Source organism: Ammospiza nelsoni, chromosome 3 (assembly GCF_027579445.1).
Source record: "Ammospiza nelsoni isolate bAmmNel1 chromosome 3, bAmmNel1.pri, whole genome shotgun sequence".
Lineage (NCBI taxonomy): Eukaryota > Metazoa > Chordata > Aves > Passeriformes > Passerellidae > Ammospiza > Ammospiza nelsoni.
In genome coordinates, this window is record NC_080635.1 from 93592799 (window position 1) to 93664887 (window position 72089).

Below are 72089 nucleotides of genomic sequence, written 5' to 3' on the forward strand. Positions count from 1 at the left end.
GCCTTCTGTGCCACTGAGTCTCCTGTTAATTCAAAGGACTCAGCACAAAGCAGGATAAGCAAGGCAGGCTGGTAATGATGTAAGTAAAAATAGCAGTGGTGATGCCTACTCTGCATTTTGAGCACCCTTGGTACCTTGCTCAGTTCTCAGAAGGCTGAAAACCATCCACTACTAGGCACCACACCTGCTTTTTAAAAATGCAGCATGCCACATTCCCCTTGAACCAAGGGGTTGAGCAGAGCCCAGACCCACTGCCCCCTTCAGACAGCACACGGACGTGCCTGGTGATGCCACCACATTCCTGAAGAGAGAACAGGACCTGGAGGCACCTGAGCCTCCCTTTGCTGCACCTGCTGTCCAGAGGTCTTCCAGGGAATCACTGCTGATACTGAAGTGGAGTTTGTCATGGATCTGCTGCAATTCCCAACCCAAAGATTTTCAAAATCTACTTTATCAAGAGGCTAACCATTATGGAAACAAAAAGTAGTTTCAGATTACTAGTTGGTTTTTTTTCATGCAACCATATCATCCAATGATTCAGATTTTTCTACAAGAAGGTTGTCCGGGTTTTCTTTGTTTTCATTCTCAATTTATATAATATTTTTGGTGTCAAAAATGTTCTTAATTAGGAGCTTTTTATATAACGTCCATATGCAAAGGACTCTACCCCACCATATCTGACAAAGCTGCTGACAGAAGGCAATAAAAGGAGATTACAGCGTTACAAAGGACAGAACTGTCACTGCCAGCACTTTTCAGGAGTATGCAAATGCATAGCCAAAGCTTACTCTTCAATAATCTCTCTGAAACAGATTGTTCCCTCTAACCTATTATGGAGCCTAGAAAAAATTAATCATGTTGTTGATGTGGCTTGTGGAGACACTAGAAGGGTCATCCTCTGTTGCCCAGGAATTCCTCCACACCTCATTTGTGCCAGTAATGCCTACTGCAGGGATGGGGAGGAAAAAGAAGGGTTTGAATATTAGGAGACTCAGATGAACATGTTCCTGGATAGGCTTTTCTTATCACCATAGTCTGACAGAATAAAATTTACAAATGAGAGAGAGAAGGGAGGGATAAAGTCAGACTGTGACCCCTGTCACCCACACCCCCACAACTACTGATATGAAGGATATCATCTTCATGACAGCAGGAATAAGTATGGTACAAAAAAACCCCAGCTTTCAGTTTGGCTGAGTTTGTTGTTTGTAAGGACTCTCATGAACACTGCCTGACTTCCAACAGATACAGCTTTCATGTAAATATTTTGCTCCCGAGACACTTGTGCACCTGCCTCTGCCACCTGATTTGAGACACTCTGATGTCTGTGCCTTTGTCTCTGCTAATAACTCTTAGCACCACCTCAGGTGTGCTCCTGGCTGAGGCTGGAGAAGCTCCCAGACACCCACTGCCTTGGCAGATGGGGATTTCACTCGCTATTTCACCTGCTAGGCCTAGCCCAGAGGCATTTTGGAGAACACCAGCTGCTTTGAGCCTCTCCAAAACCCCACTGCAGAAGGGTTGCAGAGGAAATCACCTTTTCCCATGCTTGGTTCCCCTTATGAATGAAAGGGACCTGAAAATCCATAGGTGCACTGACTCTTTGGTAAAACTCTGCTTGAATCAGAACTTGTCCCAGATTATCTCTCAGGGTCAAAATTGCACGGCAGTACACATCTTACCTCCATGGTTATTTAAGGAGAGGTGAAACACACATCATCAATGCCTCAGCTGCACACCTAAGGCATCATACCCTCTGTCTCCTCTTTAGCCAGATGGGTGGCAGTCACTTGATTTGCTACTCTTCACATAAGCAGCAAAGAGCATTTATCATGCAAATGAAATTGTATGTGCCACTGCCCTGCTTTCCAAAGGTGGTCCTGTATGTTCTGTGATTTGTCTGTAATTTGAAAAATTAGAGTTGAGTTGTGAAATTTATCCAAAAGAACGAGAAAAAACACTGGGGTCTGCACTAAGGATATAGTATTATTGTAACTGAAGATGAAAAAACTTGCTTTAGTTGGGTTGGTAAGGACAGACAGATTTAGCCACAAATCTTCCAGGCAAAAGAAGGTCAATGATCCTCTAAAATTCTCAAATCTTTCTTTTGCTTCTCCCACTAGAAAAACAAAAGAAAACATGAGAATTCAAAAAGCACATCAAAATTCACAGTGAAATGAAATTCAGAATTGCCTCATTTTATAGCTGATTGCTGGAAAATAAGCTGAAATAACAGTATCTGGAATAAAAATAATTTAAATAGGCACTATGGAGTAAACTTTCCCTTTTTTTTCTAACTCCCTCAGTAATAAGATACTTTACAAGGTGGTTGTTGCCTTTCAAGGAAAATCAAGTTTCAGCATTGCCATTTCTTTGTGGCTTAGCAGAAAAAACCCTCACAGGAACACCTGGCAAAGCAATCTGACTGTTTTCCAGCAGAGATAACACATGCTAATGAGGCAGTGCTCTCAGTAAAATGCTGAGAGCAGGTTGTATCCCTGGCTTTTATGAAAGATACCTTTCAATCACACAGCTTACTTTGATGCTGCTTTGACCATGGCAGTCAACAGAAAACTATGCCAAATGGATTAGAAGATAGAGTGACATAGATCCAGCCTTAGAAGTGAATTTTTGAGCTATTTGACAAGAAATGGAGGGTAGGACTGCAAAGATAAGTTAATTTAATATTTCAAAGTTGTAACTATAAATGATGAGTGCCCTTGGAAAAAGGAAAATACTTGAAAAAATAATTTCTCAGAGGAGGAAGAGTGACCCAGCAAGAGCACAGGTCTCAGTGAGTCACCCAAAAATGAAAATGAGTGTAAGAGGATACAAATAACAAATATCTGAAAGACACCAACAAAGAGAAAGGGAATTATTCTTTCTCATTTGCCCTTGTTCCTCCCATCTAATTGCCTTTTTACACTGACTTGCTTGCTGGGCTGTCTCCTTTCCTGGCCAATGAGCCCAAGTGGCCAAGAAGGCCAATGGCATCTGGCCTGGATCAGCAATGGTGTGGCCAGCAGGGCCAGGGCAGGGATCGTCCCCTTGGCACTGGTGAGGCCACACCTGGAGTGCTGGGTCCAGCTCTGGGCCCCTCAGGCCAGGAAGGACATTGAGGGGCTGATTGAGGGGCTGGAGCAAGCACAGAGCAGGGCAGTGGAGCTGTGAAGGGTCTGGAGCACCAGTCCTGTGAGGAATGACTGAGGGAGCTGGGGATCTTCAACCTGGAGAAAAGGAGGCCCAGGGGTGACCTTATCACTCCCTACAACTGCCTGAAAGAGGCTGCAGCCAGCTGGGGGTCGGTCTCTTTCCAAGTAACAAGGAATGGGACAAGAGGAAATGGATTCAAGTTGTGCCAGGGGTGGTTTAGACTGAGTATTAGGAAAAAATTATTTGAGAGCGTTGTCAAGCATTGGAGCAGGCTGCCCAGGGAAGTGTCAGGGTCACCATCCCAGCAGGCATTTAGAAGCTGTGCATCTGTGGCAGCCTGGGGCATGTTTAACGGTGCACTTGGATAAATGGTAGGACTGGATGATCATACAGATCTTTTCCAACCAAAATGATTGTATGATTCTAGCTATCCTTTTTTTTTTTTACTGTTGCTTTTCCACTTGATGCCAGGAAAGCGAAACATAGAAATGCAAGATACTAAAATCATGCCAGAAATACAAATCTAGTAAATAGTCTGATGGAATCTAGAAGAGAAGTGAAAACACAAACATATAAATAATGTTGTATATAATATACATAACATTATGTAAACAATATAAATTATATATGGTATAAAAATAGATATATATGTGTAGATTTGGTCATTAAATTCTAGATTAGAAATAATAAATTATTGAAATGGATTTATTATTAGAATTCAAGACTCACAGATGTATAAAGCTATCTTTCCAATGGATATTTAAGAAGAATATCACTAAATAAATCAGAACTGTGAGGTGCCTGCAAGCAAAGGCCCATTTATCATGGCAGGACTTATAAAGCAGAATATCAGTGAGAACCTCTGGAGACAGTTAAAAATAAATGAATAAATAGAACTAATCCATATGCTTTTGTAAAAATGTGAATAATTTGTACATGAACAAACTGAGGCATTCCTGGGCTCTAACATAGGGATATTTGTCTTTGTTCTCCACTACCCACACATACTGGTTACTCATTTCAGTGTAAAATGACAAATAGAATATGATTTCATTTCACAAGGGCATTATTTTTTCTTAGGAAAAACCGAGACCCATCAGAAAAACCAAATAGGATAAAAACAACAATCCTTCAAAACATCTCGAATTTTTGGCAACTTCTTCACTCTCTGAAAAAGTAGCTGCCATCCAAAACCAGATTTGCATAATAGACTGGCTTCATGCAAAGCTGGATCAATTAGTCCTGCTCAAATCAGGAGCTTCTTCTCTGCTCCATTATTCCCTTTCTCCAGTTCATTTTCTGACTTCCATTCTGCCATTGCTCACTGGGGGCCACACTGCAAACAGGACCAGGGAGGTGAGGAGCAGCTACACTCCTGCAGTGTCAACAAACTGAGGGATGGAAAAGCCATGGAGGGGAACAAGTCTCTACCAAAGGCATTTGTAAGGGGGAATTTGTGGAGCTAGCATCACAGACAACAGCAATGCTTCCTGTAGGAAACTCTATGAGATGGCAAAAAACCCCAGAAGGTCCTTCAAGACGCAGAAGTGTGATGGTCATCCATGCCTGGCCACTGCAACACAGACATAGCTGACAGTCTCACTCTGCTGATCTCCTACAAATGTGAAATTCATTACTCTGTAATAATGATAAGAAAAAAATGATAAGAAATATAAATGCTAGAATGTTTAATTTTCTTTTGCTTTTTACTTTATTTGCAGGAACGATACCACTTCAAAACCAGGGGAAAAAAGACACAGCACAGGTGGAAGGAGATGTGGACAGTTAAAACTCTCCAAAACTGAATCCAGTGAGGGGCATAATGCAACAGGCTTCTTCAACTGTATCACCAGAAAAAGAAAGGCAGGAGATATATGGGCCTGCTGAGGAATTGTACAGGAGAACTGGTGACAGAGGAAAAGGGAAAAACCAAGCTTGATGCCTTCTTTCCTTGGTATTTATGGGTAAAACCATTCTTCAGGAATCCCAGGTTCCCAGGGCCGGTGGGAAAGTCTAGAGCAAGGGAGACCAGGTCAGGTATCATTTCAAGGAGCTGGGCACACACAAGTCCATGGGACCTGGTGATGCACCCATCAGTGCTGAGGGCACTGGCCAGTGTCATTGCAAGGTCAATCCTGGTTGTCTTTGGAAGGTCATGGCAACTGGGAGAGGATCCTGAGGACTAGAAGAAAACAAATGTGAGTCCTGTCTTCAAGCTGGGTAAGAAGGAGGATTCAGAGATTTACAGGCTGGTTAGACACACCTTCATCTCTGGAAGGTGATGAAAAAAGCCAGTGTCCTTAATACCTTCTTTGCCTTGATCTTTTCCAGTTAAACCAGACCTTAGAAACACCTGGGATTGGATGTGGCTTCATCCTTGAAGGGAAAAGGAACTATAAAAGACCTAATATTACACCAAGTAAATGGTCAGTGTTAGTGTTCTTTTCTGAAGTATAGATAAATATTCAAATTGAGGATACAAAAGGTTGTATAATGAATATTTTTAAAGATAACTTGAACAAATATGAAAATGCATCATATCATACTGAATTTTCAAGATAGAGACATAGTTCTAGTCCACTCCACCCAGATAGTCCCTTAAAATTTACGCACTCACACACACACACACACACACACATATATATATATATATATATATATATATTCAATCTAAATATAATATAATGTACAGGAAACTTTGTGCTTTAGGGCATTCAATGAGCACCATGGAAAAGAAATCCCTGGCCTTTACCTGCATTTAGTGTTATTAGTTCTGCTGGAAAATAGACATTTGATTTTTCCTGCAACCATTTTTTGTCTTTTGTCAATTTTGTTAAACTCCCCAAATTACAGCAGATTATCATCAGTTTCACACCCATATTTCTTCTAAATGCTTATGCAGACAAGGCAACCACACATCTCTGATGCAGTAACAATAATTTTGAGCAGGGCCAGCACCCTGCCTTTGCAGTCTGAGACCCTCTGAAATTTGTGTGGACTGAGATGACCCCTGGGGCAAGGTCAGCAGAATCTCAGCCCCTTGCTTCCCAACCAGCTTAGCCAGTAAGCAGATTATGGATGCAGTTGGAGAGTTTCTGAGTGCTTAACCCAGTGAGAGCCCTTCTGTGTTTTGCCCTCCCAGGCCTGTGGAGATGTGCAAGGCTGCAGAGGCTGCTCCATTCTTGATAAGACAGTGCTTGGAGCTGAACTATTATCTGCCAGAACAGCTGGTTAATAGGGAACAGTCCAGCATTATTTGTTCATAAACCAGCTCCTAAGTGATGAGCACTACTCTGTCACTTTCTCAATCCATACACGTTTCATCATGATTCATTGTAAAGAGGAAAAGCCAAGTTAACAATGGATCTGTCAACAAATGTTTCACCTTACCCACCCCTGCATTAAGAAACACCTATTTAATGCAAAGATGTGTTTTTCACAACAAAGACAATGTTCAAAGCCTCATGAAATACTTATTTTCTTCATTTTTAGAGTAGGCAATATAATTTTATTATTTTTATATTTAGGATGGGTGATAACAGAGTGATTTTTTTCCATTGGATGACTGCAGTTTTATCTACCTGTTTATGAGGCTGACAAATGTAATGGAAAACTCTAACAGATTGACAGATCACACGTGGGTAATTTCCAAGGTGTTCCAGCTCTGCCACTCCTCTGTGTGCCCTCCCACTCCAGGTGTCACTGTAGTACACTTCCACCCTCTTATAACCTCCCACATAAATCCTTTGGACTGATGGAGAATCCAGTGGATCATCCAGGGTGTTTCCTTCAGCACTCTGGTGGGCTTCAGATGTGCACATCAGCTTCAGCACTGCCTGAATGGTGTCCATGCTCCTGCCAGTGAATATCCCAGCTCCTGATGTTCACAGGATGGTTTATTGACTCATTCTCCATTTCCACCCCCCCTCCCATATTCTGTTTTTTTTTCACCTGCCTACCTTTCTCCACCCAGTCTCCTCCCAGACAAACTGCTTGGTTATCCCTGTTTTGCTGCATTTATTTCCAAATGCCTGATACCGCTACAATCTCAGCATTAAATGTCATTAATTATTCCATTCCCTAGGCACAGCTGCCCTTACAAGGCTCAGTACCCCAAAAGATCTTGAATTCCCCTTGAATTACCTGGTTCATACTAGTTTCAGCTGGCTTGTCATGTATGCTTTCTGAGACATGATGGCTCACCTATGTCTTGATTCCCCTATTCAGCTTCAAGTAACCTCAAGCACTGTCTTATATAAATCTTCTCCTGGAACGTGTTTTTCTCACCCTGTTTTTATGGGGTTCACAGCACATCCTTATCTCCCTTCCCTTCCCATTCACAAGTCATGAACGTGTCCTTGGGACACCATCCTGCTTCCTGCAAAGGCATCATCCCAACACCATCTCATCCTCTGTAACCACAAGGCTTCCCTGGTGTTGGAGGGACGCCCAGCCTGAGCACACCAGTCTGGGCACCACAGCAGGGGCAGGACAAGGGACAGCAACAACCTCCTGTTGACTGGAGGCTGCACAAATGTCTCTGGGGCTCAGGTCTGCCTGGATCTGCCACTGCTGGAGGTGGGTTTGTCTGTGTCAAGGTTTGTGCTTGAGCAGGTCTGCAAGCTGCTGCTTTGTTTCAGGGAGGAAACAAATTTTCTGGGTGACACAGCTTTGCTGAGACTGGACCAAACCTGGATTTAGCTAAAAAGAGGATGAAGAAAACCAAAGCATTTTGCTGCTTTGCTTGACACCTGATGGGGAAAATGCAATTTTCCTTTCTAAGTATCTGGGAAAAGTATTTTCTATTTGTAGATATTTTTCTCAGAGGTGTTAAACCATTTATTGTAATAATTTTAATAGGAATACAAGTTTTGGGAGACCTCTCTTATCCCTACAGCCAGTCAGTTCCCTTCTCAGGCCCTGGCTGCCAATTCAAGACAAGTAATTTTGTGAACACAAAAATAGGATGTTGTAATCAGGACACCTGCTGAAAGGGTAAAGGAAAACACAGAAGAAATCTGGGCTTTCTTTTAAACAGAAGTGCAACAATTAAAAACAGGGGGTGATGATTTACTACAAAAGCACAGATGAACAGGATTTTACTTTTATTCCTATAATTTATAAAACATTTTATGAAGACAGCTGGCCTGTGTGAAAGGAGTCATTTGCTCCATTGATTGATCTCCCTTCCCAACACCTAAACCAGATGAAATGCCAGTTAAGCAGAAAAACCTGAGTAAGCATTTTCTCTCTAAGAGGATTTTTTATTATCTGGTATCAATAAAGACCTGCTTATGTTCTTACCTGATATCAGTAAAGATCTGATTATATTGTTTCCTGATCTCTACTTCATAGGAAACATTTTTAAAGGTTATCATTGCTCGTGTCAGAGACATTTATGCTAAGCTCTGTGCCACTCCTGCTCCTTCCTCTTCTGCCACAGCTGCATTCCCTGTAATCTTATCTAAAAGGTCCTTCTGTGTTGTTTCTAGTTCAGTTTTCTACTGTGGTGACAAACTATAGACAATGGTAGTATTTATAGAGGTAGTTGGAAGAAGGAGATTAATTAAAGACCATTTTGAAAGGAAGATGGTCCCATTGCTGTAAAAAAAAAGATATCAAGACCATGCAGCTGTAACTGCTTTGGAAGATTTACTTTCACTTTTAAAGCAGATGTCTCTGTTGTGATTTAATTATGAATAAACTGGAATAGCTGGATGCTATGGGAAATGTGCTGCAAAAGCAGATGTCAGCCAAACTACTTTAGCTCATTCAAAGCACTTGTAAACTCGAGAGGGTTATGGCCTCTTTTAGTTAAACCACAGAGCCTGCAACATATAGTGCTTATTGTTTATTTAATGCAGTTTGTGAAAAGCAACTTCTTAGGGAATGTTGAGATTGTACCATTCCCTGACCTGTCTTGTCCTTCCCTGAAGAAGAATTCAAGGATGTTCTGCTCTTTTTTTATATGTAAAATCAGGCACAACCAGGTTAGTATCTTCTTAGCAATATGAGCATTTTCAGTCAATAAGAAATGCCAACATCCAGGTTTGGAGAAAATCTTAAGCTCAGCTGAGACCTTCAAAGTTCTTGTAAGACCAAATTTCTTCAACTGGTCTTTCATTTTATGCATAAATTAGTTTTTTCACTAAAAGGCGGAACTTCTAAAATTACTCTAAGCAGATTTTTTCTAATTTTCCTCCATCCCCAAAATCTTGCCTCACAGTGACTACAGCAAAGTTTTGGGTAATTGTAGTAGAACAAGCAAAAAGAAAGGGTGTCCCTGGAGGTCTGGGAGCTGTGACACTGGTGCATTGGAGATGGACATGGGATAGAATATGGAGCTCTCTTATCTTTTCCACAGAAGACAGAATTTGGGTCCAGCATTAGACAGCCAAATACCTGCATTCAAGCAGCCTTCTGTAGTTGTCCATTTGAGGTAATGAGAACTTTGATACCTTGTGCACATAAGAAAATTCATTTACTTATCTTAAATTGAGCTAAGCTACATCCATCCATTTCATCTTAAATTGAGTTAACTACATTAGTATGTTTTCTAAACTGAATGAAAGGCTAAAGGATGAATTTAGCTTTTGGATTGCAGCTAATGTCCACAGAATGATGAAACACTTATCCACTTATCCAGTGGTAACACCACTGATGAGGTGGGGGCATCTGTAGAGTTGCTGTGATCATGATGGAATCCCTAAGGTTGAAGGGTCATAACCAATATTTAAACAATTGAGAGCAGTGCTATTTGGGTCTTGTGGCTGCTCTGACCATGGTTTGCTGTAACAGAGCTTGTGCTTTGGGTTGTTTGGGTTGTGAGAAAGCTCAGTGCTGTTTTCAAGATGCACCTGTCCATCTGTTGGTCCTTCTGCCTACACAGCCAAGCAAGCATGCAGGAGCACCATTGATGGCAAGCTTCTGCTTCCTGCAAGAGCATCTTTGAACCCAGCAATGAGGAGGGCCAACTTTACCCCAGGACTTTTGGTGAACTTGTGTCTTCCTACATAGTTTCAGTCTGGCTGCTCAGTAAAGTGTGTAGGAGAAGCACCAGAGATTCACAGGGGCCTGTCTAATTGCAGCCTAATTTTCTGACTTGACAGCAGCAGCACTGAAATTCTCTGAGGGGAATTTTCCCATTTCTGTGAGCCTGTGAAAGGAGAGGTGTTTCACTCTGCCTCTCCCTCAGTGGCACAGAGCTCCTGTCAGCCTCAGTAACACAGCTGCTTCCCTGGAGAAACCACTCCTAGGCAAGCACATACTGCTGTGGAGCAATAAGGCAATTGGCTTAAAATTGCTTTTTTTTACTTGAAAAATGCATGTGGATAATATTTCACTCTGCATATAATTATTAATCTGTATTTCAGCTTTTCTTTAATCTATTTCTAGGCAAAGTAGGGATGAAAACAGGACTTTATATAACCCTGATGAAAGCATCTGTCAACAGGAAAGAAATAAGTACAAGATTCTTGTTAATAAAACAGTACAACTATCTGGAGACATAGCATTACAACGAGGGAGCTTAGTGCTCTAATTAAACCATCTGCTTTTAAAATTGATTTCCTTTAGCAACTGGCTTGATTGCTGGGGTGTCCCTGCGTGGCACTGAGCTGAGCCCCTGGACTTCCCTCCACCAGTGTTCCCTGGTCATGGAGGCACTGTCCTCCACACCAGCTGTCTCAGATGGTGCACAACAGACCCCAAAGCATCATTCTCATGCTCTGGGCTCCAAAGAGGTGGCTCCTGTCCCAGGGGTTGATGTCACCTAACCTAGGGCCATTTCTACATCATCCAAACACCTCCTTCACTTCACTAGGGTCTGTGCTGAAACAGCAAATGACACTCTCACTGTTTGGGGGAACAGGGAGGAGGAACAAAGTCACCTTTCTCCATCTACCAAAGAAATTTCCTTGATAGTGACTGCTGACTGGTTTATAACATGAAACAATAAATATTTGGAAGTTTTGATGCAGGGCATAACTGGCACAACTTTTCAGTTTTAAAGCTTTGTGAAGTCAATCCCCATGTCATTCAGCTCTACTGAAGCACCATCAGGTGTCCACTGCCCAATTTACTTTCCACACACAACATGCTTTCACTGCAGATGAGCAGGTTTTCCTACTTTCTTCTTGTTGTGTTTGTCTGCTTTTCCTGACATGGTGTGCAGGAGAACCAGAAATGCCATTTCTATCACTACAGACATGAGGACCATGCTCACTGTTGACTCCTTTTTGCTGAAGATATTTCATCAATCTAGTGAAATAAAATGAGTACCTGCAAATGCCAACCACTGGGATGCAATGCTTGCAAAAGCAAATGCAGGAGCCTCGCCAGGAGGGAAGCAGGCAGCAATGGGGATGGCTGACCAGAGCCAGCGTGCAGAGCTGCTGGAAGCAGTGGCACAGCTTGCACATACTGCCCTACCTGTTCTCACTGAGCTCAGCCTTGTAAATCCAGAGAGCAAAGCTGAAAGCATGGGAAAAGCTAATTAAATGCAGCACTCAATTAAAATCCCTCTAAAAATTTTTATTGGTTTTGTGCAAAACAGTTTACTCATCCTTTTACTAATCTTCTCAGTTTCTTTATGAGGACAGACTGATCAGGGGAGCTGAAAAATCAAGGTGTAGGGTAATCTGTGAGCCTGTGAAATTAACCCTGTATGTGCCAATTTGATGTGATTCTAAACAGAGTGCTGAGCTGCTACCCTGGGAGGAATCATAAAATCAGAGAACATTGGGTTGGAAGGGACCTCATGGACAATCTGGTTCAACCTTTCCTGACAGAAATATTGCCTGGGCAAGATGGTTCAGGACACTGTCCAGCCAAATCTTTAAACTGTCTAATGCTAGGCAATCCACCATTACCCTGGAGAGATTGTTCCAATGGCTGATTGTTCTCATTGTGAAAAATTTTCCTTACATCTCTGGTGAAAGTCTCCTTAGGATTAACTTTTACTTCTTACCCCATCTATTTTCAATGTGACTCCTTGTAAAAAGGGAGTCTCCATCTTTATAGTAACCCTATAAACACTGGAGCATGGTAATAGTGTCTTCCTTCTCTTCTCAAGGTTGAACAAATCCTTTTCCCCATATGACGTTTTTCTACTTCCTAAATTATCTTTGTGGCTCTTCTCCACCCTGCCCACCTCTCTTTTTGCCTAGTGGAGACCAAAACTGAACACAGCATTCCAAGTGTGGCCTCACAAGTGGTATAATGACTCCTTTATCATTGCTGATGCTGCTCTTGTTGATGCAGAAGCAGCTCCTTGGCTTGAAGTGGTTACTGGCTCTCTCCTGGGGCAAAAGAATCAATCCTGGCCCAAGGAGCAGCAAACAGCTAAAAATAATCCCTCTAAAGCTTCCTGGAAATTGAAGGAATTGCTGTTTGAGCCTTTCCTGTTGTTTTCTACATCTGCAAAAACATGGTGTTGGCAGAAAGACACAGAGAAGGTGGTCTGTCTGTAATAACTTTTATTTTCTTTCTCTTCAGCTGTGCCAACAAGAGGAGCCTACTCTGAATATACGTCTCTAAAATTAAAGCTAATTTATCAGGAGAACCCCTACTTATTTTCTTTAATTTTAAAAGCTGCCTTATCTTGAACTAACAGAGGCTTGAACAACATGTTCTTTGTAGGCAGGCATAAAGTGCTCATAATGCAAATGGATGACAACAGGATCACACAATGCTCCTGGATGCTCCTGCAAGCAGATGGATTCCATCCAGCCCCCTGCCAGAGTCCAGTGGGGCAGGAAACACACCTTGTGGTGGGGATTTACCCTACAGCACCCCACAGCCCCCTGCTGACCCTGCAGTCAGCACAGGGTGCTAAGCACGTGCCCATGGAGCTGGCATTGGAGAGAGAGGGCTCTGTCAGCCCCTGGCCTTCCTCACCTGGCTGAGCAAAGCCCATGGGCTGAGCAAAGCCACAGGGGGTGATGGGGTGATGGCTCTGCCAGTGTGCTCCCTGTGATGGAACTTCTGCTGCTGTGACTTGGTTTGGTCAGGCTCAAATTTTGTGTTTGCTGGGGAGAGGAAGAAGAAGGCACCCACAGAAATAGCTGGTGCCTCACAGACAGGAAAAGATGCCACGCTGTGTTCAAATGGGTAAAATACTTAAAGGTGGCATGAGTATGGAAAGCCAGCAAGTTTCAGCTGCGAGTATCTCTGTGCCTGTGAGTGGTGCCGGGCCAGGGAATCCTCACTACACTCGGGGTTTGGTTACCTCATGTTTCACAATGTACAGACTGTCTGTGCTGTCCTCTAGATGTCAGTGACAGCCAGCACATCCCACTCCCTGCTTCCACCCCACCCCGTCATGGCTGGGCCCTGCTCTTCCCTCCTTCCCTTTCCCTGGCTTCCCTGTCTCTGACACAGGACTGACACTTCGTGGCAGCACCAAAGGAATTCATCCTCCAAAGCAAGCCAAGATGCAAATCCATTACTTCCACTTTTTGAAAAGGCCAGTTTCCAGTTTTCCCATGGGTTACCACTCCTTGGTAACATGGTGCCTCACTATGCACTGCTGCATCATCCCCACGGCCAAGAGAACAGGGCTGTGCTTTCCCGGAGCACTGTGCTCTCCTCAGGGGTGAGCAGGTGATCCCTGATGGAGATGGGGAACGCCATGCCAGGGTGTGCATCAGGGTGTTACAGCAGGATCTTCCAACAACAGATAGCTAAGGAGGTGCAGGAGAAAGAGAAGAGAATTCAACAACTTCCTGCTCTAGTTTATATGAAGTGAACTTCTGAGTAATGGAACTGCCAGTAAAATAGTTTTCCATCAAAGCCTTTCTTGATGAAAAATGAGGTGATTGAAAGTACACATTAAAAAAATGTCAACGTACCTGCTCTCTTTGGGGCTTTTATCTTTCAAGAAAAATGCAAAAAATAATTATTTCCTTGGCTTGTTTTCCATCTCTTTATTCTACAATGAAAGTGAGTGACATTTTTCTAAACACCCCTAATGTAAAGATCTTCAGCCAGCACAGTGTGAAGCCCATATTCACTACAGACCTCATTCTCTAACTTCACCTTTTTTCAGCCCTCCACCTCCCTTTTTATTCCCCAGGATGTGAAAAAAAGGTCTTCAGAAAGGTACAACAATTATATAGTCTGCCTTTATTGATCCCCTATAGTGCTAAGTCTGTAAGAGCATCTTTTATAATAACTGCTGCTGATTGGTTGAATTCATTGCTAAGATACTGTAATACATTTGGGTGGGATAGAGGAAGCTAAGAAAACCTGAAATGTTTTTCTAGATTTAACTATTACCATCCCTGAAGACAGATTAATACAAATTTTAGGTTCTCCTAACCCTGAAAGGACATTGAGCAGGTCATCATGGTAAAGGTCCTGTAAAGTTACAGTGATCAAAACTCTCTCCAGTCTTTAGCTGGGAAGAGCTGCTGAAGCAGTCAACATTTCATGTTTCATTCTCCATGGTTTTAGAACATATCCAACAGTGTTTTTCTTACTATATTTATTATTAAACATACATCTCACTGGGGTATGGAGAGCATGAACTCCACAGCACCATCCTGATGCATCTACTCTGGGGGCTTTTGGCTGCCACAGTGAGAGGTGTTTTCTGGTGAGTGGTACATTGCAATTGGTTACCCTGGGAAAAAAGATAATCAGTATGTTTATTACATATCCCCTCATAAAATATCCCAAAACTTCTCATTTGTCATCATAACCTCTCAACTGGTGACACAAGGCAGGGAGACCAATGTGAAGCAAAGAGGAGACACAGTGGCACAGAGATTGCATTTGAAGGTACAAAAAGGTGTAAAACAAGGAGCAAAAACTGGAAATCACACAGGTAAATGTGTTGGAAGCCTAGGTAGGATGGTACAACAAGGGGGGGGATTTAGTTATAGGAGCCTGCTGAGAGATGAGTGCAGGAAGCAGGTTGGAGCAAACACCACAGGAGTGATTTTGTTGGGGCAAAGGCAGTGATTTTGCTTTGACATTAGGAAATCCAGGCAGCAGCACTGTGCTGGGGGTGAATGAGAAGCTGCAGCAAGAACTGCCAGAGAAAGGGAAAGGGGGAGAGCCTGAGCCCTGTGCAGAAAGAGTAGGCAGCATTCAGCTGCTGAAAGGAAGGGGACAGACTGTGTACATGCTTGGGGAAAAGTGGCCACTGCCCTTGTCTTGCTCACCAGAGCTCACAAACAGAGCCATGAGCACAACAGATCTCGGGTCCCTCACATACAGGATCTCATGCTGGAGCTGCTGCTGTCTGCCAAGGATAGCCCATGGTCCTCGTTTGAACTAGTGGGGAATTGGGATCTGCCTCTATAAACATTTTTAATATCTATGTCTATCTATTAAACTGAAATAAAATTTTAAAAGTTTTAAAAGATGGCTGGCTACCCATGGTCCTTTCCAGATCTGCATCTCACTCCTGCAGCTGTTGTAAGTTCAAGGAGCGCATCCCTGGCTATCGATTTTTCTGACACCTTTGGATTAAATGAAGGTTAAAATCTGTCAAGAGAATGTTTAATTCATGTATTTAGCAAGCACAGTTCTTTCATCTGCCCACACAATATGCCTGGAAATATGCTAAATTGGAGCAATAACTCAATCAGGGCTAAAATGAGAAACTGTTAAACAGCAACACTTCTGCCAAGACACCAAGAGCAAGTATCAGGATCATCTCTAATTACAAATTCTGCTAGCTGAAGTAATTAAAGAGCTCATTCTGGACTTGCTTCATGAGGCTACTCCATGCTATTGACTAGTGGGAATCTCCTTATCCTGGGGATCTCAATTGGCCCTGCATGTCAGTGGTGCCATCAGGAGAACGGGATGGCTCAGCCACTTCTTCTACCTGACAAAAGCATAGCTAAGGCAGAAGAAACCAACTCATATGACAGGTAATTCCTGAAAGGGTGACTTACTGAAATGAAAGAACAACCAGGACAATGACGACAAGCTGGCCATGAATAAACTTCAGCTGGAATTTGGAAGAGAGTTTCGTTTTTGCTGCAAGGGAAGCAGGATTTTGAGACAACCTTCCAACTAGCACAGCAGAGCCAAAAAACCACAGGGAAAAAATATTAACCCAGACCTAATGTTGTGCTTTTTGCTGGAGCTGTGTAGTTTTATGAAATAGTCTCTGTGGCAACAGAAACAGCAGAGGACTTGTCTCTGTAACCCAAGAATCTCCTCTAGGCTGATTATTTAATGCAGACCATGAAATCTGTTGCATTGAAATGCCATCCCCTGTGCAGGTTTCGGTAGGTATAAGTGGGTTTGATGGATAATCACACTTTGCTCAGAGCAAGAATGTTCCAAAGGACATGAAATGGCCACTTAGGGCTTAAGTATTATAGTCCAGCTGGAGCAGCACTGATGCTACAGCAATTTACCTTAATGACTCAAGAGCATATTTCACAGCAATGCTGTACAGCTCTTCTGACCTAAAAGCCCTTCCGTGGCTTAAGCTCAAATTTATGCCACTCACAGAATACATCTAAAAAGAAAAAAAGCACATCCATTGAAACCAGGAAGAAAAACAGAGGATTTGAAGCTATGAAAACCAAGAGATTAAAACAGGCTGAAGGATATATCAAGAGTGGCAATGATAACAGAAGTCTCATGTAGAAGACCATTACTTTGGGTTCAGCAGTGAAAGCCATTAACAGACAGGTGCAGTGTGCTGGGGCAGCAGCAGGATGACAGGCTCTGCAGCACCAGTCACAGGCAGTGCTTGTGGGACCACAGCCATCTCAGCAAGCAGTGTTCCTGCCCTTTGGAGATGGCTCATGGCTCTGTCACTGCTCCAGGCTGGCAATGTCACCAAAGGACTCTGCAAGGGCCATTCCCAGCAGACAGCCATGAGGCAATAGCTGAAAGAGGACAATATGGGTGTGTGGGCAAAGCAGGTGCAGCAGGAAAGCTGGAGCCCCATCCAGATACAGCTTTAATTAGAAAATCCACAATTAAATTATAAATGTTATGTATCTGACATTACTGTGCTGCTTGTATCATGCTCAAGAGTGATTCAGCTTTCTTAATTCTCACACCTGAAAGGCTGACCTCTTCACACCCACATTCTTCCTACCTCCCTTCATTAAGCATACTCAGAGAATCTAAAGAAAATTAAGGGAAGAGCTGTTAGCCTTAATATCAGGTTCCACAGGATGGATTTTGCAAATGAAGGATGGGCTGGTGCTTATGTGCTGCAGACTGGAGCCCCACAGCAGCACCCACACCATGTATCCATATATCCAGCACTGTGTGTGCTCTCTTTACAGCTTTGCCCTGTAAAGGAGAAGTTGACACACAGATTGGCAGGAAAGAAGAAAATTGGTTATCTTGGGAATGCATGCAGAAGCCATCAAATCTGATAATTACCCTTTTCCTGTTGGGAAGGTGTGAACTGAAAGTATTTTAATGAAGAGGAGTAATGGGGTAGCAGCAGCTAGAATGGGACCAACCTGAGCTGTTATCTTCAGCAAACCTCACCTGCTACAGCTCCTCATTATTTGCCTGGCGTTGCCCCTGGGCTCCTGATCACCTTCTGCAGGTTTGTCTCCATGCCAGCACCAATCTGCTCCTCACCCCTTCAGTCTCACACTGGTGGAACAAGTCCCCCATGCCTAGGTGCAGTGGGGGTCTGGTCCCTTTGGGAGTCAGAAAAGCAATCATGGCTCTTGCTTGGCATCTGGGCTAGAAGTCCTCTACACCCTCAACTCTGGTGCTTCACAGCAACGTGTTGGCAAAATCCTGCTGATACCAGAAGTGCCTCACCCAAAGAAACAAGGCAAAAAAACGCAAGCTATTTTTTAGCTATTTTTTTTTCTTTGGGTTCCCAGCAGAGAAATTCAGTCTGCCAGGTTTATTTGTGGAAGGTGCTGGCTCAGCTCTTATTTTTCACATCTTGATAGCCATTGATTGCAGTGAAATTGATCTTGATCTCCAAAGAGGTACAAAGGAAAAGATAAGCACAGGTTGCTGTGTGGCAGGGTTGAAGGGGGTAGAACCCCTGGACCTGGGAGTGTGTGCTTTCCCTGCAGGGTGAGGTTCCTCTCCTGAACTAGATGTATGTAGACAGCTAAACTGGATGGGGAAACCAGGCAGCTAGAGATTGGCACACATTTCTCAAGGTGTCTGCTTCTCAACTCCCTGTTTCCAAATCAGAATGTAACAATTCCTTTCTTGTCCTCTGAACACAAATTTTCAAGGCTCCAGCTGACCTTTTCTTTAGAGTGTTAATTCCTTAAATCTGTCATTTCCTGTTTCTCAAATTTACCACAGGACTGAATTACATTTAATGATCACCTTTAAAGAAATCATATAGAGGACTTGTACCCAAAATGTTTGCTTGTGCTGCACCACACAGCCTGAGGAGGCTACTTCAGGTGAGACCATCAAGGCAGTGACAGCTTGGTTGAAGTCTAGGGGATGAATTAGGCAAGTCCTTCTGGCACCTGAAACGCAAATCAAGCAAATGAGAGTTCATTAGGACCTTGTAACAGCCCAGACTGGCTGCCCTGGGGTAGGAATGAGCTGCAGACAGACTGGCACACACATTTGCATGTGTACAAGCACAGTGATGATTTCCAAGCGCTTTTGTGCACTGACGCTGCCCTGGCACAGGGAGCAGAGGCAGAGCTGGGATGCACAGAAGGATGACAGCCACATGTAGCAAGGCATGCCACACTGTGTGACCTCTGCCTGCTTTCTGCTCTCAGTGTGGTCCCCAGCAGCCAGGTAGGAGGAATGGCAGTGCCACTGGTTTTCACACAGAGTGAAGGCTGTGATGCAACACCAGCAAGGTGACAGAACATTGCTTCCTCTGCAAATCAAGAAGATCCTGCCCACCCATGCAGCAAAATCTGCTTCTACCCACCACAACATAAGGCCTCATCCACTTCAGCTCCACTCACTTCAGAGCAGTGCTACTGATCCTACAGCAGCTCAGGATCCCACTGCAGGCATTTCAGGCTTGCCTATTCCACCTGTACCTCTTTTATGCATCCTGCCTAAAGTAGATGGCTCAGAACCTTGCTCCAGGGTGCAGCAAAAGTCACAAATGGAGTTTTCATTGCAGCAACCACAATAGACTAGGCAAGTTTGAGACAGGAACAAAAAGGTATTAAAAACTTATTTACTAGACTGAGAATCAAGGGAAAACTGTAATTATGCAACCTGTACCTTTGGTTACAGGCTAAACGGTAAAATGTGTTAAATTAGCTTTTCTGGATTGGTAAAGTGGATAGGCAAACCAGGAACTCACATTCAAGATGTAAAAAGCAGAGGGTTTTAACCCTAGGAACAAAACTTAATTGTGTGAAAACTTCCTGTCCCCAGTGTCCAAGCCACCCCAAAGGATCTGCTGTTTATTTCCAGGTAACCCAAGTATAAGAAATGGAAGATAAATAGTAATAAAAAAAAAAAAGGGATGATGTATTATCTGGGGAGACCCCAAACCAGCAAGTATTCTGGACATATTGCAATTCCCATGCAGCCACTGGGGTTCAAAGCCAATTAACATCTTACAGAATCAGGCTCACCCATCCCAGTGAAAAGTTCTGCAGTGCTTCCACCTGCAGAGGCTGCCCAAACCAAAACACCAGGCTGCCACCAGAGCAAGCCACAACAAGATTAAACTCATATTTTTCATTGTTTATTTTAGCACATCCAACACAGTGCAAATTTCTTTTTTGAATTGCAGTTTATTAGATGAACAGAGTTTAATACATAACATGTACACAACCTAGGATGCAACATGCTCCCTCCCCTCCCAAGTTACAGAACACTGATGCTGTGAAGGGGAACACCACGTTTGTGACCCCACAGGGATGTTACAGATGGCTGGGAGTGGAAGCTTTGCACACAGGTAGGCCTACACAGGACAGGATTACACACGTGAGAAGAGCCAAGACCAGCAAGAAGGGAGTAAGCTGGATCTGCCCTGGCTGAAGGACTGCTCTCAAGAAGGTGTTCTCTGTTTTCCCTCCCAAATTCCTTAGGGAGCAGGAGGGTGAAGCATAGGCCACGATGCAGCTGGAGTGCTGTGGAAAGCAGCGGTGCATGGTGTCACACGTGCCACTGCCAGCCAAGGGTCCCTGTGAGAACCACTGCTCAGGGTGCCAGAGCAAGCTGGGAGCATTCTGCACTGGGTCCTCCACTCGGGCTCCCTGTGAAGGGTGAACATATGGGACTCCATCCTCCTCCCACTGTCCATGCCAAGGTGGTGTGAAATCAGTGAATAAGTTACCGAAAGATAATGAGATTTGGCATTTTCCTGGTGATCACCCTACTCTTGAACTCCATGAAGGGCCACAAGGCAATTTCAGGGTCCTACTTCTGAATCATGGTATTGCCTGAATAGGACACCTGAAATAAATGGCCTGATGGTGGAAAAGGACAGGGAGGGACAACAAAAAAATCCACCGAGAGCTTGGCAGCTACTCTTCCTTTCAGTGATAGCACTTGGGCTGCTAAACATTAGAATCAGACACTATTTTAAAGAAAGTGTAAACATGAGTTTATGGGCTTTACTCCAGGTTCACTTCCCTTGGAAAGTTTGATTCTAGAGAGTCAACAAAAAGGAAAAGAAAATCAAAAAATAAAGTCACCTAGGAAAAATCAAGAGTTCAGAAGACTCATCAAAAACTGTTTCAGTCTTACAAAGCATGTGCCTTTTGACTCAGGCATCAAAATAAATTTACTGTATTATTAAAAACTAGCAATATAGAAACTACACCTTTCTCAGTTGAAAGTTTAAGCACATCTAAGAAGACCCCACAGAAACAGTCCTCTTTCTGGCAAGGCACTATCCAGTAGTGTGTGGCACAAACAAAAACACCTCTGTCAAAGCCACTGATACAGTGAATGTGCACGTGCACGTCAGCCCACACAGCAACTTTAGCTAAGTACAAAGATTAGGTTTCACTCACACTGCTCTCCATTGAAAAAGTGGGGTAGTTATCAGTATTAGCTAGAAATTGGGATCATTTGGTTCTTAAGCATAACTCTATATGCCAAAATCTTAAACAGAATTAAGAATTTCCTATTTCTTTCAGTAAATGTCTCTTGATTCCCCAGACCTTTTCAGTTACCTGATAGCTACATTTCATTACTACAAAACTGATTAAAAAATTCCTGATCATCTTATGTAACAAACTAGAAGTCTACTTGATTTAATTACAAAAATAAGGCTGTCATTCAACAGACAAAATTCACATCCAAACATATATACTTTTTTTTTAACTAGCTATTTATAATTCAAAAGCACACATTCTAAGGGACTTACACTGCCAATCCATGCAAGCAAGCAGGATATCTTTGGAGCTAGTGTTGTCCTCCATTCAACTGACTATGCCCACACACATGCTCTGAAATAAGCCAGGTTTACTTAACAGCTGAAACAAGACTAACTCTCCACTAAACGAGAGCCTTCTATTCTACAATTATCAAAATTCAAAAGGAGCTCTGTGAAACTAATTTTATCCCTGGAGAAATCAGTGTGGTTTTTCCTTTCACATTAGCAAGCCTGGGATTTCATCCAGGATTACCCATGTGTATATGCTTATACAGTTAGGTAAATTTTTCAGACCTGGGACTTCAGGCAGTTCTCAAGGTTTACAATGTATCAAGTACATGATAAATCCAGGATGGCTTCTCTGTAATCAACTGCAAAATTACGTACATTTATATCTCTATTCATTTACAAAGTTAAATATTTTAACTTCTTTTAAGAAATAGTTATACTGAATGTGGTGAAGTTAACAATGTACAGCTCCACCTCATATCATATTCCCTTCCTATAGTGAAGTTCAAGTCTCATGAAAATATGGGATTGGTTACAAGAATGTCACAGTACCTTGACACAGATAACATAATTCTTAAAAATGTACGCACATACATCAATGCCCGTTCAGGATTCCTCTAGAGAAGGTGCTCTGGCAAAGACTTTGACCAGCAAATACAGCCACAGATTTCAAACCTGTGTGTGCTCTTCCTCCGTCTAGCGCTTTAGCTCAGCTGAGCAGCCAGGTTTGTTCAGTCTGGTAAGAAGAAGGCTAAGAGGTGACCCAATGATAGCCTACAACTATCTTGAGGGCTGTTCAAAAAACAATGGTGCCAATCTCTTATTGTGAGTGCCAAACAGACACAGCAAAGGTAACAGCCTCAAATTAAAGCCTAGGAGTCAAAGCTGGACTTTAAAAGATAAAGTTTTCACTAGGAAAGCACTGCAGCAATGCCACAGGTTACCTAGATAGTTATGAGATTTTCATCTCTGGATATTCTTAATGCTCTGCTAGACAAACCCCTATTTGTTTCAAGCTAGTGTGGTTCTTTGGCCTGATTTTGACAGTGATGCACCAGATGACCTTCAGCTGTCCTTTCCAGCTGACATGTCTGGCATGCCATGACTACTGATGCCAGCAGAACATGTGATTTGTTTCACAGGTGTTGCTTTTGTTGTGGTAGTGTTGCTTTCTGATACTTTTTACAAGTCTGGCTTCCTTCAAACCACACAGTCTGAGGGATGCTGTGATTGCAAAGTAGCTTTTCTACATAGTGGCTGTGTCCCATTTACCTGAAGACACAAGGACATTCACTGTGGTGGCACCACCTTGCCAGTATGAAATCACTGTAGGAAAAGCCACATCACAACACAGCTGTTATTTATGTATCAGATTTGATTCAAAATGCATGATGCAATTTTACTTCTGTCTAGAATGCATTTTGTAATAATTATTGGCAAGTCATGGGCCTAAGTTCTGCTATGTGCATCAGTGCAGTCCCACTGGAATAATCTCCATTTCCTTTACTTATTACACAACTGAACAACCTCTCTGGCCTCATTTGGCAAAGCACACACTCAGCTTTCTCACTGTCTTCCAGGCACCTCCACATCACCACATCTGGGGATATAAAACGAGGACAACAGCTAGGCAAGTTAGACATGCTCTTGGACCATGGTGGAGTGTTTAACCATCGTGGGACTGACACCTGGCTCTCAAAGTACCCCCTTGACTCTCATGTGGCTTGTGGTGGAGCCGTGTATTATTGAAGGTAAATTGAAGTTTTGGCAAAATTTCATTTTAAGACAGTCCAACTATAGAGCTCCAGCCTTGGGTGTTAAGACTTCCTCATTTAAGAGATAACTTCATAGTATCATTAGCTGTAAGACCCCTTTAATTCTTCTGAACTCCCCAGTATTTCCACCAAGGAAACATTTACTGAACATTTCACCTGCATTTGGAAACATGTCAAAATATTTCACTTTGGCACCTCCTTCATGATAGCAACTTGTTTTAAACAGTCAGTTGCAACGTGCATCATTAGACAAATCAAGTCTTCATTAACAAGATTAGCAGCCCATGTCTCTTAAAATAACCATGATCTAGAATAAACATCGCAATAAATAAATAAATGTAGAGCAAAAATATGGCAGTTATTAGCTTAGACTGAGAGCTCAAGATGGATGCTTTTTACCTTCTGGATCATAGCCAGCACAAACATCATAATAACCAGCAGCACTTTAACTATTCATTTGAACTACAGTAGTGGGAGGAATTAAAAAAGGGAAGGAATGTGACTGTATAAGAATACCCATGAATGATACAAGCCCTACACTTTCACTCCTTATTCTCAAACACACGTGCCTGCTAGAATATCAGGGCCAGTTGCAAAAGCAACCAAAAGACAAAAGTGAAACATCAACAGTGAGCATTTTTACAAAGGAAGATGAGTAGCCCAGCCTTAATCCTACTTCATGTGCATGTTATTAGCTCCACATTATTGGAGAGCACCATCTCATGGCAAGCAGACTACTACTACTGACACATGTTTGCTCTATCACAGTGATCCATTAGGGAAGCTGTTATGTGCTGAAGGATAGTCATTCAGGAATGTGCTTGTTGGTACTTCATATGGGCTTTCTAGGGTTCTGACTCCTATTGAAAAGAGAAAAAATAAATAGTATTATTAAATATATAAATATGATTATTAATTATTGACATAATATTAATGTTATGGATACATTGTCATCTCCCGTACCTGTGACCTTGGCATATAAGGTGACCCTAATCCCAGACCACCTAGGAGCTGAGGACGCATCTCTCTGAAGTACCACCAGACTGAAGCAGGAAGTTTATAGAGAGACCTCTCTAGGCCTCCAACACCATATTTTCTAGGAACAGAGCTGCATAGAAGCTGCTATTTCAGATTGTGTCAGAACATCATCTTTTTCCTACGATAAGTCCTCCAAACTACAAAGTGAGGCAGGCTGCCAAAATAACCTGCTTCTGTGGTCCTCTGCTGAGGTTCCTTCCTACTGCTGTCCCTCAAGGGGTCCAGGAATAAATTAATTCCTGGCAGAAGAGGAGCTATAGATACCCAAGAGCCACCACCCAGGCCTGAAACAGTACTGGCACCAAATACATCTATATCTACAGTATCCAAGGAAAGAAAAATCCTCCCCTCTGTGTTTGATCTATTGCCAAAAGGTGCACCACACAATCTGTTTGAAGAAGTATCCAGACTTCCATATGGCAATAAAATTTCCTCTGTTATACTGCCCTCAACAGAAAGATATTACCTGGCTTTGTGTTCCGACCTCTAGATATGTGTTTGCTAAAACTGAATTCAAAAAAGTTAATGTAAGTTCTGACTACTCCAGCATTTCAGCATTAACTTAATTAATGCCTAATGAATAAATGCTGAGCCATTATGCCAGGCTTCAGAAAGTCCAGTGATTAAGTTCTGTCTCCTGCTATAATCAAGCCAATTGCTTACAATTTAGATTGAGAATGTGAAGGAGAACTTTGAACTTAATTTATATGCTGTCCCAAATTACTCCCATGTACATGCTTGTTTTCATTTAAAATGCTTTACTTTTCCTTACAACCATCTCAATTACTTCACTAGCACGAGGGTGATATGAACAAAGTATGGCTCACAGAAGGGATGCATCCAAACACAGAGCTCCATCCCACACAGGTATCAAAGAAAATTCAATCTCAACATGTCAAGAATTCCATGAAAAGTCTGCAATACTACACTGACCTTTGATGCCAAAGTAGGTTTCAGTCCAAGAAAAGAGAATACAGTGTTGCTCTCCTTTGATTCAAAAAAGCCATCATAATCCTAGAGAATTAAAAGAAGAAAAGATGAGTCAACATTTGTATTCCTATTTTCCTTATTGATATTACCACACCCTGTATTAGAATAAAGAGTAACATGTAGTAATGCTCAGAAAAATACTGATACTTACCCCTATTCTCCTACTCAAACCTAAAACCTAAACTGCAATGATATCACAAACTACAAACTACAGGGGTGAAGAAAACCACATAAATTCTCTAACTTCAACATCTCTCACTTCTTTGACAGGAAAGTATAAGCATCAAAAGTACCTACATCAAAAGAAACTCTACTGGGGGTGTATTTTAAAGGTATTTAAGTACGGAATTTCTCGTAAAACCTTTATGATGCTCTAGAAGGAGATGCTTTACCAGCATTTCAGCAATGATATACTGCTATATCAGTGTGAACTGGGATACTGTGCAGTTGCATAATTATTCAAACAGCCTCAGCCTCCCCAAAACCACGACCATGGCTGCACCATGTGAAAGCACCTGTGAAAGACACCAAAAGGCCAGCAGGAGTGTACAATGGTCCTCAGGCCTCAGATATATTAGCTGACATAAGTAGAAAGAGTAAACCTAGTTCAAATGACTTTTTATTGTTTTCTTCATAAAACATGGCATATGCTAACTTAGGAATTAATAAAAATTTACAATTAATTGCCAGAAAGTAAGTCCAAGTAAAACAGGCAAATCAACTAAACCATGGTGTAAGCTGAAAAATTACTGAAAGGATTCCCAACTGCACCATGGATTAAAAAGGAACAATGTAATCACTGAATACCTACAGAAGTAATAAGTAATGCTGAAGCTATGCAGAAGGATGTTTTATTAAGCCCTTGACCTCTAAGAATGAGACTTCAAAAGCTGCATGGACATATTAAACTTTAAAAAGGTCTGTTCTGACTCTTCTAAGGCAGATAAAAACCCATGAGGGACACAGGCTACATAAGCAACACACAAGAAGACAGCCTGTGATCGACCTGAGAAATAACCTTCATTTGCTCCATGGGGCCCATTGACAAGTGAGTCACACTCTCTGGAGCTGAAGGTAGGGCAGCAGTGGATGAATACAGCCCACAGCCCTTTCTTTAACATCAGGGCAGGTCTAAAATGCCTGAAGATGCCTATTACAGCCCTGTAAACTACCAGCAGCCAACCTGCAGGCAGGCAGCTGCGGTGGCAGACACCTTTTTGGGTCCCTGCCAGGAACACTCTCCCTCCTAAGCACCACAGGCAGCCTTCACTAACCCCCAGACACTTCTTGGACTCAACAGTTTGTCCAAGGAAGGTTCTGTGTTTGTTCAGGTGAGTCATCATCTCTCAGCACTGTTTTCAAATGCTGGCAATCTTCTATCCTGAAGATTCTTAATCCCAGTACTTCAATTAGCTTTAGCAGTATCACTACTGTAATACCATGTTTTTTTCACTCTTTGTTAATAAACTGGTAAGAAAAACAGAGCAGAGAAGGACTCAGAAACTACGAAGAAAAGGCTGCAGTTGTGGCTCTGACAATGACTGATGCTCAGCTAATCCACCAACATCTGTTTAACCTAACCTCTGTAAAGTAATTTAATATTTAACAACAAAAAGCTGTCCTCAAGTACTAGTTACCATTTTACTTTTAGAATTATCAAGTCCTGACTTACTATGTTTTTTTTCCATATTTTTACCCATTAACAAATATGGATTCACTTACTGAAAAAATTGTGAAGGTTAAACAGCGAGCTCAGTCTATGTTTGAAGGACCACAAAACCCAGTGGATTGATTCATTTTAAAAGGACCTGAATATTTAAGAACCATAAGAGATTATCCACCAGAAGCAATCTCCCTGATGTTTTGAAATATCTGCATTGCAAAACGTATTTAAATCCTATTGACACTTACTTTCATGGGCGGTGGGGGAGAAGAAGCCTCATGCTTTTAGATAAAGTAGAAGTAAATTTTAAATAGGAGAATTTTCCTAGTGATGTCTGCAATGACAATCAGTGATCTCAAAATATTCAAATGTGAAACAAAGAATCTTATAAAAATACATAATAGTCCTATAAAAATTTTAAGAAATCCCTTTAGCAGAGTAGTTTCTTAAGAGATTATTGAGAAGTATGATCTCAATGACTCAGTGGTTGTGTCATGACTGGTAGGAGTTCAAAGTGGGCATCCCTGGCTTTTCCTGTAACACAGAACAAATAAAGGACACTCCAAAAACACCCTGCCTTTGATCTTGCCATTAGAAGGAGAGGAAGTCTGTGCAGATTTGGGCCATGTGTAAAGACACTAAATCCATGGGTGAGGACATAAAAATTCTAATCTCAATAAAGGACATCACACTGCTACCAGCAGTAGACGTATGCTGAAGAAGGAAAAGAGCACAAGCTCAGTGAAAATGAGAATTTCACACCCAAGCAGGAGCCTAACTTACTGGTGACCCAATGGATTCCATTTGGGAAAACTCTGTGGACACTCTGCCTCCCACAGAGGAAGGACACCACCATTCACTGGTTCTGGCAAGGCAGAGGTTCCCTTTTTCTGCACCATGCTTCACTACTGGCAGCAAGTTACTACAACCCTCTTGTCACTGTCCCAAGCAGCTCTACCCAGGGAGTGCTGTGGCTTTGCTGGCATCAGTGGAGCAGTGCTGTCCTGCCCCTGTGCAGGGGAAGGGGCTCCCATTGCCAATGGGAGGCTCTCAGACAGCAGCAGTTTACCTAAAAATATACAAGTACAACAAACTGCTACCCACTGCCCCACATCATAAGGCAACTATGTGTAAAACATAATTTTGACTGTAGCATTTTAAATTATGGAACTTGGTGCTTTCCAGAACTGCTAATCACACTTCATTAATGTATAGAATTCTGGCAACATCAAAACTGACTAAAAACTGAGCACTAAAACTAGTAGGACGTGGAGACAGTGCACGTGAATCATCAGCAATGCAGATATGCTCGATCCCTCTGGAGAAGTTGAAAAACCAAAAATACAGATTATAAATCCCATGACTGAGGGTATGAAATGTTACCAATAAAGACAAATGCCAGTTAGGAGGAAAAAATATATCTCAGGATGGTTTAAAGAGATAAAGAAGAGACAGGAGGATAAAGAAAGTAAGTAAAAAGCCATTTCAAGGCAGAAAGGGCCTTTCAACAGGATAATAACTAGCTGATTGCTTTAGGCATGGTTCCTCACCCTTAAAGTTGGAGGCAGGTCCATGACCCACCACGTAACCTGAGCAGGACACAGCCTCTCTGTTTTAACACCACAACAGTCACAGCATTTGATGTGCTCCGTGAGCTGCTAGGGAGTGGATTAGCTGACCTAATAGGCTCTTGCTTAGTTCAAAATAAACTGAAGCCACTGTAGGTGAGCTGCTTGCCTGTAGCTCACCTATAAACAAGCAAAATCTTGTTGGCCTTGTGTGGCCTAAAGCTCTGCTTTGCTCTCCCAGCTCCTGCTGAGTGACTCTAAACTGGGATAGAGAGACAAACTGTGGCTGCAAAGGTCTTCAGCACCAAAGTTACCCCAGAGGGTAAGGGGAGGAAGGCTAGGAAGGCTGTGAAGCTCACTGTGATGGCAGGACGCTTGGTACTAGATGTGTTAGTGGACACATGGAATGCACTTCCAGAGCATACTGAAGATGCTAAAGGTTTCCACCAGAAACCTTTCAAGTTCATGAAAGAAAAATGTAGTAAGAATTACAAAATATGTTAAAGTGACATTTATTTCAGAAAAATAACTAGCGACAAGGAAAATACTTAACCATTTCATATCTTGTTTGTGGTCTTTCCTAGGCTTATGACCACTGTTGGGACAAAACTAGGCTTGATGGACCTTCAGTCTCACAAATGTAAGGCCATTTATGCTAATCTTAAGGTCTATCACACACTAAGTTTTAAAATGATCATAGAATCAGAAGATTACTTGGGCTGCAAGGGACCTCAAAGATCATCTAGTTCCAACTCCCAATAATTAGCAAGGCCATGTGATGTTGTCCATTAAGCATGATGGTAAAGGGAAAAAAAAGAAACCAAAACACAAAACAACTCAAGCCTCCAAGCCTCACACTTCCACAGCTTTATTTCTAAAGTTTGAATCTTTGCAGCTTACCCTGGAAATAAAAGATGTTGTAGCTGTTTTGCACCTCTTTAAGACAGGAGAACTTTGTTAATGTCTACATCACGGAGTAATGCCAAAGACCATCTACTGCCCAAATGCTACAGAAAACCAACATCAGCTTAGTCTTTTAGACATTGGACAAGCATTCAGGAAATCCGACACAAATGCCTTAGGTTCTTCTGGCCTTCATGTGGGTTTTATGCAATTTACTCCAGTAGGAAAACCTGGTTCTTGGGAATTCTCTCTTCTTTAGAAATCCCACTTCCAGGGTAAGTTCTTCTCTCAACACCAATGGCCAAGTTTACAAAGCTCAAGCTGGCACAGCATCAGCTGCATCCCAGATCTCCCAGCTGTGATGATCACTAGACCTTAAGTGTGATGTATTCCTTAAGTGTGATGTATTCCTGGAAACCAGATCACTGCAGTGATGTAATTACAGACACTGACATAATTAATTTGGCTCAGGATTTTGCTAAGCAGGTATACTCAGGATTGTTTAAATAAACACTGTCACTGCTGGGAGAAACTATTTAGTACACACCAAAGTTAAAATAGGCAGTACGGCAGATCAGCATAAATAATTATTTGGGCTTCAAGGAACATAGCAGAAACATGAAGGCGTTGGATCAAAGTAAAACACTAACACAAAGCAGATTTACAGTTAGCAATTTTACCTTCACTAATGCACTGAAATTAGGAGAACATTACATCTAATGAACTTTTAAAGACAGCAACTGTGAATAAAATTCTTTCCAGTAAGTTTCTTTAAACAAGCAAGTTGGTTTTGTGGCTGTTTGCTTTTAGTTGGCAACAAGAGCGAGCTTGTTAAACATCTCAGACAAATCTTTATTGCTTACCACACCAAGAAGCCAAAAAACAAGAAATCCACCCAAATGTAGCCTGCATAGCTTTTCCTAAAGATTTTTAAAGTGCATTGATTACTGGACAACACTTATAGATTACTCCACTGGCATGCTTTTCAAATTTATGATGCCGAATTTTGCCCCAAAAGGCGAGAATAACTGCTTAAGAGACTCAGCCTAAGTCAGATAAGCAGGAGGTATTTTATTACGACACGTCGGAGAAATCACAAAATGGACTTCTGAATTATGTACAGCAAAAGCGGGTTTTTATACAATTTTAAACAAGGATTACATCATTTATTACATGCATAGGCAGGCGGAGTCTTCTGGGAATTCTTGGTCTTCCTCAGTTAAATTTTAAGCTTTTCCTAATTTGGTCTTCTTCCTGTCATCCTTGGCATGTTTTTCCATGACTTAGCTGAAGTAACTGTTGTACTTGGCTTGATCCTAACGGGTTGGCAGGTCACTTTAACTTATTGGCTTCCACTTCTTCAAATATTCCAAAGTTTCTTCTGTGAGTGTATTTTAGATTACCTATCCAAATATTGTGAGTGTATTTTACATTGCCTTATCTAAGTATCTAATCAAAGTTATTCCTGTATTTTAGGTTATTTATTAACTGCTGCAATTCCCTTAATATATTTTTGAGTGTCTTTAATTCTTTTATTTTTCAGAAGCTATTAACCATTATAATAAATGGCTTCATTTACTTCTCCTTGTCAATATTTTTAATATAAGATTACGATCTCTCCGTTCTTATAAAAGAGGCGACATAATTGCTCCTTCAAGTAATAGTGAGGAACCCATAATTTAAACACATTGAATCAGCACTTTGCTACTGACTGAGTTAATACTGTATTCCATTGAGAATGAGCTGCTAACATCCTCCCTGAAAAGGGCAGTTCAGTTCTCCAGAACAGATGACATTCATTTACTGATCTGATTAGGATTACAATGGAAAACTCTTACGCAGCACAGCTCTCCTTGGAGAATGTGTGTGCATGTGTAAGTCTCTTTTAATATTATATAAATATACAAATAAAAGATCTTGTCTGTACAACACAGAACAAGCTAAACATGACAGTTTTCATTACCTAACCTTCTGATAAGATCTCTGCACAGGATTTTTAAAGAGCTTATAGAATTGACTCTACAAAACAACTTGTTACTCCTCTGCTAAAGGCCAGATGTTTATTTTGGTAATCTGTCTAGTTGTAGCCTTCCAGAAACAAAGGCTTTAATAAAAGGGAGCAGATGTCAGCCACAGCTCTATTGTTTGGACAGTACAGGACAAACTCTGGCTGATGTGATGTTTGTCATTCTTGCAGCAATGGTGCCAGGGTACACAGACATCAACTGTCTAAGAACTGATATCCCTCACCTCCAATGCAGGGAGTCCAAATGCAGCAGGGCTTCCCTTAGACAAGCACTGAAGACCTCAAATCCAGTGCCTAGTGCCCACCTGGGGCAGAAGAGTTCAGGGGAGAAAGTGGCAGAATCCCTAAGTACTGTGGATGGTAAGGGCTGTCACCTCCACCTTTTGCGCACCCTCCAGCTCACTGTGTCATTTTACAAATTGTTTGGATAAGAATATTATCAAATCAGACCACAACAGGAATTTGAGAAAGGGAGAGATGGAAATATCAGGGAGTTAACTATGGCCTGTTACACGAGGTAATGACTAAAAGACACAAAATGACCGTGCTGCACAGTAGCTCTGCATGCACATCTTTTAACTTGGACCCAAGTGGAACAGTAGCAGACTGAATTACTTATTTCATCCTGGCTGTTCTCTAACAACAGCCATGGCTTTTTCTAGATATTGTTCCAAAATACTGCTTCATCTGTATTCTGTGCAATACTATGTGACTTCAAAGTATTACTGCCACTTATTAAGATTTCTTAGCCTTTCCTCATATATAATTTATCCTCTATTTTAGAACTCGCCTTTTAAAAAGACTTTAGTTAAAGTAGTCCAACACCTTCAATAATAAAACCTGTTTTTTCAAGAAAGCATGGCACAATAGTAAGTTTCTGTTCCATGGAAAGGAGAATTAGGATCCCAAACAAAAATTTTAATAATTATGTCACACTTGCTGATAAGTTTTGCAGAATATCAGTGTAATAAATATAAAAATGAAAAAGAAATGTGCAGTATTTTCAACTATATCCTGTAGAAGTAACAATTCTAATTTTGCACCAGTCCCTTTTAGGTGTTCTAAAATAGATGAACACCCTACATTATTATATTTAGGAAATAAAACGTCTGCAAACAGAGTAAGGTATCTCCAGAGATGTCTTTGATGCCTATCATCTTTATGTGAAGGGATTGTCTACAAAATACCTGCTACTTCACTTTGAAACAGCTATTAATGAAGTTTATTTAGTCCAAATAAAAACTGTGGTGCTCAACAAGATTGTACTCTCTCCACTACAGGGTAAACAGCAACACTATTATACATTACTGAAATGAGTCCTGACTTCTCTGAGGAAAATAAAATTCTTGCATTATTATATTTTTACTTAGTTGCTGAGCTTCTATTTTTTAAGCCCTGGCACTGGGCAAGCTGGCTACTCTACACTTTGCCTCTGGTACCACATTTCCCTTTATAAAGTACATATTACACAGAACTAAAGCTCTTTTCCTCAGGACACAGAAAAGCAATGGAGAAGTGGATGGCAACAGCATAGGCATAGTCTGAAAGTTGTAACCAGCCCTTGTGAATGATCTGAGCAGAATCCTCCCAACATGGAGAAGACTCTTGGCCAGGGGTTGCTTTCCAACACCAGCCTTCTGTATTCCTCATTGAGACAAAGCCTTAACCAGGAAGATAAACAGTACATGCCACTGGCCTCAAGTCACATTCAGCCTAGGGTTTGTGGGTGCCTCAGAGCCAAAAACTGCTGCAACACAACTGCAAAAGGTAATTAAGAACAATTTCACACAGAGCTTAAATTTACCATACAGGAAACTCTACTTCTGATGGCAAAAATAATTAGTCAAGAAAGTTTTTAGCATCATTAGCCATTAACAAATGTTACATGATCTCTGAGTAATTCACATTAACTTTTATCTAGCAAAATTTTCCCTCTTCTAAAAGCAGATTGGGACAAAAAAAAATTGCTAAGTGAATCAGGTAAGACATCTGCAAGGGTGCAGAGAATCAAATGTAGACTTGCTGGATACCAAATTAGCCTCACAACTCCTCTAGCTCCTAAAGTGAACACACAACAGCAGGCAGGCTAAGGTGAATTCTGCCACATTGCCCGAGTATCTAGAGGCAGAGTTCAAGCTCTCTGTACCTGCAGGCACAGAATAATAAGAAACTCTCCAATGACAGGCCAGGGCAGAAAATCTGAGGTGGCCTCTAGCCAGTTTTGTTAAATTCTCTTCTTTCTTTTATCAGTGAGCAGTTATTTAGTTGTAATGTGACACCTACAAAAAAGGAAGAAAAAGAAACATGCATGCATCTTTTCATTATCTTAAAAAACCCCAGAATAGAATGATACATAACAGTGCAAAGAAATCAGGGCTACAATAATTGTCTGTGTACTGAACAGTTTCCCAAGAACACTGCACCTCTTTCAGCAGCCTATTTAATTTCTGTTTTGTCTATATGCCTTTGCTGTTTTGTTGGAGTTGACACCCATATATTACATTTCAGGGGAGGACAAAAAATATCACATATCTCTGTCTCTACTGCTGCTCACTAGGCACTCCATCAGGAATTACCATAACACTCTAAACCATATGAACAGCTTCAAAGGGAAAAAAAAAAAAGAGTCAGCCTGCTATGTAAATATTTTCCCTTTTTCCCTTTGGCTCAAATTCCCACCTGGAGATAGATTTCCTTTTAATTTTGGTTGGCCTAAATTTCAGGCAATCTCCCTTCAGCGGCAGATTGTTGCATATAAAACTGTCACTGTTCAAAGTGCTAACTTGCAGCTTCACAAGAGTGCAGTTTCACTGGCAAGTGGCTATTTCCAGTCTTCTGAAAGATCCAAGAGTCACTTCTAGTCTAAGAAAGTGTACTCAGCTTGTGGAGAATTCAAAAAGAAGGAGGTGTGAGGCATAGGCCTAATTTCAGACATTCAGTTTTCCAGCATTTCTGGCTTTCTGCTTAAATATCTGGGCACTGCTGCCCGGGTAGAGAACCTTTATAAAGGATGTTATGTAGATACTCCTATGCCCAAGAGCTATGTCACCAAAGAACATGGAAACAAGGAACAGGCACACCAGGCTGCCAGAACTGAAATGGCCTCAGGGGACCTGGATTGGGAATGTAAGGACAAGCTGACCACAGCTCAGTGGGCCTGTGACACTTCAGGACACCTAGGAGGAGATGCAACACAGAAACAGGATCATGATCAAGGGGGGGAACCTGACCACTGGAGTCACTGAACAGGTTATCCATGAGTGTGAAACATCCCCCATGACCAAGCAAGTCAGGTGGGTAAAGCCCCTCTGCTGTGGAGAACAGTGGCTGGGAAAGACAGTATGGGATTATTTTCTTCAATTTGAGTGGATTGAGCTGTAGGTCAAAGTGCTATAGCAGGAGCTACTAAATCTGACTGAACATGAGCTCTGTAAGGAACTAGGCAAGACAAAACTGATTCCTGTGCCCAAAAACACAACACAACCTACCAGATCTGATTAAAGCTCTTCTCCAAATTAACCACACTTTACTATTCTTTATGCAAAGTGCATGCATTTTCTCCAGAAACAAGCACTAGACACTAACATCTCCTCACTCTTACAGAGCACTAACTAGAACAAGACAACTATACTAATTTCAGATTTACACTACTGTAAATTTGAAAAGCAGGATCATGTGTCTGATTTGTCTGAAAGGTAGACTCTGTTCTCACACACTACTTTATAGCAATGTCACTAAGATGAAACAACAGACTGCAAAGTCATGAAAATATGAAAATTACCATATTGTTGGTAGTATAACATAGCACTTAATTATCAGTAAAATTATTTGTGTTCTTGTGTGCTTGCAGCTCTTATCTTGTTCACAGGAAATAAAAATTGTTCTTGCCAAGTACTTTGTTTCAAAATTTATTAGCATAACTTGTTACTGAAAAATTGGGAGTGCATCTCAGTAGACTGAGAAGAGGAAGAGATAGATTAATGATTAATGATTGTATCTGCAATTACATCAACTCAGAAAAACCATGAGGTCTTGCTCACACTTCAAAACATGGAGTTTGCCTCTCGGTATCAGAAGAATCCCTCCCCCCATGGTACAAGACACTCTGTGAACCAGAAAACATTGATCATCTTTTGGCACCTTTCTCCCCTCCAACATCAGCTGTCAGATGTTCAAATGGTTGACACAAATTCATTTTGGATTTTTACTGAAATCATGAAAGACAAACTTCCTCTAGCCTGCAGTTACATCCTGAAAAGTGATTATTTCAAATGCTCACGTCCTAGCCAGGAAAATCTAGTCTTAGATAAACCCCTTGTGCACATTGCTGAGGTTTTTGTTTTTTTAAGGAGAAAATAGTGAGAAAAAATATCCCAAAACTATTAATGCTGATACTAACATAGAAAAACCAGTATAACTATGAACATAACATCGAGTCATGGACATCATATGCTCATGAACTTCTATTGAAACAACATGACAAAAATAAAAAGTGCACCTATTTTGCTTTGCACTGTCTAGCCCTCACACCTTTAGAAGAACAGCAATGGGCCTGACCAGTTTGTATCCTAAGTGTGAACTTCAGCAACAATGCATAAAACAGCATAAGTACATAGAAAGTCTCCTGATAAGACTGTAGAATGCAGAAAAACAGACAGAGTTTTTGAATAGATAAAACTGGATTAAACATTGCCTGGACACAAATCAAAAATTATAAGCTACAAATTTCACTAACTCAACTAACAGAAAATTCAGTATTTTTTCAGTTTAAGTTACTCAGTAACTTAAGTAGAGATTATGCTTTAGTTATTTATGTCAAGATAAACACGTGAAAGCACTCAATGTGGAAATGACAGAGAAAAGATGTGCAAGGTTTGCTGACTTCTATCTGATTGTAACATTTTATCCCCCTTCCAGCACTGACCTCCTTTGCCTTCTGCATAATGTTTCGCTTCCACTCTCTTACCTAAGAACTTCATTAACTAATGCAGCAGGTTAACTCATGAATGTTGGAGATCCTGCACATACTTTCCTCTTCATCCTAAAAAATATCGTTTCTTTCAAAGCCTGTTTGCTCTTTAAAGATGTTCATGCAGACAGTGAAGTCTAGTAATAGGATTAACTCTGCTCAACCAAAATGGCTATCAGCTCAGCAGACAGATTAATGAGATCATCTCACATGTTGCATGACATCTTCTGCCTTGCTAATTCCAAACAGCAACTTCTAAGACTAGGTTAAAACACTCTGTAAGTAAAAGCAATCTGAAAGGGTAAGATACAACAGCTTTAAAATGTTGTGTTTCCCAAGCAAACTACATTGACACAGAAGAATGTAAAGGTTGTTATTTGTAAGTGAGGGGCTGATCCATAAGCAAGGGAAGTAATCCCTTCCACGTCCCAGATACATTTCTTTGATTGACTTACCTTACCTGGAAATAAGAAGATAAGAGTTATACTGCTGAGGTAAACAAGGAAGGCCAATACACAGCACATGGGAAGGATGTTAAATACTTTGCTTTGAGAAACCAGTTAGCTGCTGCACCATACCCAATCTCTTTGTTGCAGAGGATCCTAAATCACTTTTTATATCCTTCCTGCATTAGGCAAACAATTGCACTGCAGTCAACAGGCTCTCAACAGATCTGAGCAGCACAATTGAATCCAGCAGGGACTAAGTCAGAACCACTCTGGATGTACACATCAAAGGCTACTGCTTCAGCTTGCACTGGTGGATGGAGAAGCTTACACCAAAAAAACAGCCCACCCATCAACCTGTTGTCTGATTTACAGCAAATAGTGCTCATTTATCCTAAACACTCTGATTGCATAAAGATGCTCTGAGCATAAATGAAATTTACACCATGACAGCAGCAGAGAAGGAGCTTAATTACAATAACAATAAAACTCAATCTAGCCAGTGTTCTCATTTACTGTGCCAAAGACAGACTTCCTGCTGAATTTTTGTGCTTGGACTAGACCCAAGCAGCAAGAATACCACAAATTCCCAGCTTACAGTGGTCTCACCAGGCACTTTACCATCAACAGGTCGTACGTGAAGGTTGTGACATTTCTGATTTTTACATTCCTGGAGGGAATCCCCTACACAGCCCTAAGATTTACAGAAAAATGACCTGAATTTTCCCTGTATGATGATTACCTGATCCTATTGCCCCATTAATTCAGATTCTACTAGAGAAAGCTCAACAGCAAGTCCCATGTTTAAATGGCTACCCGAGCATACTAATATATTGTATATAATGTACTAATATATTGTATGTAACATAATGTATATACACTAATATATTGAGAAGCACAACAGCTGCTTACCCCACAGTACCGGTCATCACTGAATATCTGTGGTGGCAGTGGATTGCCTTGTGCAGGCTGCCTGTCCTCAGGAATATTTTTATACATCCATTGTCTCTTCTCCTCTGACATGGTGATATCCACTTCTTCGAACTCTATGCGGTTGGCTTCCAGAAACCTCACCACATCCTGCTGCCTCTTCTTTATCTAGATGGAAGAAGGAAAATTAAAAAACCCAGAGTCAGAGCAAGTCCTCCATAACACAGACATGCTTACAAATCTGAGAACATTCCTCCTCTCCCACCCCTTTTTCATAGGATGGGAAGTCACAACCTCAGAAAGACAAAGGAGAATTTTTTTTTTCAGTTTTAAATTCATAAAAGTTAAGCATTGCTGTTCCCTTATATGATGGCAAAGGTTATACTTCTTCACCTCACTTGTATAAGGCTGTCTGTTTAATTCAGCTTTGGTAATTTCAGCCTTTACCCCCTAAAGATATTTTTAAAAAAAAACTGTAAGGGTCTCTTCAGAAGTAGAAGTAAAAAGAGGCAGTTGGTTTTCAAAGACATTAGGGGCTACATTTTTAAAGTATACAGGCACCTAAAAATGCAAGGTAAATAACCTGGCAAGTCTCAGAAGAATTTACCCCTAAAAGTGTTCACTGAAATGAACATGTCAGTACATCTGAAAAAAACCCACCCCAGCTACACACATTTTTGTTTTTCTAGACACCTACACATTTTTAAAAATATAGCTCAAGAGTTTCCCGAGCAAGGGAATAGCTGAATATTTAGCTAAGAGTGTCTGTCAGCATAATACCCATGCCTGAAAGTAAGCATGATGTCATCTCTTGAAAATGAACTTATTTGGAAAAAAAAAAAAACACACACGAGGTTTGTATTAAATGTATGAGGTTTCTGCCCCTCAAAGAGATTATCACCTTTATACAAAGGGGCAGAACACTGGCAGTTTTTATCCACACTGGTTGGACCCAATGATCTCAGAAGTCTTTTCCAACCTTAACAACTCTATGATATTAAGATCAGCACTTAAGAGCTAGCTGGGCTTCAAGAAGATACACTCAGGTAAAGACAACCTCTGCCTCCAACAGGACTTGATATCAAGCTTTGAAGTGAAAGTCTGTGTACTTTTTGCATCAACCTAACAGAATTAATACTTTCAGAAAGGAACTATAAATTATGTGTCATATTTTTTACAGCTATCATCACAGTGTTATGTGAAAAAAAAAATCAGCTTTAATAATTTTACAGTATTCCTGGAGTGTCATATCCATGCAGTTGCTGGCTGGCATAAAGCCCAGGTGGATGAATCATGCCTGTGGGTATCATACGACCTAGATACTATTTGGAAATCAGAGGATTTTCAAAATGCATGTGCTAGTTGCTCCTGTCACACAAGCAAGTATACCTATCTAAATGCACCACAAAAATACATAATTTTTGTAGCAATACTTATGGAATTCTTATTTCTTTTAAATAAGGCGGCCATCCCAAGAAACTACAAATACAAAGCTTTGAAACTATCACTGCCTTTCTTAAGAAGTGGATTGCACAGTAAATTTGTGTCACGATATCTCATTCTTTTTCCTTTATTTGCACACACTGGTACAGTTTATTAGGCATATGTGAAATAATCCCTTTTTCATAGAGAAGGCAGCTCCTAAACTTGCATGCAAGTAAGGCATTATCAACAACAGCAAAACTACTGCATCATCATCACTGGTGGTACCAAAGGCAACATGCCTTTTACTAAGTCCCTGAAAACTCAAAGTGTAGAAGTGGAAGACAAAAACATTTTTCTCTGTCTTTCAACAAGAAGCTGCAAAAGAACACAAAAGAGGCAGAGACAGAACTATTCTTAACACAAATATTAAATATCTGATTAAAAATAAAAGAGATGTCTAAAATTGTATGCGGGAGAGATCACTTCCTCATGGTGAAGTGCGACCAAAACTCACATGAAATCCTTCCTGCACTGGTCAGAGCAGCGAGCAAACTCCAGAGTGGCTGGGCCAGCCCTCTGGCCCCAAGGGCAATTGGCATCCTCTGGCCAAAGCTATTAAACCTTCAGCCTCCCAAAGCTGCTGCTTGCAAACTGCACACTGGGAATGATCCCTGGCATGCTGTAACATTTAAATCATGGCCATGGGCTGCTTGTGAGACTCTAACTTAGCCTTGGCCAAAGCTGACTGTGCCAGCAACCATTCTTCAAACAGTTCCAGAGTACCACAGTGCTCCATTCTCAGAGCGAGGACTTGCACCAGTAGAGGTGCATCCACATGGACCCATTTTCAACCACTCTCTCCCTGTAAACTGAGCAACTCAGATTTAGTCAGATCCCTATCATTTTACAGTTCACACCATTAGAATTCTTCCACAACCACAGATTTCCTAATGCCTCATTTTATTTTTATAAAACTAATTAAGATGTTGAAGTGAAGCAAATTGGCGTTTTTGGTTTTTTTTAGCCATAAGCTTTACAATTCTCCATATGACATCTGTATGAGTTATCAGCTGTGGATGTACCAGCTGCATAAACCTAAACAAAATAGCCTGAATATTTCAAGCCAAAAAACTAGCATTTTCTCCTCCCCAATTTATTTGATTCAGGCCTATAAACTGAAACAAGAGCATTAGTTGTATTTAAAATCCTATTAAATCATGCCTTGTTGTTTAAGAGGGATGCTCAGAGCATCTGTCACAACAGAAGCCAGCTGATTATTCCCCAAGAAAACCACAGGACCTTTGTCTCTGTCTGCCACTGGATCTGTGCCTCAGAAGTGCGTCAGCCTCACAGTCCTGCCTGCAGCTCTCATCTGGGCTCCCCCAGAGCCCTAAAAGCTGCCAGAGTTTGCAACACAGAGCAAAGGCAGCATGGGACAGGAGCAGTGTCAGTCCCTGCTTCCTCACCAGCCTGTTCTGTCAGGAGCCCAGTGGAGAAAAATACATCCTCACTTGACAAACTACAGAGGTGGATAATAATCTCTGTGAAGTATTTTGCTGCTACCAAGGTTTCTTGCATTTGATGCACCTGAGAGAAACCTGGAAAAAGAAATCCCATTGTCAGAGGCACCATGTTCAGAAAAATTTGGTTTGTGGCTATTCATACAAGAGTTTGGAAAAGTGTTTGTAGTCTTACACGACAGTCTACTTCAGCATCAATATATTTTGAGCTTAATACCTTTCAGCACACCAGAAGACCCAGCAAATACACCTTCAAAACATATATCCACTGTGAAGGTTCAGAGGAAAGTCTTTATGCAATATGATCCTAATCTATCTTTAAATGCAGCGAGAAAACTCTGGTGGAGTTAATGGTCTGCTATTATAGTCCAATGTTTGCCTCCCCTATTTTTAGGAGGGTAATTCTTTTCTGAACATCATTTATCTGAGTTTAGTTTTAGTGTTAATCTATATTTCTATTCACAAAAGTAAGACAGGGAAAAAATCCCCAGAGACAATTCAATTTTATCCTTGTATTCAGAGTTGGTATCTTTATTAGGATTAAAAAGCAGCAAAAATAGGATATCCATAAAACTGCTAAAATGAGCTAATCACTTGATCAGTCACCCGATTTATAAAGGAAGTCTATTGTAACTAAAGTATTCTGTCTTTCTGTCCTAGTTTTCATTTCTTTATACTGATTTGCAACAGGTAACAGGAGAATACATTTTCAAACTGCTTTGGAGAAATACTTCAAAGACATACCTAGGCCAGTCCAGGTGGGACCACTGGGATTATCTGTTCTGACTTTCAGCATCCCTGACTTAATTCCTCTAAGGAAGGAATAAGGGTTTCTTACTTACCCTAAAGGTTTCCTCTAAGGAGTAAAGGGTTTCTTCAGACTTCTTTTCCCCTCTAAGCTCCATTCTTGAACTGATAGTAACAGAGAGCTGGTCTTTGCAATTTGTTTCCACAATTAATTGACTGTCTTTAGTGGAAATATTTGCTTGCTTCTGTTCAGAATCCACCTCACTTTAGCCACCCCACTTTTCACATCTTTGCCCAAACTAAAAATGGTTCTGTTCTAAGACTTCTGCTTCCCACACAACTAATATCACATCCCCCAGCTAAGCTGAACATTCATCTCTGGTAGTATTGCTCTTTCAGTAGCAGAATGAGAAAATGAGGATGTTACCATTATAAATCATGTCCAGGTTGGAGCAGAAGTTTAGAAAAATCAGATTACATCTTCTATCCAAAGTGCCCTGGAAGCTTCTCATCACTTCCAACAAGTAAAAGTTCCCTTCTTTTTTGCCCTGTCTATGCTTCCTGAACCTGTTTTCAGAAGTTCTCCCATCCTAGAAAGGCTTCCCCACTGACAGCTGCTGAACCAGAGGAGCACAGCACGTGGTCTCTCCATTACTAAAATCAGCTGCACCTCATCATTCTATACTATTTTAACCAAGATATTCAATACCTTGCAAAAATCTTAGTAGACCAGGATTTATCTAACTCAGATAAGATAAATGAATATTACTTTTACTCTACTGTATGCAAGATGACTCAAGCCACAATACTAATAAGAACTGTGCCTTGATGAAAGGGAACTTCTCTGCCTTTTGTCATTAGCCCAGTTAATATAAATGGGGCAAAGCAGACCCATTCTCAGTTTCAAATTTTTTCACAGTGTCAACAGGAGGAATGTTGCTGAGTGTCTGGTTCTCACAAAGTGGATGTGGAAGCTTGGTTTTCTGCTGTAGACTCTACCCCCCACCTTCTGGAGATAAGGTACTCCTTGGGTTTCTGTCCTCCTGCCTGCAAGTGGAGGGAATGACAGCAGGTACCCTCCATGAATTGGCTGGTGACAGAGATGTGCAGCACTGACTCTTTTACAGTCTCATCCTCTTGGAATTGAAGGAACTGACAGCCTAGCCTGAACTGTCCACTTCTTCCAGACAGATCCCAAGAACAAATGACCATCTTTCTAACACAAAATCCCACCCCAAGAAATATTCAGACCACACATGGTGAGTGAGAAAAAAAGCCTTATGAGGTTATCTTCTAAACTGGCCTGTCAAACCACAAGCACATTTTACAAGCCTGACATTAAAAAAAAAAAAAAAATTGAATGCATGTCTAAGTTCATCTCAAATACTTGTTTCACAGTCTGGCACACCTGTGCCTCTAAAGACAGAGATGGTCCTGCTAGCTTTCCTCCTTCTTTTTAAATTTGGTTACTCTTTCCACATACCTGCCCTCACTCCAGAACTGCATCAGCCACGTTATCCACCCACTGACTCAGCCAAAAACGGAATTTATTGCATTTGGCAGGGGCACCTTTATGGTGCAGTTTGATGATACAACTCAGCAGATCTCACTGCTGGCTGTCACTGAGATGACACAATGTTCCTCTCTCCTGCCAAGCAGCTCCTGCAGCTTTCCTCACACAAGCATAATGCAGGAACCAGGGGAACAAGGGAAGGAGCATCAATAACGTCAGCACCACAATCTCATCAGTTTATATCAGGAGCAAAACTGCATCCTAAGAAAATGGCTCAGCCGTGGCGCAAGGTACAAGTATCTGAAACATGAACTGCAGAAGCAGCATCTGTGTTACATAAACACAAGCTCAACTCACTCCTTCAACTGAAAATATTATATGTGAGCCTCTGCCTTTACAAGTCATGCAACCATACCCAAAGGGACTGTTGCAGTGTAAAATGCAGATGTAATATAGCTACTGCAGAGGATTACTTATCTTCACTTCTCACACAGATGTGGCTTAACATATACTCACAGATAATAAGGAAATATTATGCTCTAACAAACCAATACAAGCCCTAAACACATTAAAGGAACAGAATTATAAACTGTGTTGAAGCATCCTCTTCTTATGTTTCCACTATGTTTCTGCTCTAATAAAGAAGCAATAAAAAGCTATTCCCACATATTCATAAGCTTGAAATGCAAATCCTCATGGTCCTTTTACATTTGAGACCTGTAGTGACAGAGATCTTCTGCCAAATTTCTATTTTCTTTGCCTGACTTAGGAAAGGAGAGCATAACTGACCCCTGACAATTTTTATTGCAGGGAAATGGCATCACTGTGACAGAACTTTACAAAGGTTCATATGATTACTTCATTGTTCTTGGCAGGAAAATACAACTCAGCTATGTATATATGAAAAAAGGATGAGAAGCCGTAATGAAGAGAAGAAGGTTAACAGAGAAAAAAAAATTAAAATAAAAAAACCCCAAAAATCAGCATTGCATAACTATTTCCAAAAGTAAAGTGAGCGGCTCTCCACCATAGCAAATACCGCATTGCATCTGACAGAAGGAAAACACTGTCTTCTCATAACAGGCCTCCAAATAGCACCTGAATTCTTCACCCTCAAAAAAAATAAATGTTTCAATATCCTAAAAACTAACTACAGAACTTTTCAAGCTGAAGAGGAACAGAACAGTGTGTGAACAGAGGCCACATGCAGCCAGCACTGCCCTGGTCTCCTGCTAGCAGCAACCTTCCGCTTGCACACAGAGACATAATTAAGGACACACAACATGAAACACTATTAAACTGGGAGGGCAATCTGCTCAGCCTTATGCAAAATCAGTCTGCAGGTCCCTGGGAGCTGCTGAGATACTGCTTAGCCAAGGACTCTGCACACCTTTGCCTCTGTGCAATGTTTGCACGGTAACTTCAAAAAGAACCCATTAATTTAGAAATTCAATTAAATTTGAGACAGGTTTGGTTTTTAAGAGATTATTAATCACAAGCAGTCAGCAAATGAAAATATTTTCTATAGAGCTACAAAGACAGTTAAACTACTCCATGCCCAATGCCTGCTAGCCTCATATTTTCCTAGCCAGATGTTGCATGCTGATAAATGCATTTAATTCTATTTCTCTCTGTGCACATATGTCTATCTCAAGGTGAGGGGAAAAGTTTACTTTTTACGGCAGTTTGTCTGAAATCATTGCTCTCTGTGCAAGTAACAGAATAACATTGTGAAACACAAAGGGGTCTTTAGCAAGTATAAATACCACTATCACTGCTAAAAGTAAGAGATGATGGGAATTTGCTCATGAGTTTACTAGGTGTTGTTTCAATAAGCACAAAGCAAATAGAAGAGACAAAAATGTAAGAAACAGAAAAACGGGAAACACCAAGAACAGAAAAAGACAACGTTCTACAGAAAAATTACCTAGAGACAGCGCCACACAGGGTGCATTTGAGATGTGTGCAGCTGGAAAAGCCTCTGAAGTCATACCCAAGTCTACTTCTTTTGAATTCTTCTGTATTTTGGGAAACAAGACTTCCCACCAATGTATGCAAATAACGTAAGTGATTCTAAAATTTTCTTCTTGCAGTAGGAACAATGTGTTCTTACAGCATTGAAAATCCATTTACACAGGAGTCTCTGAAGGACTGTAGGGAAACAGATGCTATAAACACCAAAATTTGGCTCATTGCTTCCTCGTCAAAAGAATAAGTATGCCATTGATGCTGGATCTACCCTCCAATTAGCGGTGTGAATTTTCTTCTATTGCATCAGTATGAAACTAAAAAATACAGCATTGCTGTGGAAATAAAAAAAGGCTAAAACAAGGTGAAATTTGAAGACTGTACAGCAGGAATTGAACCAGAACCTGGAAGTCTCACTGAGGGTACAGGCAGCTCCAAATTAGTGAGACAGACTAAGAGCCAAAGGACTGCATGCAGACTGAGTAGCACAGGCAGAAGATTCCCTGCCCAGCCTGGCAAGCAGCAGGGGACTGCCAGAGTAAAGGTCAGGATGCAAAGCTGGTTGCTCCAGTAGGGGAGCTTGCAAAGCCTGCTGCCAGTTTAGATTATAACCCACAGGAAGAATCTGTGGAATTACACTATCATGAAAACATTTCTATTTGACAAAATGCATGCTTGAAACTGTATTTTTGCTACAGATATTCAAAATATCTGTATTTTGAAACAGATACTGTTTCCTAGTCACAGGTATTTTCTTGTGAGGACACTGGGAAAGCGTGTTGGTTCTTCAATGGTTCTTCACCACTAACTAAAACAGAGGGCAGGTTACCAGAGCTTGCCCATTACTTCATCTGATTTTAAAAATATCTCAGCCAACAGTGAGCCAAAAAGTCAAAATTATTAGAATTATGGGTTAGGATCTTTTTTTTTTGTTTTCAACAAAGTGAGGATCTTGGTGGCTAGCATAAGAGATAGGAGAAACTTCGACCAGCTTGGAAGAGCTCAGGGATTCATTAAACATGTTCTCTGCTATCAAGAACTTCTCCTGGTGGAACCATCCTGCAGGGCTAGACTATTGCTTCAAAAGACTAACAATTCAAATCTTAGCTGGCAGCTAACTTCTTTCAATAGATTGATGCTTTTGTTTGCAATTTACCATATGTTTCAGTAGTTCAAGAGCGTGGTTAAAAAGAAAGTGTTATTTTAGTGCATTTTTCCAGCAGAAACCTTTCAAAGATGCCAGAGAATAATTTAAATCTCCTGTTTGGTATTCTACATTTAACTCCTCCTCATACTACTCCCTTTTGTCAAAGTGGCATATTTATAGCAAGTATTTTGCATCAGGAAAGAAATCCTTTCAACAAGCAACATCTATCTTCTTTTTCAAAATACATACACATAAATACAAGTATAATAACTGCAACCCATATTATTTCAACTACTTTTCAGTACCTACTAACTAAATGCAAGTTGTTCCCTGATCTCCATGCTATATTACATTTATTCATGTTTATTTCTTCTTGTTTGATTCTGGGGAATATACTTTGCTCCCCAGCAAAGTTCCAGTTCAGTAAGGTAGGTGAGAACTGTCAAGTCTAAACTATTGGAAACTCAGTCCTGCAGAGATGAACAGAAAGTTGATCTTTCAGTCTCAGTTCTGCAGAGTAAGCAGAGCAAGGAATAGTTTGGTATCTTGCACATGGGAGTCCAAAACTGCTGCAGGTAAAAATCTGCAGGGATTAAGAGCTGTTGCTTTGTTATGTGCATCAGCTTGCTCGGCAGAATTATGATTTTGGGAAGTAAAACATGATTAATCCATTTTGTTTCTTCATTTTCCTAAAACATTAAATATTTGGTAATTGATTAAAGTTCACTGAAATAGCACCAAAGAGGGCAGCTTTATAAGCAGGTTTTGGAAAGCAAGCAAATGCTCTAATATTCAGCAGTGTGCCCTGGCAGCCAAGAGGGCAATTCACAGCCTTGGGCTCACCAGGCACAGCATCAGCAGCTGATCCAGAGGGGTGATAATCCCACTGCATCCAGCCTTGGTGCTGCCTCACCTCCAGTACCGTGAGCAGTTCTGGGCCCCACAGATTAGGAACAATGCTAATTAGGAACAATCCTTAAATGCATCCAGAGGAAGGCAGCAAAACTGGAGGTGGGGCTGGAAGGAAAGCGCTGAAAGGAGCCCCTGAGGGCCCTGGGCTTGTCTAGTCTGGAGAAAGGGAGGCTGAGGGGTGATTTCATGGCTCCCTACAGTTTGCTGAGGGGAAGTGGAATGGGAGGTGCTGATCTCCTCTCCCTGGTATCCAGCGATGGGATGTGTAATACTTTTGTCAGGGGAGGTTCAGGCTTGTCATAAGGAAGCCTTTCTTCACAGGTAGTCAAACACTGGAACAGCCTTCCTAGCTTACAATTGTTTAAGACACATTAAGACAATGCCATTAATAACATGCTTTAATTAACTTCTGGTGAGCCCTGATGTGGTCAAGCAGTTGGATTAGATGATCACTGTAGGTTACTTCCAACTGAAACATTCCATTCTACTCTAAATTCTGTGAAGAAATATAAAAGTTTAGAAACAAAAAATTGCCCTAACTAGAGATTCACACACATTTCCTATTATGTAACATGTTTAACACCTGAACTTTTAAGATGAAAATACAGAATTGATTTTTTTGTGATGAGGTGAGTCAGCAGAACACAGAAAGTGTTTGAACTAGTTCTCTGTATTTATCAGTCACATTGTTTTGTCACAATGAATAAAGTATTCCCAGGTGTATTTTCTGTATTTATGGCAAATGAGATAGAAAAGAAAATTTTCAGCACTAAAAAAAGTAGGTCATGTTTCTTCTTTCTCATCAGCTTTAAGCAGCAAAACCCAGGGGCATAGGAATATTTATCTACCAGAAGGGATAAAAACACCTAGCAGTGTGTTACCAGGAGATGCAACAAGCAATTAGCCTTGTTTCATCTGGGTGGGGTCTTAGTTCTGTCAACTCAAGATATAAATTCTGGCCATCTCCTGCCATAAGCACGAGCTGCACCCTTTAGATTTTGTCACTCAGGGCCCACAGCCCAACACCCAGGTACACCCAGCTGCAGCTCCAGCTACTTCTGAACCCAGAGCCAGTGGATGCAGAATGTGGATCCATAGGTTGCCACGTGCAGCAGTCTCCTGACAGCAAGGCAGAGGGCTCAAGGCAGAGCAAGGCAAGCTAGAGGACTGCAGCACTGCCTAGCCCAGCAGGGGCACGCTGGGTTTAACGCAGAATCCTGTTCCTACATAAACAAGGTCACAGCCATATTATTCTCACACAGGTACTAATCCTCCTCCATGAATCTGGGGGAATGATAAGTGCCCTTGACCACTTAGAAAAAACATTTAGCCTTTCCTTGAGAAGGATTATGCTTGCATTTATTTGTTCTCTCACCTTAAAGGAGCAGAGATACTATGATTCCAACAGGCTCCAAAGAATTTCAAACACAAGTTTGTGAAACAAACTTGTCAATGCTTCTGCTACTTTCCCCTGACAGTTACTATCCACACAGCACAGATGTGTCATTCTGCCAACTACAGATATACACACCCCTGACAATGCACTTTAAAAAAACAGCAGTAACAGCAGTGAAAGTCATCCAGATTTCATTGTGCTACGTTTTTGCAGATATTTACAGGTTTTCTCAGCACTATATGAAACTGCAACAGAAAAATGCACTGTGGCTTGAGACAAATGTCATATGTCAGATAAAACTGGACTGTATTACTGCAACATTTTCTCATGTTTTTGTAAGACTAAGAGGATGGATTTTCTAAACCAGGGCTGACTGCCACAGCTATTATTCAGATCAGTAACAAAATTATCTTTGACTCAACTGAGCAGAACAAGGTTTCTAACCTTATTAATAAATGTCAACATTATTCCTCTTTCAACAAATGCGACTATTATCTATGTAGCTTGAGTGTTTTTGCCGCTCTGTATCTGTAAATTCTCTTTTCTTTCATACTTCTGCACCCATTTCTTAGTGACAAGGTGCATCCCTTTGTCAGCAGCACATCACAGCAGCCATCTGATTATTATCCTATAAACTGCAGACACATCTCCTGTAAGGTCAAGAGGAGCCACCTCCACATAGCCAAAGGTATGCTGAACACCACTGCTGCATAAACTCACTGACTTCCAGACTTCCCTGGGGCCTGATGCTGGGAACCCTCACTAGAAAAGAGACCTTGCTGCCGGCAAGCCAGTTTGATTGAGCAGGAAGGGACTGCTTGCACATCAGGGCCTTCATAGCAGCTGTCTTCTTTGATCAAAGACTAGTTTTTTGTATCTCTTTTCTAACTAATTTTAGCTTCCTAGCTGGTTCCTACTGAAGAATGTGATGGTATCTACACCCTTCAAATGCCACTCCTGTCTCTGTTTCTACATAAACCTATCAGATCACTCAATTAGAGATGTTTCAGAAAGACTATCTGACCTTAGGAGATGCAGATCCAGATCAAGGGTTTAAAGCATACTTGAATTGCATTTCTTTAGATTGGACAGGGATGATAATTTCACTAACCCTGCAGCAATTTAATGACAGGTTTCAGTTGCTGATGCTCTATTGTTCATCAGATCAAAGGCAGCTTCCTTTCAAATGAAGGCACACAAAAACTCACTTGATTTTCGCCGAAAAACACAGATTAAGAAACCAGTCTTTAATTGATTTGTAATGTTACTACTAGATTGTTCCAAATAATCACTCATAAATGTCTTAAAAGTACTGATAATACCCAATATGATTCTCTGCAGTATACTGAAATGCCAGGAAACAAAACAAACTTGTGAAAGTTTTAATAGAATTTCCCCTGTTAAATGCTGATGAATTTTTTTCTGAGTCACTTTTTCTTGCTGTAAATGGGACTTACCCAGTGAATTCAGAGGACCTATGCTACACAGACTGGTTGAAAGAATCACAACAGGACATTATCTCCCAACATATGAAGGTAAACAATATTCTGCCCTTTTGTAACAGCATGAAAATCCAAAAGCCAATGGGAAAGCAAATTAGCATGTGTGAATGGAACATACCCAATCACGTTTGGATTTGCATTTAATATGAAGTACAGGTTCATGGTTTCAGACGTCTTCTCACAAACAAAAACTCTGAGGGTAACACCGCTGGCAGAGTGCACAACTGAAGAATCCCATGAACTGGGACATTCAGAAAGCCAGAAACTGTGGCTGTTCAGGGCTTTGCCACAAGCAGAAGCTTGCCTTAAGCTACCATTACCCCTGTGACAGGGGCACAACTAGCCATGGCCTGGTGCTGCAGATGCTGGGCTCCATGGGCCAATGTATCACTCAGCCACCTCAGCATCCACAAAGGCAAATGCTCAGCTGCGATGGAGGAGGCCAGAACACAGCCAGGAGTTCAGCCCAAGAGCTCTCAAACAGGCAGAAGAGCAACTTTGAGGTTATCAGCACTAAGGTCTTCCAATGCCCCTGTCATCCCTGTCAGATAAAAATCTTTGTACCATTGTTTACACCCATGTTACCTTTTTCCTAGGCAGGAAGGGAACTGTTTTATTCCACTGTATGTCCCCCTTAGCCAGCACAATCATACTGGTGTGTATCTTATGTTGGTACAACTATTCTGATATTCTGCAAACAACTCATTAGCTGAAGTAAGGTACATAAATAAAGCTCTCAAGCACAGACCAGACACATGGAATAACACAGAATAATAGAGATAGGTGAGCAAGCACCATGATTTCTGCTCTCTAGCTTACACTGAAGATAGACATCCACAGGCGCAATAAAGGAGCAGGCACTTTTGACACAGCCCAGAGAAATGCTGACATATCTTGAGCATCCTAAAGGCATCAGGACTTTATTTCTCTTCTGGAAATGATAAAATCAGTGGTTTATTTTTACTGAGGGATAATTAGCAACTATCAGTGATTCAAAGGCTCAAGTATGTATACATAAACATATATATCCATACCCACATATATCTATATATATGGATATTTGTATCTCTCCATATATATGTGTGCATGCAAAAGCACATGTCTACATATGCATATTCAAACAAAATACAAGTTGATACATATGCAAATGTCACTCCCAGGCATTAACTTCTGCAAGTTTATTCCTGGCAGTACAATGACAAACACCTTGTGTTTTCCCATTTTGTCTTAGTAGAAATGATGGGTACTAGCTATCCAGGGATGGAACAGCAAAACCAACTTAACAAATCCTGGAACTCTTTAACTGTGAAGACAAGGTCTGTCCTACCCAAGGCAGCAACAGAAGGGCACACTGTCAGGGATGATTCACTTGACTCCCTGAACAACCTTCATCTCCTGAGAACTTCCCTTCAGAAATCAGCTAGCAAGACAGTTACTCCCTTTTCTTTGTACCAAATTCAATTACAGTGAAGTACAATATTAAATTTAGACTAAATTAGCTTGTTTACTGATGTAAATCAAATTGATTTTCCCTTCCCCCACTAATGACATAGAAATAACTTGTTTTGTGTAGCTTCCTCATCACTGTAGCTCTTATGACCACAAAAGGAGGATACCCACATGCCTAAGACTCAGCCTTTTCAGAATGGTGATAAATATCTTACAGTAAAGTAGCACACCTGAGTGGAAAGATTGCCACAGCTTTGAACAGAAGAATTAAAAGATTTCACCCAAAATACTTCACAGATGAAGGTCTACAGCCCACATAAGACAAGAAAAGAAGTTTTGTGTCTGTGTTCTCTTGCAGTAAGACAAATAATGTTAAAGGAGTTGCCTGTACAATATTTGTATCTCAGTCACTGCTTCTGCTCAGTCACCAACAACTTTGAATCATCCCTTGAAAGATCGGGTCACCCTTTGCTAATCTGCATGAGACACACTGAAATCTGATGTTTTCAGAAATGACAGGCAACAGTGACTTAGGTCTCTGAATTGAGTCCATCTGTCCATCCAATGGGTGCCAACCAAACAACAAACCAACCCAAGAGAGAAGATTATGGAAACAATATCTCAGCTACTGAGGAATTCAGAAGCTCTTCTGAGCTTTGGCAGCTATCTGCAGACCAATTTCATTGACAGTCACAGGTGAGAAACACTACCACTGCCTCTACATTTACCCTCACCTTGCCAAGGAAGAAAATTTGCCAGCTTAAGGGACTTGTGAAATGTTAACTATCTTCTGGAAAACATTAAAAATCAAGCTGTTAAAAAACACTGACATACTTGAAAATGGTCATACTTTTTTGGATACAGTAGATTTCAACTAGGAATAGATTCCAAGGAGTACTGTTTTTCTGTGTTCATTACTCCTCTTAGCAAGTTTCCACACTATAAGGAAATCAAAGACTGCAGCACTTCCTTTTGGACAGACTCCCCTAGGGGGCCAACACTTGAGGTGTAAGTGAGGAAGCTGTTGCCCTTAGAGTACTTGCTAGCAAAGAGATACACTCTGGGTTACCAGCTCAGTGACAATTTTCTATCTTCAAGTTGCACTCAGATAGATAAACATAAAAGTGATACTGATATTATAGAATTAAGAACTTCCTTAAATGCTATTTTTCCACAACTCCCAATTTCTGAACATTCCTAAGTAACTTGTAGTAAAAAATTGCATGCAAGTTAGCTTTTACTTCAGTATTCTTTTTCATTTATTATAAAATTCAGTTATATGCAACATCCAGCAATCACAAACACTATGACCAGAATTGAAATAAACAAAGGGCCAGGAGACTTCTTCTCCTGTTTAATGCCTTTATTAAAAGTGATCAGCTCAGGATTGGGTAGCTCGGCGGGGCTGCAGTCTCCCGTCGTCTCTCCCAGGGCGACTCAGAGGAGGAGGATATGCACAGCTCTGTCCACCAGGGGCAGAGCTGGGGATCAGATCCTCTTGGGAGCCTTTAGGGCCTCCTGATCCCATAAGATGGTGCTCGGTCCGGGTCTCCAGACCCCCCCAGTCCTGGCTCGGGGGATCTCGAGGACAGGGTGAGGAACGATGAAGGTTTCCCGCATCTCTGCAGGCTCAGCACTTGGTTCCTCACGTCCAGACATCACTCCAGTCTCTTAACTCTTAGGTGGCTCGTTGTTTTTGGGGTTTCTCCACGAGTTTGGAGATGGGGGTCCCACAAAGCATTCTGGTCTTGCGAGTCACTTTGCATAACCCCCCCCACCTTCTCAGGTATCTTCCCTATTCTGAGAAAGGTAAAACTTAGCCTTGGGCAAGGTCCCCACCCAGGAGAAGGGCCATTACCTCGCCCCAGCCAGGGCTTTTACCAATACAAAGACAACCATTAACGACAACGACCCGTGATTACAATAACAAAACACACAGAACTTGGGCAGGGCCAGTGGTCTGGCTGCCTTTTTGAAACTTTTTCTCATAAAAAATATTAACCGAGTTTTTGTTCATAACAAGAATTAGAAAAAAGTAATTTCTAGACTTTAACAATCTGAGTGGAAGATTATGGAGAACAGGTTACCATCAGTTAAGTATGTCCATTTGGGGACTTGTACTCTATAGAAAAACAAAGGGGAAAAGTCTTCATAATCTCAGTCAGAACAATACCTCCTTTGAAGTTTTATTACAGCTGATTGTAATCAAAGTTCAGTAAGAAACTTTCTGCACATGACACTGTGTAGTCCAAAGTATGTTCTTTAAAGCAGCATTATTTCTGACATGATCTATCTGCCAAGAAGAAGTGTAAATATTTGGAAAGCACTAGAGCATACAGGAATGGTGCAACAGTTAGGTACTAAATACCATACACAAATTCAGCCTGCATCCTTGTGACTAGGGTTCACACTCAGCTGCCCCCTGAACACATTCCTTAAGTGATCTGAACTGCTGTCCACAGGCTCATAGCTCTCTCCATCACAAGGCAGGAGAATGGAACCAGAGTTTAGACTTATTTGGAATACAGACCTGAAACCTAGATACAAATAGTAAGTCCTTAAGGTGAAAACCATTGACCTCCCTGCCTCAAGAGAATTCAGTCATGAGTGAGACTCTCAGGCTCTCTCTGCCATAACCCTGCAAAATAGGACTGACAGAAGCCAGCAAAAATTAGTATGAGTCACCTGACCTGATAATAAGGAACTTGAGGGAAAATGAAGTCAAGGGACCAGATCCAGAAAGTCCCCACATCTCTCCTATGCACCTAATATAATTGCTAATATCCAAGATGTGTCCAGTGATTGAGCAAGGATCCAGCTTTTTCCTTCCAGTATCACTGCTGTGGTTACAGCAGTGCTCTGTAGGTGCACAGCCACAAGCACCACTACCTTGAAAGGTGAAGTGACACAGTACGATGTTCGTGTGAGATTCATAAATCAGGCTTTGAGGATCCAATCCAACAGGATCCTCAGCATGCCGACACATGTAGACAATACTATGGTTAAACACTTAAAATACTGCTACTTCCCAGGTAAATATTTCAGGATCACTTCCAACTGGAAAGACTATTGTCTCATTTCTGAAAAGCTAGCTTACCTGCTGCTCTGATCTGAGTTTACAAAACCCAAATATTAAAAAAAATCATGATAATAAGTAACATTTACAAAGCTCATTATTTTTAGTTGAACTTGCATAAATCACATGCAACAAGTTGTAAATCCCTCCAAATGACCACCATAACTAATATTGTTTTCTCAAAAGGCACTTGTATCACTCAAAAAAAATCACTTTCAGTTTTGACTGTTGTGCTTTTTGGGTGAAGAGAGGCAAAGAAAAAAAAGTTAAGATGGTGGATATTCTAGAAGTGACATATTCTAAATTAACTTATTTCACAACTCCAACAAGAAGCACAATCTTTCTGCTAAGTGCTATGAGAAATGTTGAATTACAATGACTTTTTACAAACAAGGGTGGAGTTGAAATTCATCATCCATCAGAAACCAGCTTAGCCTTAAGAATGTCTCCACTACATTACCCAACAACAAGTGAACCAAACAAACATGACTATAATTATTCTGACATTCCAAAGTTTTATAATGTGATTTAAAGTCATTCCAGGAAACAAAAAAATCCAACTCATTTGACCTCCATAATACGCTTAATCAAAAAGAGAGCGTTAGTCCCACAGAGCCAATATTTGCTATAGAAACAATTTAACAATAACTGCACCTATCTTATCAAGCTTCCTAGTAAAAAATCCATAATCCTCTTCAGTTGCAAGAGTCAAAGTCCAAGTTTTGGTCATGTAAAATCGTCTATTCTTTTCAGGTTGTTGCTGTTCCTCCCCAAACTCTCCTGTCCTCCCAAACATTTCTCCTGAAGAATGTGGCTGACCAGCACTTATCTCTGTGAACTAAAAGGAATTCATTTCAGTGACCTATTTTTCTCATCTTGTGAACATACAAAAATTTCAATGGAAAGTTGTTTCACATATCTCACTAGTCAAAGCAGATTGTACCTGTTGTGCCATTATTTCATTAATTTCCCTATATTATCTGTTCAGCTCAACAGATGAAGCTACAACAAATTAATACCACAAAGGAGAAAGTACAAGTGAGGCAGTTGTTTGAAGGTTCTCCATTATTTAACAGCTCTTCAGTGATATTCCCCTTACCTGATCTTCAGTCCTCTAACTGCAAGACTGAAGTTTTCTCCGGTTTGGCATTTCCAGATAACTGCAGGAATTACAAACTTAAAGTTTGTAATTAGCTCATGCTACCAGCTTCCTGACAAAGGTAAAGCTGCTTTAAAACACTGAAAACTATTTAATTATGAGACTGCATGTAGTACAGTAGCACAAGTGTAAATTCTTATTGATAGACTGGAGAAAGTGAAACAGATAAAATGACAGTCATCTGGGAATGATCTGGTGAAAAACATGGGCATAAACTATTTCCTGAAGACAGTGAAGCACTGCTGAGGGAGAACAGCAAAGGCTACTTTTAAAGTAACCTTTCTCTTAGGCACAAAAGAACAATGATTGTCCTTATCAGGGAGGAGCAGCAAAGCCTGCCTCCCCAGCCCTACAAAGAGGTGCTTGGAATTCGAGACACAGCTTACCAACACAAGTAGAAATTCAGGTCAGAAAGAGCAGGAGACAGTAAGGCTTGTAGAAACATGCCTGTCTGCCTATTCAGAGGCTTCGCATTGCGATTCGATTGAATCTGCCTAATGCATGCTCAGAACAACAGGAGGTGATTTAGAAATGTACCCGCACGCACAATGCCTCCCGCGCCCTTCCCACACCAAGGGCTCCGAGCTCTCCACAGCGTCCCTGCAGGCCAAGCCCTCTGTCCAGCTTCCCTGAACGCTGAAGATCAAGGTTTCCACTCCAGCAACAACTACCTTTTGGGATCTGCGGATTATTTTAAGCTCATGAAGCATTTATAGTCACAAGTTTTATTAAACAAACAAAAAGCAGTTACAACAATTAACCTCTCGGGGGTCTAAGAACTTTCAGATGTTTGGAAGATGCTGCAGGGAGAACTCCAAAACCAAATGAAGGGAAAATTCACATTATTCTTGGTTCCTTCTCATTCCCTTAAATTATTTCTTTTTCTCACTCTTTGGAATGACCCTCAAAATATTTTATGCACTAGACTCTTAGAATTATGTGTGACAATTATATATTTTTATCTTCTTTAACCCAAACCAAATTACACCAAATATCAATAAGACATATACACCAAGATCAATAAATACTTTAGTAGTTTCCAGATAAAGTTATATTTATGCAAAGTAAAGCCTTTTCTGAGTACACAATCAGTGTATTTCTCAGCAATGTTTCAGCCAAATGCCTATCATTTGACCTGGGTATTCTGAAGATTTCGAAAGGAGGCATACACAAAGAGTTTAGCTCATTATATTTGCCAAAACAAAAGTTTACTCTAGATACTACATGGACTTTCCATTTTAAGATAAAGATTAATTTCACAAAGTCTCTCTAGAGAGATTGGAAAAATAATTACGTCACAATGACACTGCTTTTTTTGTCAACCAGTATTACATATAGAAGTTTCTGGTCAATTGCAGCAGGTCAGATACTCATCTGAGAAACATCCACTCTTATAAGCAGCTAGCCTACAATTTGACTCAAGTTAGAGGTAGAAATTAAACCATGAATTCTGACACCATTTTTAGTAGGACACAGAGTAGGATCTATATGGGGTACTCATTTTTTCTCGATGGGGAAATAATTCTGTCTCATGAATGGCACAGGATCCCAAAAAATAGCTGATATAGTGCTGAAGGCTGGAGGAGATGACAATCGTATGACTCAGACTCCTTTCACTAATGTTTAGTTCTAGAAGGATGATAATAAGTTTAAAACTTCCCTTAAAACTGTTTAAAGACATGAAATACAGTAACCACCTTCTTCTCCAGATGCAGATTCCCACATAACTAGCTAATAATAGTGTTTTCTTCATCATTTTCCTCCACCCTTAGCCTGGATCTAAGGACACCCCCTGCAAAGCCTACAGAAAAAAGGAAAGGCTCCATGATGCAACACTGAGAACAGCAGGAACCTAGCCCATAATTAAAGGTCTTACATGCTGTGATAACACAGATGAAAAAAACTGACAGAAGAGAGATGTCAGAGCACTGGCCCTTTACAACAGCACCTTCAATCACCAAATCATCTGTTCTGCTCTGGCTAAGCTGCACTCAGATGCACTACTGACTAGATGAAGGAAGTTGAGTATCACCAGCGTGCAAACTATTACCCATATTCTGTCATCTTGTTGCTGTCCAACCCAGAAAAAAAGTCAGCAAGAGAACCAATGTGCAATTTAAATTGCTTATCAAACTCCGATTTGGTTTGCTGGGTTAATAGATAGTTATGAGGATTATATTGCTCTGCCAATTGCATTTGTACCTTGCAGGCAGACAGGGTAAGCAGAGAGCAGAATGAAAAACTCCTATCAGTAACCTCCTTGCAGACTGGAGATGGGGGTGAGTGAAAGATGTGGCCCTTCTCTACCCCTCCAATGAAAACAAAATATATACTGTATGTATATTGTTCAGCCCATGGGGCATGAAACAGAAACTGAAACCAGCAATGCTACACTACCACAGCATGAACCAACTGCCCATGCAGAGAAGATGTTTTTTCTCTCATGGATGCTTGATGGACATGGATTACAGAGTTCTGAAGATGCTGGCTACTGAAATGGATAATTAGTTTTTATTAGCTGTAACGCAGCCACTAAGCACTTTGAACACTTCATGCCAAAACATATCAGAACACATACCTGTCATCATGTTACTGAGCTGAAAACTAGATCCACACAGTAAAAGGCTGAAGGAACTGAATACACAATAAACCTTCACACAGGAATGTGCTACGTCCTTCTGCAACACAGAAAGTGCTGCTGCCCTCACTGCTGAAGCATGAAAGAATATCAATTATATCTAAATCCTTTAGATGTTTCTTATTAAAGAACGAATTCAGTAGGATGTTTATGCCCAGATTCCCTTAACAGAAAGCTGTCACTTTATATGAAAATATGGAAATTCATAGGTCACACGCATGATTAGTTAAACAAGAGAATGATGTACAAGCTTCAGTGAAACAAAGAACGCAGTGATGCCCTTCAAAAGTGAGTCTGAGAAGAGCTGTACCTATCCCAGAGTATTTCTTAATGCAAAGAAGCGCTGGTGGCCCGCAGCCTGTCCCCAGGCTCTCAAGTATTTATGTGTCCACCCTGCCGTGGGTGGCAGGCACCGAGGCACCGCACCTGCCCGGGCTCGGCTCCCTCGGGATTTCTCCCCGGCACCGCGGCGCTGGTCGCCTCCCAACAGGGAAAGTTTAGCCCCACTTAACGACCTCTAAGACCCGTTAAACACACCCAACGTTTGTCCCCTACAAAGGTTTCGGGGTGCCTGGTTTGCCAAAGGCAATTTACGAATTAGTTAAGCTTCGGCAGCCTTGCGGAGTAGAATTGTCTTTTCCGCCCCCATCGCACACGCAACCGCGGCAAATTCATCCCAGCGTCCCAGGCAGCCCACGGACGGACCCGGCTCCGTGCGGGCTGCGGGGCCAGGCTCGGAGCCGAGGGCAGGCTGGGCAGGCGGGGAGGACGAGCTGCCAGCCCGGCGGTGCCCGGCCCCGCAGGCTGAGCCCTGCCCGCGGCGGCCGCGCCGCTTTCCCCGCTCCCCGCCGCTCGCCCCCACTCACCGCCACCGAGCCCGAGGAGGAGGCGACGAAGACGCGGATCACCATCTTCACTCATGAGCCGCGGCCACAGGAGCGCTCGGGACGGGGCAGCGAGGCTGCGAGGAGCCGCTCCCCGGCACGGGACGGGGCCGGGGCCGCCCAGCTCCACCTCGCCGCCGCCCCCGAGCGAGGCCACCGCCCGCAGCAGAGGCACCCCCTGCCCTGCCCTGCCCTGCTCTGCCTGCCCTGCCGCGCAGCCCCGCTCTCTCGGGCGAGCCGGCTCCGGCTCCCGGCTGGCAGGAGGCAGCGATAGCGGCGACAGGCGGGGGTGTGTGGGCGGCGCGCAGGGACCGACGGGCGCTGTAGTTCTCCCCGGGCGGGGACAGCCGTAGCACGGAGCGGGGAGGGAGCCGGGAAGGAGCCTGCTCGCCCCCAGCTGCCGGGGAAACGGGGGCTTGCCGCAGCCTGCCCGCCCCAGCGCCCGGGAGAGGCCGAGAGGGGCTGGTGCCGCCCTCCAGGCGCGCTGCCCGCAGGTCGAGGTGAGCAGCGCCTGAAGCTGCTCCCCCGCCAGGAGCGCTGCTCCTCGCTCCGGCTCACGCTGCTCCTGCTCCTCCTACCCCATGCGGAGCCGCCACATCTGATCCGCTGGGTCCGGTCTGGCACCTTGGTCACCGCTTACTGCGGCAGAGGGGTGGAAAATAACCCGTTCTGGATAGGCAGTCCTGCCAAGGCAAGCAACAGGGACAACGCAGGAGAGGCAGTACAATGGGTGAGAGGGCTCTCCTACGCCATATATCCCAAAGGAGTTAAACTGCGCTGCCCATTTTCACTCTCTGGCACGGATGTAAAGTTCCCAATATTGTCAGCTGTGGAACAGATGTTATTAATCATCAGGATAAGCAGATAACCCCAAATAACCCTTCATCACTCAGCTCATCTGCAAGTGACCAAGGGCAACTCGATCCTCATCAGTTTTTGGGTCTATGAGGATGCAGATTGCCTTTAAATAAAGTCAAGAACCATACAGTTCACAGCCTTTTACATGTTACCACAGTCGTAACCCATCCTCTTACTTCCCTGCATGCAGCCCGATGGTTGCTCATTCCCTCTGACTAAATTTCCCCTTCACACAGTTTCACCCCAGTGATGAAGTGTGCTGTGTCATCCTCCTTTACACCTTTGCATTGCCACTGCCCTCACTGAATTTCCACTGTTCAGACTAAGCACAGACCTCGACTTGCTGCAAAACATATCCTTAAATCTTGTTGTACATTTTAGTATTGATTATTTATTTTGAAATCCTGAATTTCTTGTGGAAAGTACCTAGCAGGAGCCATAAAACTCTCAGTGCTCTCATAGAGCTTGATTTATCTTGTGGGATTCATTGGAGAGCTTTCCACTGATTTCACTGTCCTCTGGACTGGAGCTTAATATCAGGAATAGAAAGTCCTAAAATAGGAATTCAAGTACCAATCTTGCAGAGATGTATGCATTACTTTGCTTTCATGAGAGTGCTTGTTGAAAGAAAAAAAGAGTAAACTTTATTAGAGTGCACTTAGGTACAAAGGTTAAGATTTTCTGGCTTCAGTGCTCCTTTCTTCACTTGAGCATAACTTTTACTATGGGAACCACAAACTGGTGAACAACAAGTGTTTATTGTTTAATTGCTGCTGAATGATCAGGGAAAGCAGCAAAGGAGAAAAACTTTGTTTATGTTGGTTTGTAAGGCAACACCAAGCAACTTGTTAAAATTCTGTGATAGGTGGGTAATTATAAGATTTTGCTGGAAAATTCCCATTACCTTACTCAGTGAATTTCCTTCACACTGCAGGATTATTTCTGACAACAAATTTTACTGTATTTCTCAAAGTTTTTCTTTAAAAAATGGAGGTGCTTATTTCCTACTTATTTCTCTATTTACTCACTACTAGAAAATATTAGGTTTAATATTCTGTTTTGGCCACCATAGTCTTTTGTTTCATTTTATGAAACAAAATAAGGGCAATTCACTGCAGCTGGTTGTACATTATTCACTCACAGCACTAATACATAGCTTTAAACTATAATATTAATAATTTCTGCTCATTAATATATTTCATAAGTACTGCAAAGCACAAAAAACAGATACACTGATTCAAAGGGTGCTGGACATCTTTATCTCACACTAAATAGAAGAAGAGAATGCTCCTACATCTCAGAGACAGCCTTGACACATAACCAGTAACCCAGAGAAAGCATGTGGCAATAGCATTATATGGAAAAAGCATGAGCTGTAAATAAGAAAATTAAGAATTCAAATGGAACTGTAAAAACTGAGGTATTTTTTAAGATTGTTTCCTCTTCGTAGAATAATCCTCTATTTTGTTAGCTCCAAAAGCCACAGATACAGTCTCCTTTCCCGTGTGGAAAACAGACAACTTCCATTTCAGTTCATTTGAAAGTGCTTATAAGCTGCATAAATCCTCAAAAGCTATGGGGGAAAAATGACAGACAAGACACTGCACAATTTTCATTTTTATTGTTTTTAGAGTCTCCCTTTTATTCCTGCAGCCCTTGGGTTGGTAGATTCCAACAGTTTGAACTTCAAAACAGAGTCTGAGCAGCTAAACTCATAGCCAGAATTGATAAACTCAAATGGAGCTAAAGTACCAGAGCTCATTAAGATCTTCCCACTATCACACTTGGCACAGCTTCAGCCAAAGCTTCAGCATCTTTATTCCACACATATTTAGAGAAACCATCAAAGAGTAGGGGGCTCCCTGACCACATTCAGCTTGATAACTAATGCAACAACTTAATTAAAGGATCCTTTCAAACACTCTTTGGAACTGATTTTGAAAAATCTCGGCCTGTATGTCAAAGAATTTTCTTGTATTTCTCAATTTTTAAGTATTTTTATAATATTTTGGCCTAAAAATTTTGTACCTAGGACTTTAAGGTAACAACTTTGATGCAACATGGGAATTGAAAATCCAGACAGCTTTCTCATGTCTCTCTTTTGCCAGTCTTTCCATACACATAGTGAAGATAGTTCATTGTGGAAGTAATCCAGAAAGTTAGGAAAAATAAATGTTACACTGAGAAGCTGAAGATCTTAAAGCTTGTAGAGCAGCATCTTGCTACCAAGCAGAGAATTCTTCCTCTGTGGTGTGTAAAACCTATTGGACATCACCCTGTGATGTTTTGCATTTTCAAGTATTGTACAGGTTAAGACTGGACATCACCCTTTGTCCTGCAGCTGCTGCTGGTAAATGTCCTGAGGCCACGCCTGTAACTCCATTTCTATTGAACAGTTCTGGACACTTGAAGACAAAGTGGTATGAACTTTTAGTTAAGTAGAAGAAATGAAATAAATTAAAAACATTGCTAAAATGATTTATGAGCAGTTTCCCATGTTTACAGGAGGTACAGAAAGACTGGAGTAGACAATGAGAATTTATGGGGGCAGGGGTAGTTTCTGAAGATTTCGTGGTAAGAATGATTCATTGTTATGCCAGACCTTCATGGAAGATTAAACAGAACTTTGCTGCTGCTAAGGTAACAAAGTACACACAAACCCAAGGCTCATGCGTATGTGAAAACAGAAGCATAAAAGTACAACTTTTAACAAAGAACATTCTAGTTATGATAAAAGGTGATTGTATAGTAAGACGCATAGAATAAAGGCATAGAATAAAAATATGGGACAAACAAAATATTATGTTCAGGACTGAAAAAATTACTAAGGTGGCTTTATTTCCACCTGAAAGAAGCAGTCTTTCCAAGGCATTTTAGAAGTTTTCTGGTCCGTGAGTTGTTATTACAAATCAGTTATTTCTCTGGGTTCTGTGAAATATTACTAAGAAACAGTAAAATCTCATAGATTCTGCAACATAGATTCAGTCCACATACTTGAAATTTCTAAAGAGGTCTTTATCACTTTTTAAAAATTCCAAGCATCAAAACATTTGAAAATTACAGATTTAGAATGCCATTAAAAGCTCTGACAGTTCAGATCAATCTTTTTTCGTAGAAATGTGACTGTCATAGTAGGGAGAAGAAAATGAATTTAAAGTGTAGAGAAGACACAGTGCTCCAGCTTCAATGGAGTATCATCAGCTGCTCTTGCACTGCAGAACACCAGAGAAAGATAACTGCAAGGCTCTAAACCATACAAAATGGCCAAGATAATGTAATGTAAGTACAGGACTGTTTCATTTGTTGAGTAATGGCACTCAGTGTGGTGGCTGAGAGCTGTCTTGGCCAGACACAGCTTGAAAGCACATGAGATAATGCTGCTTGGAGCCCAACTCTCTGCATACATCCTAGAAGCCACTGTATTTTTAAGGTATCATTTTGTTCACAGAAGTAACCTCCAGGGCACACTTTCTCCATTGTGCTTAAATGTGCTGCAGCTGTGGGCTGTGCATACTCTTATGAATCCTCCTCTACGTGCACAACAGGTCAAGCAGCTCCTAGTCAGGATCACTCTATCCTTTGCAAAATTTTTTTGATGTTTTATCCATCATTGATGTTTCTCAATCACAAATTCAGTTTCATCCAAGTCTGTTCTTTCCAGAACCTTCACTGTGGCCAGAAGTTTACTTTCAGAGCATTTCTCAGTTTTTCCCACAGTCAGATTTTAGAGATAACATCCCAAGATAGAGCTCTTTCTCTTTTGACTTGAATTGCTCTGAAGCTATGATGAAGCACATGTGTTAAAGTAGGTTCTTGGGAAGAGACAGAGCTGGAACAATTTTGAGAAAGTTATTGATTCTTGCATTTACAAATCTGTGGCATGTTGGGGAGAGCAGAGATATACACCTGTTCTTAATTTCAGAATTATTTCTGTACCATCTCTTTATAACTGACAGAAGAAAATAAACCCAAACAAACAAACAAACAAATTTTTTAAAATTCCAGAGATCTTAAGTAAACCTTCCTTCATGCCATTAAATCTAAATGTACTTAGATAATTACAAAGCTGTATGAGTCCATTCTTCTTAGGGTCTGCTCTTTAGCTGAAGTCACAATCTGCTGCTCTTTATTTAAAACGTGACTAATTTTAGAATCTGTGGCTGCTTTGATTCCCTCCATGAATTCCTAATACTAAGAAATTTGAAAAGAAAAACATTTTCCTGTGAAGTTCCATATCTGATCTAGGTCAGTCATCTGACTTGTTCAGTCAACTGGACCTGGAGATTAAAACATCTTTCATGTTCTGTATAAATTAGCCATCATTCCTTAAGCTTCCAGCTACATTGTGTAAGGAGTTCTAGAGTTCATTTTCTGCTTGTGTCTTTAATGATCCACTGTTACTGAAGGTGGTGGCTCTGACTGAGGAGCAGGAATTCAGGCAGGTTTCAGTCAGTGTCAAGCCTTCTACTTTATCTACACTTTAGCACAAGATACTGCCAGCAAATCAAGCCAAACAATGTCAAGTCCAGTAGGTTTGCATTTATATTTCTGCTGATTTGAACAACATTTAGTAATCTACATTACTGCAGAGGGATGAAAGCCCCCACAAATCTCATTTCCCCATCTGCCATTCCAATGAAACCTAAATTAGCAAGTACTCAAGATGTGAAGTGCACTCAAAGAACAGCCATGGAGCCTTACATTCCTGCCAGCCCTTTCCGGGACGGATCTTCTGCCAAGCCCTCGGAAAAACAATCTACCACCACATCCATTTTGGCTTTTTTTCAGCAGTTTTCCCATATCTGTTCAGTTCCACTCTGACAAGACACTTTAGAAGACTGATTTCTTGCAGGATGCAGAAGTGGGTCAGCAATAATATTTACACATACAAGGACAAAAAGAGTAATCTTGCAGAGAATAAGGAGCAGTTGAGTACGTGAATTTTGGCAATTTGCCTAAAGAGTATGCACTAAATGAACTAAGAATAGTTATTATTTTTATCATATTTAGGAGTTTTTTAGATGTTTCACAGAACAGAGAGGTGGGAAAGCATCTCAAATGTGATGTAAATTTGAGGATAAGGATTATGTGTGCTTTGCATTTCAACCATGGGTTCAACCCCACAGATGGAGGCCACTCTCCCACTGAGGGGACACAAGACTGTACTCAGTTGCAAGTTTGAGACGATCTTTAGGAACCATCAGAAGAAATCTTTGGCCCACCTTTAATCCTCACCTCAGAGGCCAAATGTGTCCCCATGTGCAGCATGGGTGGCCAGTAGTGGTCTGCTGGCCCCTACCCTGTCTCAGGTGTAGCCCATCTCCCTGCAGAAGGTGACACAGAGCTGACAGAGCCCTTCCCCACAGACAGGAGGCACAAGCAGCATGAATTTAACTCCATGGAAGCGGTGCAGACAACTGCAGCCAACATGCTGGCATTCTTCTGGACCCAGGGAGTGATGCCCTGACATTGGGCATTGTTGGCCTCTTGGGCAGGGGCCAAGGAGAGTGAAAGAGTGGAGAAATCACAGGGGTTGTTTCCCAAACTGGAGAGGGGATGACCCACTCTGGAGAGGGGACTAGCAAGTGGAGCTGAAGCTGGTATAGGGAGAAGGCAGCAAAGGAGAGAGTGGCAGCAGTAGTTAGGCCTGTGCTGCAGACAGGCTGTATTGACCTACATGGGGAGTGACTGCAATGTCATGGGCAGTTTGAACCAAGATGACCCTTTACTGCCTGGGCAGAAGCTGAAGAGATGTGGACTCAGAGCAGGAGCACACAGAATGGTAACCAGGTGCCTGGCCTGGCACCATCAGGTTAACATAGATACAACCTGTGTAACCAATACACTGAACAAAGGAACATGTAGGAGGCAATGTAAGCCAAACAAAAAGACAGTCAAATAAATGAGAAACCAAACAGTGTGTCAGGTCAGAAATCATTCATGTCATTCCATGCATCACCTTACAAGTCTCAACCCAAACTGTTTTGAACTAAACACAGACCTGCCTGTCAAAGCAGATGTATATTTTTTATTCTTTGGTAGGGTAACCTTGAAAAATTTTCTAATATTCCTTTTAGATTTTTAGAATAAAGTGGTTACATTATGCATTTCCATGTCTTGTGTTCCGCACAGTTTTCCCTGATCAGATCTTTGGTGCAGCTGCTACTCTGTCTCAGAGCTACCTGAGATTTATTTTGCCCTGCTATAAATGTACTGGGGAGATAGTGGTTGGAAAGTAGTATTTTCCATAGGGGGCTAATCAACCTGCAACTGTTGTTCAGTTGTAAAATGTAAAATGGTGAAAATGCTAAGTGGAATTTTTATGCCTTCCCAAAAGTCAGCTACAAAACTCAGTACTGTTACCCTGGCCACATTTGATCTTACCATCTCTTCTTTGCAGAAAAAGAATGACATTCTTTGCATCCATGTATTTCCACTGGGAGAACTGCTGGTTGGCACTTTAAGTATGTATGACTTTTGTCAGTGAAGGCTTGGCCTAGGCCGGCTTCCAGACTTGTCAGAGCATGAATTGCATGGTAAAAACAAAAAGCTTATACAGCCCCATTTGTTTGGGTTTTTTTACTTAACTAGAAAAGGATGATGAAAGACACACAACTGGTCTTCATAGGAAATCTGTAAAACAAGCATAGCTTGATCAAAATGAGAAGCTAGGAGAGGCTAGCAAAATTAATCTTGCCGCAATAAATATTTTTTCAATTCATCAGAACCATCTTCTCAAAATACACTTTCTATTTCACTAAGCAACAGACATCATGCAGCCAGCAGGGTCAAGTCTGCTGTTCTGCTAATGGCATGGTAAGCATGTCAAAGCTGCCACTGATTTTTTCTAAATGCAGCTAGACTGAACAAAAATTACTTTCAGAATAGCAGATATAAAATAACTAATGAAGGTATGGCCAAGCAACTATGTTGCTAAACCTATTTTGACAGCATACCTGTCTCAGTCATAACCTATTTTAGTCATGGTCAGCATAGGCTGCTCTTAGATAACTCCTGAAAAAGAAGCTACAGTATTTTAAAGACTTTACTTGTCTAAATTTTCTTTTTTGTATACAGGAAGTTGTCTTTTGATCACAATTTGTCCACAAATGGACAAATATGATATAACAGCTCTATCAGGCCCTACTTGTGTGAATATTTGAGATGTCTACTTTCAATAGGTAAACCCCCTCCACCCCAGCCAGTCCTATTTAAAACAACAGGAGACAACTTCGACTCAATACTAACTTTTTAATGATGATAACTAAAGTTTAGGAAAGTCTGAGAAATATTGAACTCAACACAATTGTGTCATAATTGGATGCAGTGTTTTTCAGTGGAATCTAGATAATAGAACATGCAATAGACCCATTCTCAGACTTTTTGACTACATAATAGGCTGCCCTGGAGGCCAGTGTGGGGGGTTCCTCCTCACATCAGCGGTTCAAAGACTAACAAGGGTTCAGCAAAGACCTCATGGGAGACTTGACAGAAGGGAAAAATATTGTTTCAAATACCCACAGAGCCAGTTCAAATCTTTCATTTCAAATCCCCATTGAATCACTAAAGTCTGCAGCTGCAGTCCTTATTCCCATTGAGCAGACCTCATTCAGACAAGTAATATTCAGTTATAATGGGACTATCTGCATGAAAGACAGATACTCCACAATATGGGTTGCAGATTCAGGCAGGGAGACAACTGTGAATCATCACAAAAGCAATAGCAGATTTCTCTTTAGAATGTGACTGGCAAGGGCCTTACAAACCTTCTATTCCATGACCCAGTGGTGAGACACTGGCGTAGAGCAATTGGGCTTGGTTCTGATTTTAGCTGCCAACCTAGGCAGAAAATCAGAGAATCATATGTATCCTGCATATCTTCTTGAAAGCAACTTCTGAGAGACAGTCTCTCTTGCAAATATTCTTTTAGGATCTTTCAATTTTGTCACTTTCTACAATGTAGCCATTAAGCATGACAAGCAGTAAATAAATGTTAAACATAGTGTTCATACCTCCAGACATCTCCATCTTACTCAGATTCAGCTTTATCTGTGGTATCTTCACACTGTCTCCATGTTGCTGCCATTTCCAAAGCTGGGCTGCATCACCTCTTATTCTGGAATTGCATGAGAATGAGAATGATTTTTAAGGGACTAGGATATTACCAAGATCATGTCTGAAGATAGAGTTTCTCTCACAGGCTGGAATTCATGTATTAAGAATAAACCCTTTACGTATTCAGAGCAAATTTCTCATGAGACTGATCAAAAACAGTGCTGTGAGCTTCCTTGGGAACTAAGGGCTATTTATATTTCTTGGTACAAGTTACACTAACAAATAAAACCAAGTAACTGGGTTATAATATTTCTCCTATGTCTGGAACTTGCTGAATTCCAACAGAGATAGAAACCTTTGTCAGTGAAGCAAATATTTTTTTGTCTGTCACATGGAAATTCATGTCTTGTTTTAATATGGGAAATGAAAGACTGTTTCCAAATGGGTTTAGTGCCATAGAGCTTGTTCTTGCATAGAAGCATCTCTCTTATCTACAGAATATTAGTATGGACTTACTAAATTTAAGTTACATCTGCCTAGATAATATATTTTATGATGTTTATATTCTTAAGGAGTTCAGAAGACTAAAGGAGGAAAAAAACAACAAAAAAGCAACCCTGCATACAGTCTTAATCTCATCTCCCAACTCTGTTTCCTTCTGTGACCTTAGAGTTTTTTGCTGTATTGATTTGTAGCATTTCCTAAAATATTTCCTAACCTTTAGTTGTTTTCTAAAGGTTTTGCTGTCTTCTTGCCTCTTTTTTTTTGGAAATAAAAAAAGATTTGTTTTAGTAATAATGAATGATTCATTGCCCCTGAAGATCATTCAGGGACACCATTCATAGTTAATTATTAAAATGCTGTAATAAAACATGAAATGTTTGAAAGTCAACAGTGATGCCTCTGAAGATAGATCTTTGACAGAAATTGCTGACAGCATCGGAAACTCTCCCTCTATAAATATATATACACAACCATAATAATTTTGCTCCTTTTTTTTTTTCCTTTTGCCTTCTCTTCCTTGCAGGCACCTTTTGTATGTGCAGTTTCAGGTCAATATTCTAGCAAGATGGTAGTTTGTCTATTAATTTATTATTTTTCTCTCTTCATTTAAACTTTTACTCGTTTTTAGCCTGCAGTGATTATTTGCATGGAATGAAATTGTCTTCAAAGTCTATATTTAGCCTGATATATCGGATTAGAAATGTAAGCCAATCATCCAATGAGGTTAATTTTAAATCCTGTGGAAATTGTACCACTCTATTCAGTTTTCTCAGCACTGGCACCCAACTTGTGTGAGGTCATATGACCTTTAACTCCAATGTCGAATGTAATTTTCCACCAAAAGGAGTACATGCAATACCCTTAAAATAGTAATTTTAGAATTTATAAGGAGAAAAAACATGAGCAACAGCCTTTTTTTAAGTTGATGAACGAAGGGCTCTGATTGTGTTTTAAAATATGCAAAGAATGAACAGAAATGTCAAGAGTAAAAAGCAGAAACTTGTACTCATTCTACTTTTTCTACCACAAGGAGTATTCACCAGTTCTTAGTTCAGGGTCACACACCAATATTGGTAGACCTGCATTTTAGCCAGTGCTGTATTTATTCTATTTAGTCAACATTAATATCACTTAATACTATTTTGAAGTTCTACATCTGCCTTAACTGCTGCTTTCCAGCTCAGTTTGTGCCCCTTCTGCCCCTCCAAAAAAGCAAACATTTTGGAGTTTTTTTTTTAATAATTCTGCGGTTTTATCGGCAGTGACTGTCTAGGGATGACTATCACATTCATCCTCTCCATCAAACCTATTTATATCTATTGGTTAAAATCCAGCTTGTGATCACTGAGCTGCAGATGGAGCTCCCTGAACAGCCAAGGAGTGCATGCATCCATGCCAGGAACACTTGGAGTCACTGTGGAGAAAGGGCTGAGAGGATCTGTCATTACACAGTCTTTATCCCATCAGCCTCAGAGAGGTGGCAAAAAAAGGCAAAGATTGCTACCTTATCTAAGTATTAGTGTCAGGACTTTCAGCAGGCCTCAGGAGTTTTTTTTCAAGGAAAAAATCATGAAATTTACATGTAATTAAAGACAATATAGGGAGTAGATGTGATGTCCAACTTCCAATGAACGATTAACAAAATATTAAATAGATGTACTTTTAAAGTACAGAAAATGCAGGGTAGGAGTTCTTTCTAAAACATACTTTTCCAGCAGCCTGTTAAATGAGATCAAGGCAGTTCTAACCTATAAATTTCTGGATGATCTGCGACAGGGATATTTTTGTTTTCTAGGGCATGGGCTCGCTTGAATATTTCATTCTTCAAAGTACATGAACAGGACTTGAAGAAAGGGTTTTAGAAAAGATTAATGACTGTCAGAATATTCTCCTTTAAGCCATTAGCCATGGAGGAGGGTCCTACCCCTGTGCAGAGCTGCACTGGTTTCAGAAGGGCTGCACTCCAGGTGGACATCAGGGTGTCTCCTCATGGAGCACTGCAGAATTAGGCTAAACTGAACATATTTAATATGATCTCAGAGAGTTAAGCTCCTTATCACTGTGTGACAGATAATGCATTATACAGCTGAGTGGCTAATAGATTAAACATAGAAAGGCTGATGGCAGGGCATTTTCACTTCCTTTGGCTTACATTCTCTCCCAAGGAACAACACTGTGAATTTGGAAGGTGCAGGAATTATTCTCAGCTTTCTCAGTTTCTCCTGAAAACCTGCTTAAAAATATGTATAAAGTAAATTCTGTCCTCTGTATGTGAAAAACTGAACAATCCTTAAAGTCACCATGTTTCATAAATCTTGGTATGAATGGATCCTAAACAGGAATAAGGAATTAGTAATTAGCTAAATGTCTTATTACAGGAAATCAGTCAGACCTTAAGAACTCTTTAGTTCAGTTCTTAAATTTCAGTTTCAAAAAGAGGTTTCAATCTACAAAAGTAAAAAGGAAATAATGAAAAGATGTCTGTATTTAGTTGTACTGGTGTGTATAAGCCACTGATGATCCCTATCCAGAACACAGCCTGAGAAGGATCAGGATTTCACATTGGTAACTATTGTCATAAATCAGATTAACGGAATGAATGAGCTAACAGCACTTGCATGAAAATAAAAAAATATTTTAATTTTCTGAATTTATATTTTAGGAAACTGTGTTTATATACTCAAACTATTTCAGAACTGTAACTCTGTCTCCTTCCCTGTGAAAATGTGACCACAGCCAGTGCCATGGTGTTCATGGTTCAGCTAGCATTCTCCACAATGATCCCTGTGCATGCTTTAGGAGGCAGCATAGGCCAGGGCACACTGTTGGAAACAGCAACACAATTTCAGAAACACTGAATTACAGACTAACACAGTTTGAAGGCACTTCTGGAGGCCATCAGTAAAACAAGCTGCTCAAAGAAGGGGCAACGATGTTGGGTTGCCTGGGGCTGCATCCAGTTAAAGTCTTAACATCCCCAAAGCTGAAGATGCCAAAGCTTTTCTGGGCATCCTTCTTCAGTGTTTAACCACCCTCATGGTGAATATTTTTCTCCTAGCATCTGGTCAGAATTCCCCATGTTGCAATGTGCATTCAGCTGCCTCTTATCCTTCCACCTCGGGAAGAGTGTGGATAAATCTCCCCCACTCTGTCCCAGCAGGTAACAGCAGACAGCACTAAGTTCTCCCTGAAGCATCTCTTTGCAGGCTGAGCAAAGCCAGCAGCCTCAGCCTCCCCTTGAATATCCTGTGTTCCAGCTCCTCACTGGCTTGGTGGTCATTTATAGGATTCAGTCCAGGTTTTTAAATGTTTTTCTTGTACTGGAGATCCCAAGGCACATTGCTGAGTTATGTTCATCACTAGGATCCCAGGGTTTTTTCTAGGGAGCTGCATCCTGGCCCGTACTTGCCTCTCATGGCGTTCCTCAGTCCCCAGGGGTGACAGTGGGGACTGCAGAGTCCCACTGGCTGAGGCGCAGGGCCTGCAGAGCCAGCAGGGCCGGGCTGGGGTGACAATGGGTCAGCCCAGACCTGCGGTCACCGGGCTGCTCCACAGCCACGGTGCCCCCTGTGCGTGAGCCGAG

At 41.2% G+C, this 72089-nt stretch overlaps 1 protein-coding gene across 1 annotated transcript; it reads right to left on the reverse strand.

Moving 5' to 3' along the window:
- Nucleotides 1-19824: 19824 nt before the first annotated feature.
- Nucleotides 19825-59272, reverse strand: SH3BGRL2 (SH3 domain binding glutamate rich protein like 2). Its single transcript, XM_059467806.1, has 4 exons — nt 59072-59272; nt 37736-37921; nt 25192-25272; nt 19825-24080 (listed from the first exon to the last, which is right to left on the reverse strand). Exons 1-4 carry the CDS (start codon nt 59114-59116, stop codon nt 24066-24068), a joined length of 327 nt encoding a protein of 108 aa, XP_059323789.1. The 5' UTR covers nt 59117-59272; the 3' UTR covers nt 19825-24065.
- Nucleotides 59273-72089: the final 12817 nt, after the last annotated feature.

What these genes read in the sequence shown, in the direction of transcription:
- SH3BGRL2 (XM_059467806.1), bottom strand. Translation starts at nt 59,116, where the DNA reads ATGGTGATCCGCGTCTTCGTCGCCTCCTCCTCGGGCTCGGTGGCG. An exon ending in CCTCCTCGGGCTCGGTGGCG is followed by an intron (nt 37,922 to 59,071) that starts GTGAGTGGGGGC and finishes TCTTCCATCTAG; the next exon opens with ATAAAGAAGAGGCAGCAGGA. An exon ending in GTGATGACCGGTACTGTGGG is followed by an intron (nt 25,273 to 37,735) that starts GTAAGCAGCTGT and finishes TTAATTCTCTAG; the next exon opens with GATTATGATGGCTTTTTTGA.